General features: G+C 50.0%; 1 protein-coding gene across 3 annotated transcripts; it reads right to left on the reverse strand.

The window, feature by feature from the left end:
- Window positions 1-21,701: 21,701 nt before the first annotated feature.
- LOC134346890 (B-cell lymphoma 6 protein-like) lies at window positions 21,702-54,512 on the reverse strand. 3 transcript variants are annotated; one of them, XM_063048711.1, is made up of 10 exons: window positions 54,444-54,512; window positions 37,266-37,333; window positions 34,591-34,770; window positions 32,399-32,620; window positions 31,242-31,859; window positions 29,556-29,713; window positions 26,755-26,925; window positions 24,398-24,528; window positions 23,659-23,796; window positions 21,702-22,093 (listed from the first exon to the last, which is right to left on the reverse strand). In XM_063048711.1, exons 3-10 carry the CDS (start codon window positions 34,752-34,754, stop codon window positions 21,968-21,970), a joined length of 1,728 nt encoding a protein of 575 aa, XP_062904781.1. In that variant the 5' UTR covers window positions 34,755-34,770; window positions 37,266-37,333; window positions 54,444-54,512; the 3' UTR covers window positions 21,702-21,967. The 3 variants fall into 3 exon arrangements, with proteins under 3 accessions (XP_062904781.1, XP_062904782.1, XP_062904780.1); XM_063048712.1 differs by lacking the exon at window positions 54,444-54,512 and adding an exon at window positions 51,441-54,238; XM_063048710.1 differs by lacking the exon at window positions 54,444-54,512 and adding an exon at window positions 39,032-39,348.
- Between the last annotated feature and the right edge of the window lie 17,577 nt (window positions 54,513-72,089).

Consider the following 72,089-nt stretch of genomic DNA (forward strand, 5'->3'; position numbering starts at 1 on the left):
TCTCTCTCTAGATCTTCCCGAGAAGGCGCTAGAGTCGGGGTGAAGATTCCGCCAGCTCTCCACCAAGTCAAAGGAGCCGACTAGCCTTTAACATTTTTATCGATACTGGGTTGCGTTGGAGGCCCGGGCGGTCCTCCGCCTGGAGGGTACAGTTGAAATCTCCCCCGAGGATGACGCAATCCCCAGGATCGATGGAGCTCGGCAGGGTGGACAGCTGACAGAATAGGCGCGTCTGCATCACACCGCGCCTGGGAGCGTACACATTGATAAAATGCAATGGTACGCCATCCAGGCGCACAGCCAGGTGGAGCAGACGGCCGGGCACAACGTCTTGGACTCTTACGATTTCTGGCTGGAAGGTCGGGGCCAACAGGATTGCCACCCCGCTAGAAATGGAGCTGAGGTGGCTCATGTAGACCCCGCCCTGCCACTCCAGGAACCAAGCAGACTCCTCCCCCGGGATGGTATGGGTTTCCTGCAGGAAACTCACTGCATATCTCCCATCCCTGAGGACTGAGAAATTGTTATATCTGCAGAGAGAACCCCTGCTTCCGTTTACACTTAGACTCGCTATGGTAAGCTTCGTGTCGGGAGCACACTAGGCCTCGGCACCAGTACCCTTCCCGCTGAGAGCGGAGGCTCCCTCAACCACACTATCCCGAAGTAAACCAAGAATACTTTTTGCTTTCTGGGCCCGAGTGGTACCATCGTTACCCTGTGACCCACTATCTCCCGAAGGAGCGAGGCTGCTTCTCCCTCTGATGACCCTCGCCAGGTCATCCAGGAAGGATTTCAGTTGTCGCCTGTCATTCCCCGACACAGCATTCCTCTTCCGCTTCCCCTTCCGTCTGAGGATGATTCGCAGGGAGCTCACCAGCCTCGGCATGCTGGGCCACCGAAGCGAGGCTAGTTTCGGCCGATGCTCTGCACCCTCAGAGGTGAGAATGAACCCTCTAATTTCCTCCACCGGTATCAATGGGGATTTCTCAGGAGGGGTGAGGATGTCCAATGTCTCGCTATCAAAGGAATCTCCCTCCAACCCCTCACTGCAAATAGATCCCCCATCTTCCTCCTTGTGTGTTCTAATAGATGGCCGCACTTGTAACCCACACTGCGCTGCGGGTACCTCACTCATACCTGCCCGCTCCACTGTCGCATCCACAGTTTCGACAATGGAGGGATAATCCCCAGGGACTCCCTGCAGGCCATTAGTTGATGGGGTCGGCATGCAGAGTATATCACACTCCCTAGGTGACAGGTATGAAGGGGACCCCAGCACCTCTGGTCCAAGGGATTCATCGGCAGCCTGATGCTGACAGTGAGAGAGCTTGGTCTCCTCTCTGCTCATACTAATCGATGCACTTGCCTCCAGGGAGGCGCTTACTGCTGAGTCCTGGGTGGAGGGCTCCAGGTCTGTCTTAGTTGTGCAAACAGGGCTAGCACCAGCTTTCTGCACAACCACACCATCTACCACAGGACTGGTGGCTACATCTGGGAACACAGGTTTAGAAAGAACCTCCACCTGGATTCCCACCCCTTCCTGGGACTCCCCCGCGTCTACATTCCCTGCCCTCTTGGGGGCACATTCCCTTCTCCTCTTCACGCCGGAGGAGCACACAGGTGCAGGATTCACCAATGGGGTGGTACTCTCCGCTTCCATCGCCCCGTCCACCTGCGCACCTCCCCGAGCCTCCCGCTCCACTTCAGAGCAGATGGGCGTGAGCTCTGCGGTCTCGGGGGCCGACTTCTTAGGGTGTTTGGATTTCTTCTTCGCTTTCTTGCCCCGCACAGGCTCCACCCTGTCCCTCGCCTGAGCCTCCCTGCACGTAGCCTCAAGATCTCCCACCTGAACCACAGGGGCAGAAGCAACAGACTTAGGAATAACGACAGGGGTAGGGGCAGGGTGAGAGGCAGGAGCAGGAGCAGGCGTAGGAATAGGATCAGGGGCAGAGGTAGCTGGGGCAGTGGTGCCCAAAGTGGACTCCCTGGGGTTTCGGGTGTTAGGACAGTCCCTCCGAAAGTGCCCCACCTCCCTGCACGCATGGCACCGTGGGCGCTCGGAGCTCCAATACACCTGATAGTCCACCCCCACCCCACCCCCACCCCGTGCCGGACTGTAAACCGGCCCTCAACGGCGTCCTCCCATTCCAGCTGCATGAATACCTGACGCCGGAAAGAGATTACGGTACGGAGGGTGCGTCTCTTAAATTTGTGTCTGATGACAGTCATCTCCGACTTTACTTGTCCCAAGCGGTCTAGAGCGGGAAGCAGGTCCTCGCTGGGGATGAAAGGCTTAACGTGACCGAGGACGATACGTTACGTGGGAGCTGCCACCAGCTCCATCTGTAAAAAGATGTTTTCCACCGTGATCCCCCCGCTAACAGCCCGATGCACTAACTCATCATTCGCCAGATAAAACACTGCCTTCCCGAACTCCTTCTCGGTGGCCAAAATACCACCTTTCCCCACCAGGTCCTCCATGGCCTCCGCACACTTTTCCAGAGTAGTTCCAGGACGCAAAATACATTGCACCCTGCGTTCCACTTTTACCGACCGAAACAGGGCATTGTCCGAGGCTGGAGAGGCAGCCGCCTTTGCATAACTCCGCGAATGCCTGCGACTCCCTGGAGACCGGTCCGGCAGGCTGGCGCTATTTCCCAATCGAGAATTTTACGGCGGTGCCGGTTAGAAGTCCTGAAGCGAGTTAAGTAACTGGCTGGAAAAGTTTGTACTCGACGGTACCTTGCCAAAAATTCCAATTCCAGGAAAGGCTCCGTCTGTCCTGAAGAACTCCCGGGCCGTGAGAGGTCGATACGTCTCAACAGATGCTCCGGCTCCGATACCGAACGCAAATTAAGAAGATGAAAGAGGAGGGACGTTGTCCCGATGATAGTACAACGGCGTGTTTCTCCGGTGTTTGGAGCGGAACGGTTTCCTGGCGAGATGCCAGCGGCCGCAGCTGGGAGCTACGCCGTTAGCAGCCGCCAACAAACCCAGTCCAAACTGGCAGAAAAACTCCAAACGAAGCTTCCACACTAAATCAGCCAGTCACTCACATGTCCAAGAGACATTTCGAACCACCTCCAAAGTATCTCACGGACTTTATGCAGCAGATTTTCCTCGATTTCTCCCAGCTGAATCAGAACAGCTCCACGCTGTGTCTAACCCCGGGAGTGTGTGATGGGACGGTGTGGAGGGAGTTTCACTCTGTGCCTGATCCTGGTAGCGTCTGATGGGACGGTGTGGAGGGAGTTTCACTCTGTGTCTGACCCCAGGAGTGTGTGATGGGACAGTGTGGAGGGAGCTTCACTCTGTGTCTGACCCCGGGAGTGTGTGATGGTACAGTGTGGAGGGAGGGTCACTCTGTGTCTGACTCCGGGAGAGTGTGATGGGACGGTGTGGAGGGAACTTCACTCTGTGTCTGACTCTGGGAATGTGTGATGGGACAGTGTGGAGGGAGCTTCACTCTGTGTCTGACCCCGGGGTGTGTAACGGGACGGTGTGGAGGGAGCTTCACTCTGTGTCTGACCCCGGGAGTGTGTGATGGGACAGTGTGGAGGGAGCTTCACTCTGTCTGACCCCGGGAGTGTGTGATGGGACAGTGTAGAAGGAGCTTCACTCTGTGTCTGACCCCGGGAGTGTGTGATGGTACAGTGTGGAGGGAGCTTCACTCTGTGTCTGACTCCGGGAGAGCGTGATGGGACGGTGTGGAGGGATCTTCACTCTGTGTCTGACTCTGGGAATGTGTGATGGGACAGTGCGGAGGGAGTTTCACAGTGTGTCTGACCCCGGGAGTGTGTGATGGTACAGTGTGGAGGGAGCTTCACTCTGTGTCTGACTCCGGGAGAGTGTGATGGGACGGTGTGGAGGGATCTTCACTCTGTGTCTGACTCTGGGAATGTATGCTGGGACAGTGCGGAGGGAGCCTTGCTCTGTATCTGACAGTGGAGAGTATATTGACTGATTGCATCACAGCCTGGTATGGAAATACCAATGCCCTTGAACGGAAAATCCTTCAAACTGTATGGCCCAGTCCATCAGAGGTAAACACCCACCCCACCACTGAGCACATCTACATGGAGCACTGTCGCAGGAAACCAGCATCCGTCATTAGGGACCCCCACCACCCAGGCCAGGCTCTCTTCTCACTGTTGCCATCAGGTAGAAGGTACAGAAGCCTCAGGACTCACACCACCAGGTTCAGAAACAGTTATTACCCCCTCAGCCACCAGTATCCTGAACCAGAGGGGATAACTTCAGTCGGTTTCACTTGGCTCATTGTTTAAATTTCACACAACCAATGGATTGACTTTCAGAGATTTCTTCTCAAGTTCTCGATATTTATTATTATTAATTCTTTCTTGTTATATTTGTTTAGTTTGTTGTCTTTTGTACACTGGTTGAACGCCCAAGTTGGTACAGTCTGTCAATAATTCTATTATGGTTATTAATCTGTTATGGATTTATTGAGTATGCCCGCGGGAAAATTAATTTCAGGGTTGTATATGGTGACATATATATGTACTGATAATAAATGTACTTTGAACTTACCTTTCCAGTCCTGATGAAGTTCTCAACCCGAAATCTCAATTATTTATTCCCCTCCATAGATGTTGCCTGACCTGCCGAGTTCCTCCAGCACTTTGTGTGTGTTACACAAAACACTGAGGTAGTGAGGGAGTGGGTGGAACTGCCACCCCACAGTGCCAGAGACCCGCCCGAGTTCGATCGTTGAGGTGTTGTATATTCTCCTGAGGGTCAGGATAGATTGAGAGGGCAGGATATCCTCCTATGTGTCAGAAAGCCCGCCAGGCTGCTCTGCAAAAAAAATCAGAAAAAGACCAAAGTACGCAGCGGTATTAATAACCTAACATCGATAAATCTGGAATTGATGGACTTCAGGACTTCAAGACAGTCTTGAGAGGCTGAACTCTGCCTGGTCCTACCGTCAGCAGGAGCGGACGGCCTGCGGCAGGGGGAGCTGTCTGAAGCCCCAGTCGCTCTCTGCCCTCCCCTCATACGTGAGCGCACAGCAGCCCACCTGCATCCTGAGCGTTCCGGCTCATCGAGATGAACAGGAAGGTCAGGAGTCCAGCTCCTCACTGAGGAAATTACCCAGCCTTGTGCAGCAGAGAGGGGCGAGTGGGGGCGGGGGGCTGTAATTACCAGCACTGCAGAGAGAGACAGGGAAGTGGGAAGAGAGGGGGAGAGGAGACAGCGAGTGAGGGAGAGTAAGGGAGTGGGGGAGAGGGTGAGGGAAACAGGCCTCAGTGATCAGGGATACATAATGTAATTACCAGCACCATGGAGAGAGAGAGAGAGGCAGAAATGTACAATTGATAGACTAGAGCTGCACGCAGACATATAGAGACACATACACACACCAACATAAGAAGACAGACCCGGTAAGACACTGTTGTTCATGGACAGCCTCACTGAGCCCCACACATATCCAGAGACAGAAAGGAAAGCACATCGTACACTGGCACATGGAGACAGAATTGTACACACACACACACACAGACTGCAAGTGTTAAGAACCATGCACCCAGATTGTACTTATGTATAGGAAGCCACAGACAATGCCGGCATTTAGCACCCATCCCTAGCTGACCCTGAGAAAGTGGGGATGAGCTGCCCTTTTCAACTACCCCTGTCTTGGTGAAGGTGGTCATCAGAGGGACTTCCTGGATTTCAATCTATTTCTCAGTCAGGGAGGAGAACCTGCAGGTGGTGGTGTTGCCTCTGCAAGCAGGGAAGGTCAGAGATTGTCTCCTAAGTGTTGCTACTCTGTCTGTCTCCAGCACTCTCCAAGTAAAGAACAATCCCCCTCTCACCTTAAACCTCTGAGGCCCCCGTCGGTCAGAGTCAACCATGGACGTTGTGTCCTAGCTGTCTAGATATGCAAGCCTGGGCAGTACAATGTGGACAGCAAGCTGTTACCCATGTAGCAAGCTCCCCCTCTCCACGCTCTCCGACAAACACACAGAGACTGAAACAGTTTGGTACCAGCAGCATCACAGGAGTTGCCAGTCAGTGTTGAACTCGACGTAGATCTGCCTTGGGGATTCCAGCTCCAGATTTTTCCTTGGGGTTTACTCCAGATGTCTTCCCCATGAGTGGCTATAGCCACAAGGCAGCGGAGGTTTCAGATCAGAGTTTAACTTCTCAGTGAATCAGAACCAAGTTTAACATCACCAGTATACATTATTAATTCGGTTAACTTAGCAGCAGCAGTTCCATGCAATATATGATGATTCAGAAAAAAATTCAGAAATCATATGGCAGAGAGGAAGAAACTGTTCCTGAATCACTGAGTGTGTGCCTTCAGGCTGCTGTACCTCCTCCCTGATGGTAGCAATGAGAAGAGGGCATGTCCTGGGTGACAGGGGTCCTTAATGATGGATGCTGATTTTCTGAAGCACCACTTCTTGAAGATATTTTGGGTCCTACAGAGGCTGGTACTCAAGATGGAGCTACCTAATTTCACCATTTTCTGCAGCTCCTTTCGGTCCTGTGCAGTAGCACCCCCCCCCCCCCCCGCCATACCAGACAATGATGTAGCTTGTCAGAATGCTCTCCACAGTATGTCTAGAGGTTTTACAGTGTTTTAAGTTGCAAACCAAATCTCCTCAAACTCTAATGAAATACTGTATGGCTGTTGTCTTGCCTTCTTTATAGCTGCATCGATATGTTGGAACCAGGTTAGATCCTCAGAGATCTTGACACCCAAGAACTTGAAATTGCTCACTTTTGATCCCTCTATGAGGATTGGTATGTGTTCCTTCGTCTTACTCTTCCTGAAGTCCACAATCAGCTCTTTCATCTTACTGACGTTGAGTGCCAGGTTGTTGCTGCAGCACCACTCCACTAGTTGGTATATCTCACTAAAGCCATGTGGAGAGCCATTGAGATTGTGTCTGCCGTTGACCTATTGTGCTGATAGGCAAATTGCAGTGGGTCCAGGTCCTTGCTGAAGCAGGAGTTGTGTCTGGCCATAAACAACCTCTCGATGCATTTCATCACCGTAATGTGAGTACTACTGGGCGATCGTTGTTAAGTCTTCTTGAGCACTGGTATAACTGTTGCCATTTTAAAGCAGGTGAGGGCTTCTGACCATAGCAGTGAAAGGTTGAAGATGTCTTTAAATACACCCACCAGCTGGTTGCCGCAAGTGTTCAGAGCCTTACCAGGTACTGCATCGGGGCCTGTTGCCAAGTGAGGGCCTCCCCCCTGAAAGAGAACCTGGCACTGGCCTCTGAGACAGAGATCACAGGGTCACTGGGTGCTGCAGGGATCCTCGGGTCTCCCTCCTGAAAGAGATCCTGGCATTGGCCTCTGAGACAGAGATCACAGGGTCACTGGGTGCAGCTGGGATCCTCATAGCTGCAGATTTCAATGTGGGCGTAGAAGGTATTGAGCTCGTCTGGTAGTGAAGCATCGTTGACATTCATGATGAGCTGCCAACCATGGCTGACCCACCCCCTCTACCCAAAGCAATGGGTTTTAACATGCCAGTAACCCACCTTTGACCCTTCTTCTCTCAGAAATGGTTCCGCTGGGCTTAGTAGCTATGCCACACGTGAAGGCCAGGAGCTGAAGGTGGTTGTCAGAGGCAATTTGAAACACAGACCATTGGGAGCATTTAATAGGTAGTGAGAGCTTGTCCCCACTAGCACCCCTGAATATAAAACAAGCTTAAGGAATCACCCTCACCCGATGCCCTCTGTTATCTGACATTTCTACCTTAGGAGCAAGATCGACCATCTACTCTATCTAATTGACAAATCATGTAATAAACTCCTTGGTCATCAGTGCTCCAGAGAAAACAACCTAGCTTTGTCCACCCTCTCCTGGTAACATCCTCACCCACCATCTCCTGGTAACGTCCCCACCCCAGACCTTCTCCCCTGGTAACTCCTCACCCACCCCAGACCTTCTCTCCTGGTATCCCCTCACCCACCCCAGACCTTCTCTCCTGGTAACTCCTCACCCACCCCAGACCTTCTCTCCTGGTAACTCCTCACCTACCCCAGACCTTCTCCCGTGGTAACTCCTCACCCACCCCAGACCTTCTCCCCTGGTAACTCCTCACCCACCCCAGACCTTCTCTCCTGGTAACTCCTCACCCACCACAGACCTTCTCCCCTGGTAACTCCTCACCCACCCCAGACCTTCTCCCCTGGTAACTCCTCACCCACCCCAGACCTTCTCCCGTGGTAACTCCTCACCCACCCTAGACCTTCTCTCCTGGTAACTCCTCACCCACCCCAGACCTTCTCCCCTGGTAACTCCTCACCCACCACAGACCTTCTCTCCTGGTAACTCCTCACCCACCCTAGACCTTCTCCCATGGTAACTCCTCACCCACCCCAGACCTTCTCTCCTGGTAACTCCTCACCCACCACAGACCTTCTCTCCTGGTAACTCCTCACCCACCACAGACCTTCTCCCCTGGTAACTCCTCACCCACCACAGACCTTCTCCCCTGGTAACTCCTCACCCACCCTAGACCTTCTCCCCTGGTAACTCCTCACCCACCCTAGACCTTCTCCCCTGGTAACTCCTCACCCACCCTAGACCTTCTCTCCTGGTAACTCCTCACCCACCCCAGACCTTCTCCCGTGGTAACTCCTCACCCACCCCAGACCTTCTCTCCTGGTAACTCCTCACCCACCACAGACCTTCTCTCCTGGTAACTCCTCACCCACCACAGACCTTCTCCCCTGGTAACTCCTCACCCACCACAGACCTTCTCCCCTGGTAACTCCTCACCCACCCTAGACCTTCTCCCCTGGTAACTCCTCACCCACCCTAGACCTTCTCCCCTGGTAACTCCTCACCCACCCTAGACCTTCTCTCCTGGTAACTCCTCACCCACCCCAGACCTTCTCCCGTGGTAACTCCTCACCCACCCCAGACCTTCTCCCCTGGTAACTCCTCACCCACCCTAGACCTTCTCCCCTGGTAACTCCTCACCCACCACAGACCTTCTCTCCTGGTAACTCCTCACTCACCCCAGACCTTCTCTCCTGGTAACTCCTCACCCATCGCAGACCTTCTCTCCTGGTAACTCCTCACCCATCCTGGGCCTTCTCTGTTCTCTCTTCTCCCCTCTCCCATCAGGCAAAAAATACAAAAGCCAGAAAGCACACACCACCAGGCTGAATGGCAGCTTCTATCCCACTGTCATCAGACTCTCAAACAGACCTCTCGACCTCACAGTCTATGATCCTGTGCTTTATTGTGCACACCCACTGCAAAGTTTACACTTTATTCTGCATTGTGATTGCTTGACCTCAATCTAGCTCAGTGGACCACGTACTGACTCGAACAGTACACCCGTCGCCTTGTCCCGAGCCCTGGGGTCGAGCTCCTTGCTGCGACTTTGGAACAGGATGGCCCAACGTTTGGGAAGTTGAGGGTGGTGTGGAAGTTGGACTCAGGCCAGGAAGCTCAAAACACAGGAAGTACAGCTGGCCCGGGCCCCTGTTTCTGTTCCCTTTGTCCTGCAGGAACAGTCAGGCTGAGCACGCGAGCTGCTCGATTTTCACTGGCTTTTCCTGTCAGAGGACGTGGGACTGGCTGTTAATAGAGGGGCAATAACATGTCCATTAGTCAGTCGTCAGCTCCATCTTGAGCACTAACCTCCCCAGCATCCAGGACATCTTCAAGGAGCGGTGCCTCAAAAAGGCAGCGTCCATCATTAAGGACCCCATCACCCAGGACATGCAGTCACAGACAGACACGTCCAACCAGCACAAATAACGTATGTTGCTCGTCCATCATCGACGTCGATGAGGACCTCCACACCATTTGATGGTGTCGAGACTAGCGCTTGATTTGGATTTAAATGAGGGAGAGTTACGCAGCATCAGCCTCACTCTCTCTTCCCAATTCCCATCTGGATCCAGTGGCAAGACAGAGTCTAGACGGCTGGAGATGGGACTAGGCGCAGTGGATGACCAGGACGTCTTCTGTGTCTTGTCCTGCTCTACACGTTCCACGACGCTTGCAGAGCCTGCCTTCTTGGCTGTTGGACCTTCCATTGGTCTCATCCGCTCAATCCGCCGGAGTCTGTCTTCACATGCTGGGATAGACAACTCACTATCTCACTGAGGGTTTGAGACCCGTCGGCTACCCTCACCTGGTTTAGCCGGCTTGTCGAAGCAGTTGCCCGGGGTGTGGCCGCTGTCGCATGCAAACAGCTACAGGGAGCCACAGGTGAGAGCTGAGTGCCAGGTGGGAACCAAAGGTGGACTAACCATCCTGAAAAGGACGCGACCTGTTACCCCACCAGAGGTGCTACCCCTCCCTGACTCCTCATACACCCCACAAATAATGTATATACACAGGAGAGGGTACACAGGCAGAAAAATCTAGCATTTTCACAGCTACTGGTGATCAAAAACAGCCCCCAGGATGTCTGCTTTAAACTTTCCCTCAGTGCAGCCTCAAGGCAAGTTGGACCCTGCGGTTACTGAGTGTCTGTGCCTTGGCACAGTGTCAGTCTGGACCGCAGTGTTCTGAGCTCTGAGTGAGACCTGCCCCAGCGTCAAGGCAGGTAGAAACTCTGTGTCAGACCCGGGTTCAATCCCCAGCTCCGGCACTCTCTATGTGGAATCTGCACCTCCTCCCTGTGAGCTCGCAGGTTTCCCCCAGGCCCTCGGCTCTCCTCTCCTCCCACACCACTATCATGATCAGCTTGCTGATTAAAGAGTCACTACGAATTCTTCCTTAATGTGTGGGTGTGGGTGAGGGTGAGGGTTGGAACCTGGGGGGGGGGTGGAGGGATGAGAATGTGCAGAGAATGAAATGAAATAATGCTTGAGGGTCAGAATAGACTCCATGGGCTGTAGGGTTTGCTCCATGCTCGATGACCCCAGGGATGAAAGGTTTGTTGACTATGACGTTCCCACAGCATGCCCTCACCTGGCGTAACTCTTCCTCGGTACCACCCCTCCCACAGTGGGACCCTCTCTCAGTACCGGCCCTCCCACTGTGTGACCCTCCCTCGGTACCACCCCACCCACTGTGTGACCCTCCCTCGGTACCACCCCAACCTCAGTGTGACTCTTCCTCGGTACCACCACTCCCACTGTGTGACCCTCCCTCGGTACCACCCCACCCACAGTGTGACCCTCCCTCGGTACCACCCCACCCACAGTGTGACTCTCCCTCAACACCACCCCTCCCACAGTGTGACCCTTCCTCGGTACCACCCATCCCACAGTGTGACCCTCCCTCGGTATCACCCCACCCACAGTGTGACCCTCCCTCGGTACCACCCCACCCACAGTGTGACCCTCCCTCAGTACCACCCCTCCCATAGTGTGACCCTCCCTCGGTACCACCCCACCCACAGTGTGACTCTCCCTCGGTACCACCCTCCCTCAGTGTGACCCTTCCTCAGTACCACCCATCCCACAGTGTGACCCTCCCTCAGGGCAATCCCTCCCATTGGGTGACCCTTTTGCAGTGCAACCCTTCCCACTGTGTATGGGGTGAACTTTCCTCAGGCACGCACACACACACACACTCACACACTCACACAGAGACATACACACAATCACACGCGCACACACACAGAGACATACACACAATCACACAGACACTCACACAAAGACACACATGATCATGCATACACACAGACATGCAAAGATTGGAGGTGTAGTAGACAGTCAGGAAGGTTTTCAGAGCCTGCAGAGGGCCTTGGACCAGCTGGAAAAATGGGCTGAAAAATGGCAGATGGAGTTTAATACAGACAAGTGTGAGGTATTGCACGTTGGAAGGACAAACCAACGTAGAACATACAGGGTTAATGGTAAGGCACTGAAGAGTGCAGTGGAACAGAGGGATCTGGGAATACAGATACAAAATTCTCTAAAAGTGTCGTCACAGGTAGATAGGGTCATAAAGAGAGCTTTTGGTACATTGGCCTTTATTAATCGAAGTATTGAGTATAAGAGCTGGAATGTTATGATGAGGTTGTATAAGGCATTGGTGAGGCCGAATCTGGAGTATTGTGTTCAGTTTTGGTCACCAAATTACAGGAAGGATATAAATAAGGTTGAAAGAGTGCAGAGAAGGTTTACAAGGATGTTGCCGGGACTTGAGAAACTCAGTTACAGAGAAAGGTTGAATAGGTTAGGACTTTATTCCCTGGAGCGTAGAAGAATGAGGGGAGATTTGATAGAGGTATATAAAATTATGATGGGTATAGATAGAGTGAATGCAAGCAGGCTTTTTCCACTGAGGCAAGGGGAAAAAAAAAACCAGAGGACATGGGTTAAGGGTGAGGGGAGAAAAGTTTAAAGGGAACATTAGGGGGGGCTTCTTCACACAGAGAGTGGTGGGAGTATAGAATGAGCTGCCAGACGAGGTGGTCAATGTAGGTTCTTTTTTAACATTTAAGAATAACTTGGACAGATACATGGATGGGAGGTGTATGGAGGGATATGATCCGTGTGCAGGTCAGTGGGACTAGGCAGAAAATGGTTTGGCACAGCCAAGAAGGGCCAAAGGGCCTGTTTCTGTGCTGTAGTTTCTATGGTTCTATAAACACAATCACACACGCGCATACAGAAAATCACCCACATCACACACACACTCAGAGACATACACACGATCACACACACAATCACACAGAGACATACACACAATCATACACACACATACACTCAATCACACACAAACACATAGACATTAACACAGTCACACACACACTCACATTCTACACAACATCTGTCTCTCTCACACACACTTTCTGCCTGTTTCTCTTGGTCACATGCACAAACAGAAACACACACTACAAACACGAGGGGTTCTGCAGAGGCCAGAAATGCTGGTGGAACTCAGCAGATTAGGCAACACCTATGGAAATTAATAGCCAGTTGATGTTTCAGGCCTAGACTCTTCATCGCGACTGAAAAGGAAGGAGGAAAGTGCCAGACCAAGGTTCGGGAGAAGGAAAGGGGAATAAGCTAGAAGGTGATAGATGAATTCATGTGAGTAGGGGAGGGGTGGTATGTTTAGAAACTCCAAAACATTAAACCAATTAAAAGAAAACCACAGGACCAGGAATGTGAGTGTAACTGTTGTTTACTTTAAGCGAGGCACAGAACGTACGACGTGGCAACATAATGACGTATGCCATTTACATACTTTTACATAAAACCAGCAATGCATTATGTAAACAAAGAATACTTAAACAACATATCTACATTATTACCGAAATAATACTGAAATATTACATTTGCAACACTCCTCCCTGCTATATCATCATCCTGGTAAATTTTAAATTGTCTCATTCGGGCCTAAAGATTAATCTTGTGGAATAATGTCTTTCCTGATATGGGGGTCAGTCTGCTTGACAGGTGAGACTCATAGCTGTGAAACAATCTCAGGTTCTGGAGTCTCCTACATGCTGGTTGTAGGAGTTGACTCTGGGACTGCGAGAAGTATTTCTGACAGATCTGGACATCTTTGTTGACATGTTGGCATCTGAAACAGTGCTTCCACCACTGCCTGAATTTTCTCAGCACACTTGTGTAATACTTGTGTGTCAATGGTGTGACCATAGTAAGTGATGCTTGGTTTAAAGAAATCACATTTGTCACATCTTCTAATCTTCTTAACACTATTTGGAGATTTTGGAGATGTTTCTCATCATACCTACCGGTAACAATGATGTCATCCAGGTAACACTGAGTGCCTGGCCAGTCTTGCAACACCTGGTCCATATTCTGCTCCAAGAATAAACCCATTACAGTTATAAAACACTTTGTGAGTGTTCATGGTGAGAAACACTTCGGCACTTCTTCCATCACCTCGCCATCTGAGGTAAGTCTCAGCTAAGTCTACTTTACTGAAGTGCTTTCCTCCAGAAAGGTTTGCAAAGATATCCTCTATCCTGAGCAGAGGGTATTGATCTACTTTCATTACTGGGAGGATGGTGACCTTAAAATCACCAGAGAACTTGACAGACACATTCTTCTTAGCTACTGGAATTACTGGCAATGCCCATGGGCTCTACTCAACCTTGGAAAGAATTCCTTCAGCCTCCTTGCGATCCAGCTCACTGGTAGCTTTGTCACAGATGGTACAGGGAACTGGATGGGCTTTGCAAATCTTGGGTGTGGCATTTTCATTTAACAAAATTTTACCCTTGATATGTCTGAGTTTTCCAATGTCATCCTTGAACGCTGTTGTGGCATCATCCAGTACCTTTCTTAATTCGCTTTTAGGTGATCCTGTTGCAGGGGATGTGGTATGCAAAGGTGGATGGCTCTCTAATCAAGTTGTAGTTGTCTCAGCCAATCATGGCCACACAATGCTGGCCCTCCTGTTCTTACCACATACAAGCCTAATATGGTTTGTTGATTGTTGCATTTCACTCTTATGAATGTCATTCCCACAGGAGTACACCAGTATAAGTATTTAAGTGGATGTCTGTAGGCTTCAGTTTAGTATGCTTGAAATGTAGTTCAAACTCATTTTGTGGAATGACTGAAACAGCCGAGCTAGTCCTTCTATTCTATTTCCGGTAGGCGCTACAGGAGCCTCCGCTCCTGCACCAGCAGGCACAGGAAGAGCTTCTTCCCTGAGGCTGTGATCCTGCTGAACCTCACATCACAGCGCTAAGCAGTATTGCATCTGTATTGTGCTGTCTCAGTACTTTTATATTTATGTGCTGTAGCACTTACTTTTTATTCGCAGTTATTTTGTAAATAACACTATTCTTTGCATTTCTGGTCAGATGCTAAACGCATTTCATTGGCTTTGTATCTGTACTCGGCCCAATGACAATAAAGTTGAATCTAATCTAATCTAATTAATATCCTGGTCATTTCTGGTGTAAGCCATATTGTTTGTCTATTGTTAGTTTTCGCATTGTAAATCTCAAGGTGACACAGTCTTTCACACTCTGATCATTGTCAGATTTTTCATCAACAGCATGCAGGTTAGTGCTCTTTTTGAATCTGCAACTTGACTTTTTTTTTCTCTTCCCTGTGCAGTCCATTTATTTTTGTCTGCCCGACATGGCCTGGAGTATGCGAGCCCCTGCCACCACGGTAACACAATTTGTTCAGTCAGGCGGGTTTCCGCTTAGGCATTGTAATTTTGTTCACGCTCACTTCCACTCCTGACTGCAACTCAATTGCATCTCTGGTGGTTGTTTCCAATTATACAACTTTTCAACTGCTCTTTTGAATGTAAGTTGTGTTTCAGTTAGGAGCCATTTTTGAAAGATTCTTGTAAGATTCCGCAAAGTAAAGAATCTCTCAGTGCATCATAAAGCCCGTAAAGGTACTGACAATGTTTAGGTAATCTCTTCAATTCAGACACACAAGCTGAAATGGACTGTCTTCCTTTTGAATCTACAAACATTTGTACTTATGAAACCTAAAGCATTCTGCAATCAACAATGGTTTTGGTTCCTGCATTACTTTCACAATATCAGCAAAACTCATTTCAGCTGGTTTGGTTAGAGCAGTTACACTTCCAAATGAACTTTATGCCTTTAATATATCCAATGTACTCAGCAAAATTGGCTATTCCATTTACTTTAAAATACTACTCAATCTGTTCAGTATACAATATCCAGTTATCTGTTGTGTAATCAAATGTGTCAATCTTTCTGATGTAGCCAGCCGTTTCTGCTCTTTTTCTTTTATGATTATTATCACCCAGTACTCACTGTTTATGAACCCATGAATTCTTCCATCTTCTGCCTTTTTTTTGTAATTTGATAGTCTTTCCTTTTTCAAAGAAAACATGCTGCACCAAAGAAAAATAATTGTGTATAGTTTTTTTCACTCAAGTTCCTTGCTGCACTTTTTTGTAACTCGAACATCTCGCTGTGCTTCAACAGGTAGGTAGTTGTCTTGGGTTCATTTAAAACTTCATCACCACTTATGTTTTCTAACTCCAAAACATTGAACTAATTAAAAGAAATACATGGGACTAGGAATAGGAATCTAACTTGGCTTTTAAATTTAAGCAAAATGTGCACGTATGATGTGATGGCATAATAACTTATGCCATTTACATACTTTTACATAAACCCCCAATGCATTATATAAACAACAAAGGATGCTTAATCAAACAATATATTTACAATACTCCTGAATTATTAAATATACAACGGGGGGGGGGCGGTGAAGTAAGAAGCTGGGATGTGATAAGCGGAAAAGGCAAAGGGCTGGAGAAGGAGGAATCAGAGAGGAGAGGAGAGTGAACCCTGGGAGAAAGGGAAGAAGGAAGGGCACCATGAGGAGGTGATGGGCAGGAGAGGAGAAGAGGTAAATGGCTAGAGTTGAGAAAAGAAGAGGAGGTTGGAGGTTAACTACACAGAATATGAAGTTTTGCTCCTTCCACACTGAGAATGACTTCATCATGGCAGGAAAGGAGGCCATGAATGGGAATGGGGATAGGAATTAAAATGGTTTGTCACTGGGAAATTCTGCTATTTGTAGATTGAGTGGAGGTGCTTGAGAAAGCAGACCCCAATTTATGTCCAGACTCAGCAATGTTGCAATTTATTTGCAAAGTTGCATTTGCACAGTTCCTTATTTTCACAGTTATTGTTCTAAGTATCCCACAGAAACAGAATCTCAGCATCGTTTGTACTCTGATAATAAATCTTACTTTGAACTTTGAAGGCACATCGGGAGCACCGGACACAATAGACGACGCCAGCAGACTCTCAGGTGAAGCTTTGCCTCACTTGGAAGGTCTGTTTGGGGCCCTGAATGGAGGTGAGGGAGGAGGTGAAGGGCAGCTATAACATTTCTGTCACTTTCAGGGATTTGTGCCAGAAGGGAGATTAGAGGGGATGGAGGAACGGATAGGGGTATCATGGAAGGAGCAATACAGAGAGTGGTAAGATCCTGTGAAAGATGGTGGAAGTTCCAAACTATTATGTTTGAATGTGGAAGGTCAGAGTGGTAGGTGAGTACAGGAGGAATTCTATTACTGCCAAGATGGCAGGAAGATGGGGTGAGAACAGATTTCTGGAAAATGGAGCAGCTGGTGGTATTAGCAGCATCAATGGTGGAGGAAGGGAAAAACCCCTTCTATTAAGAAGCAAGGCATCTCTGATATGCTGCAAAGGAAAGCCTCATCCTGGGGTCAGATGTGGCAGAGACAAAGGAACGGAGGGAAGGGAACAGCATTCTTAGCGATGACGGAGTGGAAAGCCACCTCCTCCGCGTGGACAACTGCACCGCTGCTGCTTCATGCACCCATGCTGAGCTCGTCAGTTGCATCAAATTTTGTCTCCAGCCCACCCTGTCCTGAAGTTCAGTTGGTCCATCCTTCACTCCCCTCCCCTCATTCCCATCTCTGGAATCAAACTTTCTATCAATATCTTTTATAGATCACTTTGGGGAGCATTACCAGGGAGACTAGGAACATGGAACTTCCCACACAGTCAACAATGAAGTCCGGATAATGGGAGCCAATGCAAGTGCTCATTTCTACTCCATTGAGTACGCGCCTCACACAAACAAGCACACTCTCTCTCTCACTCAACTATTTCTATCTCTGACACACAATTTCCCTCTGTGATACAAACACCATTTCTCTCTCTCTGACACACAAACACTACTTTTCTGTGTGTGAAAGAGAAATAGTGTGTGTGTGAGGAAGAAATAATGTGTGTGAGAGAGAGTGGAAGATTAAATTTAAAGTTAAATTGGATAGCTATATGGACAGGAAAGGAACGGAGGGTTATGGGCTGAGTGCAGGTCGGTGGGACGAGGTGAGAGTAAGAGTTCAGCACGGACTAGAATGGCCGAGATGGCCTGTTTCCGTGCTGTAATTGTGATATGGTTAAGAGATAGAGTGTGTGAGAGAGGAAGAAATAGAGTGAGAGGGGGAGAAAGAAACAGGGTGATTGAGTGAAAGAGAAAAAGAAATGGGAGAGAATGAGAGAGCAGAAGAAATAGGGTGTGAGAGAGGCAGAGAGAGGGTGTGTGAGAAGGAGAGGAGGAAACGGTGTGTGATAGAGGAAAAATGGGGTGAAAGAGAGAAAGAAAGTGTGTGAGAGTGAGTCTCTCACACACTATTTCTATCTCTCACACTCTCTCTCAGTCACACACATCTCTCACTCTATATCACACCATATTTCTTCCCCTCTCACACACACCATCTCGTCTGCTGTCTCACTCACACCATTTCTCTCTCCCTCAAACACCCTATTTCTTCCTCACTCTCACACCCAGTCTCTCACACACATATTTCTTCCTCACACACACATTTCTATCTCTCTCACACACAGACTGTTTCCATCTCTGCCTCATTCAGACCATTTCTCTCTCTCTCTCTCTCTCTCTCTCTCTCTCTCACACACACACACACTCATCACCATGTGGCTGAGCACAGCTCTACTGCCAAATTCCAGTTTGCTGATGTTGCCGCTGTCATCGCCCCAATCAAAGGTGGTGCCGGATCTTGTTCCAGGAGCGAGATTGAAAATCTGGCAGAGTGGTTCCACAGCAACAAACTCTGACTCAATGTCAACAAGATCAATGAGCTGTGCATCGACTCCGAGAGAAGGAAACTGGAGGTCCACGAGCCGGGCTCGCCCGGGGGTCAGAGGTGGAGAGTGTTCGCAACTTTAAATTCCTCGGTGTTATCACAATATCGGGCCCCATCCGGTGACCAGCACACAAGTGCAATTACAAAGAAAGCATGGCAGTGCCTCTAATTTCTTTGAGGTTGTCTTAGATTCAACATGACATCTGAAGCTTTGACAAACTTTTATAGATGTCTAGTGGAGTGTTTTTTTGACTGGTACGTAAACCCCTACAGAAAGTACTGGATATGGGCCAGGTTGTCACAGGGAGCGACCTCCCACCAGCTGAGTACATGCACAGGAAGAGTTGTTGCAGGAAAGCTGCACTAATCAACAGCAGCCCCAACACCCAGGTCACGCCTCTTCTTGCTGCTGGAAATGCTGGGGCTTCATGATTCACACCAGCAGGTTCGGGAACAGTTATCACCCCTCAACCATCAGGCTCTTGAAACAGAGGAGATCCCTCCCCCCCCCCCCCCCCGCCAAACCAATCAAACTCTGGTCTTCAGCAGAGTGGAGCAGCTGCTCCGAGCATTTTGCCATCACCCCCCACCCCTCCCCCATCTTCTCCCTACCAGATGTGTGCAGACAACTGGGTGGGAGTAGTAACTGGGGGGGGGGGCATGCCAGTGAGACAGAGACAGGGGTGGAACACTCCTGAACCCCACGTCTTGAAGATCAAACTTCAAAGCATACCGACTGGAAGTCGGGCCATCGCGAACGCTGGAGAAACAATCAGTCATTTCTTGTTTTTGTAAAAAAAATTATATGTTTATTTTCAAAGATCCTTTGATTTTTTTTGCTCAGCAAAACAGTGTAGCAAATTGCTTAAAGCCAAAAGATAAATTCAGAGATTCCCTTCACAATGGAAAGAAGCACCTCAAGTTATTCAGAGAAAGCTCAAATCTCAAAGCACTTGGAGGAGGGGGAAGTTGCACACGTGGGTGGAGGCCGAGAGGGCAGGCATCACCCAGAGAGGGAGGGAAATGGGTGAGCCTCGTGGGAAGGGGGATCAGGGCCCTGTCAACTCTCACACGGAGAGTGGACTAGGATGGCAATGAGGGGGAGACAGGCCGGAGGAGCTCGGATTCAGATTCATTTTATCACCTGTTTACAGTGAAATGCCTCCTTTGTATCAACGACCAACACATTCCCAGGGTGTGCGGGGGCGGGTCAGGTCACTGACCCCAACCCGTGGGAAGAAACCAGAGCAGTCATGGGGAGAAAGTACAGACAGCAGCAGGAATCGAACCAGGGTCGCCTGCGCTGTAACGGGTTACATGAGGAACTAGGATTCCATGTTACCCGGTACATGTAAGTGGAGCTGTCTGCGCCTAGCCCATCCCCGACCCCTCCCCAGAATGGTGCTGGTATTAGATTCAGATTTATTAATCACATGTACGTCCAAACATACAGCGAAATGTGTCATCTGCGTTAACCACCAACGTGGCCGCACAGTCCAGCACCAGCATAGCCGAGCCCGTGTGAAGCCGCGTCCAGAGGAGAGATCCAGCTCTCCCCGCACAGCCCCGAGGGACTCCGCAGCAACTACCCACTCCTGTATCCGGGGGGGGGGGTCACTCCCTCACAGCTCCCAGAGGAGTGGGGAGGGGGTCCACAGAAGCAAAATGGGATCACGTTTGGTTTTCTGTAACAGTTCGGTAAACTTGTCTCATGGTGTTGGCTTTGCCAATGTGGGAGTCCTACAGCACTGAAGCAGTTCGAAATGAGCTCTCCGGTGACGGAACAGAGAGACAGGAGCCGATGGACACTCAGAAGTCACAGCTCAGATCCCCGAACGGAAACCCGTGCTCACAGCAGCCCCCTCAGCCCCTCCTTGCCCTCCCTCTCAGCCTACAGTTCCCGCTGTAGCTTCTCCGTTCGGTACAGCGGACAGTGTCCTCCTGGGACTTCGATTTGGCCAGCAAATCTCAGCTGGCAGCAAGGAACACCCGCTTTAATGGCCCCCTCCCAGATTTCTTTGGTTTCTCCCGATATTGCGGGGGGGGGGTGATATCACAGAAAGTGTAGATGTGGGAAATCTGAAACAGAGGACTGGGCAGCACATGGGGGCAAGAGAAGCAGCAAAGTTGGCAGTTCATGTCTCAAATCTCAAAGCACTTGGAGGAGGGGGAAGTTGCACACGTGGGTGGAGGCCGAGAGGGCAGGCATCACCCAGAGAGGGAGGGAAATGGGTGAGCCTCGTGGGAAGGGGGATCAGGGCCCTGTCAACTCTCACACGGAGAGTGGACTAGGATGGCAAGGGGAGACAGGCCGGAGGAGCTCGGATTCAGATTCATTCATTTTATCACCTGTTTACAGTGAAATGCCTCCTTTGTATCAACCACCAACACATTCCCAGGGTGTGCTGGGGGGGGGGGGGCAGGTCACTGACCCCAACCCGTGGGAAGAAACCAGAGCAGTCATGGGGAGAAAAACAAATCTCTTTCTCAGTCCCAAGATAAAATCTCCCCCTCTGCATCTCACCGGCCCCGCTGAGATTTGGCCACCTCTCTCAAACGAGCTGGGATTGATACTGATCATTCTCCACCTGAAGTCCCTGTACGGGTGTTGCACTGCAGCAGACAAGTTGAGCCTTCGGGCTACACATCGGCCGTGTCAGTGGGCGAGGAGAGGAATTGGCGGGGCGGTGGGGGAGGAACAACTTCTTCGCCCGAACGTCTCCTGTGTGAGTGTTTACGCCCAAAGGGCAGACAAATAACTGGTTTAACAGCTCAGCTGGGGACGAATGCCAAGGAGGGGATGCCTCCATGCACAGCAAACGGTGGCGGACAGGGAGTCGAGGGGAAAACCAGCCCCCCCGATGGGCTGGGCGGGGGGAATGAGTCATCACGCATGACCGTTTCCTAATCAGCAGGGTGAACATCAGAGCAATAAAGCCTCAGATGCACCACTGCATATCACCAGTCCCCATCACAACAGGAGCCATTTAACATAATCTTTCACACCCCCTCAGTAACCTTTCCGTGGTCACGGCATCTGCAGGGTTAAACCCAGTGCACAAAATAGGCAAGGAACTGGCCCCACCTCCCTCCCTCTCCAGACCTTGCCCTTGGGACACCCCCCACCCCTTTGCAAACCCAAACCCTCCCCCTCCCTGCAGCATTTCTTGAGCACCCACCTATTAACATAGCAGGTAAGCGTTCTCCCCAACCTAACCCGAAAGCCCCAGCACCACTCTGTACAACGTCCTTCAGCAAACTCCACCCAAAACACTCCCCCGCAACACGTCCCGGAACCCCTGGCCCTCGCCAGAGGTCAATTCTGCTGGCAGTCAGTGGTGGTCGTGCTGGAGGGAAGGTAAGGCTGCCTCCGCAGGTCGTAGCAGCGAAGGGGACGGCCAGCGTGCCTCAGCGAGCTCCTCCTCTAGCAGGTCTGGAGCTCAGGGATCACCTTGTAACGGACTTTGGTGTTAGTGACAGCACCGTGTTTCTGCCGCAGGTGCAGGCGCAGTTGGCTCTTGTGTCGGAAGTGCAGGTCACATTTTTCACACTGGAAATGGAAGCGAGGCAGCAGTCAGAAACAGAGGGGAGTTCCCTCACCATCCCATCACACACTCCCGGGGTCAGACACAGAGTGAATCTCCCTCCACACCGTCCCATCACACACTCCCGGGGTCAGACACTGAGTGAAGCTCCCTCCACACCGTCCCATCACACACTCCCGGGGTCAGACACTGAGTGAAGCTCCCTCCACACCGTCCCATCACACACTCCCAGGGTCAGACAGAGTGAATCTCCCTCCATCCGTCCCATCACACACTCCCGGGGTCAGACACAGAGTGAGGCTCCCTCCACACTGTCCCATCACACACTCCCAGGTTCAGACACTGAGTGAAGCTCCCTCCACACCATCCCATCACACACTCCCGGGGTCAGACACAGAGTGAAGCTCCCTCCACACTGCCCCATTACACACTCCCAGGGTCAGACACAGAGCAAATCTCCCTCCACACCACCCCATCACACACTCCTGGGGTCAGACACAGAGCGAATCTCCCTCCACACCGTCCCATCACACACTCCTGGGGTCAGACACAGAGCGAATCTCCCTCCACACCGTCCCATCACACTCTCCCAGGGTCAGACACAGAGCGAAGCTCCCTCCACACCGTCCCTTCACACATTCCCGGGGTCAGACACAGAGCGAATCTCTCTCCACACCGTCCCATCACACACTCCCGGGGTCAGACACAGAGCGAATCTCTCTCCACACAGTTCCATCACACACTCCCGGGGTCAGACACAGAGCGAATCTCTCTCCACACAGTTCCATCACACTCTCCCGGGGTCAGACACAGAGCGAATCTCCCTCCACACCATCCCATCACACTCTCCCGGGATCAGACACAGAGTGGGGCTCCCTCCACACTGTCCCATCACACACTCCCGGGGTCAGACACAGAGTGAAGCTCCCTCCACACTGCCCCATTACACACTCCCAGGGTCAGACACACCGTCCCATCACACACTCCCAGGGTCAGACACAGAGCAAATCTCCCTCCACACTGTCCCATCACACACTCCCGGGGTCAGACACAGAGTGAAGCTCCCTCCACACTGTCCGATCACACACTCCCAGGATCAGACACAGAGTGAGGCTCCCTCCACACTGTCCCATCACACACTCCCGGGGTCAGACACAGAGTGAAGCTCCCTCCATACTGTCCCATCACACTCTCCCGGGGTCAGACAGAGTGAAGCTCCCTCCACACCGTCCCATCACACACTCCCGGGGTCAGACACAGAGTGACCCTCCCTCCACACTGTCCCATCACACACTCCTGGGGTCAGACACAGAGTGACCCTCCCTCCACACCGTCCCATCACACATTCCTGGGGTCCCATCACACACTCCCGGGGTCAGACACAGAGTGATCCTCCCTCCACACTGTCCCATCACACACTCCCGGGGTCAGACACAGAGTGAAGCTCCCTCCTCACCGTCCCGTCACATACTCCCGGGGTCAGACACAGAGTGAAGCTCCCTCCACACTGTCCCGTCACATACTCCCGGGGTCAGACACAGAGTGACCCTCCCTCCACACCATTCCTTACATGATATGGCTTTTCTCCAGTGTGGATCCTGATGTGGCTCTTCAGTGTCTGAAGATGTCGGAAACGTGTCCCGCACGTTTCACAGGGATACGGCTTCTCACCGGTGTGGATCAGGACGTGAGCTCGAAGGTGAGCAACCTGAGGCAGGCAGAAAGACTGTCAATGTGCACATCCTGCTGGAGGAAAGTCCCACAGCACGTCACAGGAGCGGTACGGGGGGGCGAAGGGGCTGAGCCAGGCACCAAGAGATGCAAGGGGCATGTCAGCGGAGGCAGATGTCCAGAGGGTTACAGAGGTACCCAGGCACCTTACAACATTGGAGATACGGGATCTCGGCTGCAAAGGGAACCGGACTCAGGCAGATGTTGCGGGGGGGGGGGTGCAGAAGGGATCGGGTGGATTGAGTGGACCAAGTGATGGTTTGCCAGAGAGCACATGGCTGTGTTGCCTCGTAGGATGGGAGTGGAGACAGAGGTAGATGGGAAGCGGGAGGGAGGGATGTCTCTAACACAGAGTGTCAGTCTCTCCCCCATTTCTGAGCACAAGGATGGGTTCAGGCCCCCCCCAGTCAAGGACCAGAACAGAAAACTCAATAGCCCACCTCACCCCGTGAGGTACTGAACTTCCTCAGACAGAGGGGATGATGCAGAGGAGAGGGGAGACGGAGCGTGCTGGGGTGCGGGCAGAGGGACAGGAGGTGGGAGGGAGAAGACGAGATGGGGGAGAGGGTGGTACTCACCTGCACAAACCTGGCCCCGCACGTCTCACACTTGTATGGCTTCTCCCCAGAGTGGATGCGGGTGTGGGTCTTCAGGTTGGCTGGCCGGTTGAACTGGGCTCCACAGACATTACAGCGATAGGGCTTTTCTCCTGGCAGAGAAAGACCGGGCAACGTGACCCACAGGAGAAGGCATCTGGTGCCCAGCAAGTGAGGAAACCCACCCACAGAACTGGGATTGGTTTCTAATTGTCACAGTGAAAAGTTGTTCATAGAGATTGGATCACCACACAGTGCACTGAGCTAGAACATTAACAGAATGCAGAATAGAGTGCAACAGCTAGAGAGAAAGTGCCGTGCAGGTAGACAATATCATAGCTACAACCGCTTACACAACATCAGCAGGACCAAGGAACTGATTGTTGACTGCAGGAGAAGGAAACCCGAGGTCCATGAGCCAGTCCTCACCAGAGGATCAGCAACTTTAAATTCCTCAGTGTTATTATTTTACAGGGCCTGTCCCGGGCCCAGCACGCAAGTGAAACTATGAAGAAAGCATGGCAGCACCTCAACTTCGTTAGAAGTTAGCAAAGACTCGGCATGATATCTAAAATTTTAACTAACTTCTATAGATGTGTAGTGGGGAGTATATTGTTTGGCTGCATCACAGCCTGGTGTGGAAACACCAATGCCCTGGAACAAAAAAATCCTACAAAAAGTAGAGAACACGGCCCAGTCCATCGTGGGTAAAGCCGTCCTGACCATTGAGGATGTTTGTCGCAGGAAAACAGCATTCATTATCAGGGACCCCCACCACCCAGGTCATGCTCTCTCCTCACTGCTGCCATCAGGGAGAAGGAACAGGAGCCTCAGGACTCACACCACCAGGTTCAGGAACTGTTATTACCCCTCAAACATCAAGATCTTGAACCAAAAGGGAATAGTTTCACTCAACTTCACTTGCCCCATCATTGAAATGTTCCCACAATGAATGGACTCACTTTCCAGGGCTCTGCATCCCATGTTCTCAATATTTATTTATTATTATTATTTCTTTCTTTTTGTATTTGCACAGTTTGTCGTCTTTAGTACATCGGATGAATGCCTAAGTCGGTGCGGTCTTTCACTGATTCTATGTTATTATTCTATAGATTCACTGAGTACACCCACAAGAAAATGAATTTCAGGGTTCTATATGATATACTTGCACCCTGATAATAAATTTACTTTGAACGCGTGAGGTCAAGAATATATCTCATCATACTAGGGGAGTGTTCGCTAGTCTTATAAACAATGGGATGGACGCTGTCCTTGATCCTGGTGTTACATACTTTCTGGCGGAGGGAGAGGGGAGGAGGGGGTGTCCAGGGAGGGTGGGGGCTCTGTTTATGCTCACTGATTCACTAAGCTAGTGAGAAGTGCAGACAGAGCCTATAGAAGGGAGGCTGCTTTACGCTGAGTTAGGCCCATGCCATAGCAAGCCATGAAGCTTCCAAGCAGAAAGATTTCTACATTGATAAAAATTCATAAGGGTTGATGGCGACATGCTACATTTCTTTTGCCTAATGAATAAGCAGAGGCGTTGGTGAGCTCTCGTGGCTACGATGCCCAAGTAGATGGACCACGACAGGAGACTGATGATGCTTCCCGGGGTGGGTGGCCAATAACAAAGACATCCGTTGACACGAATGGAGGAAGGCTTAGTGGAGGTGTCCGAGGTAGATTTCAAATATTGAAAGGCCTAGACAGTGTGGACATGGAGAAGATATTTCCAACAGCAAGAGAGTCCAGGAGGGCACAGCTTCAGAATAGAAGGACAGAAGACAGATGAGATGGAAGCTCTTTCGTCAGAAGGTGGTGAGTCTGTGGAATTCATTGGCACCGAGAACTCATTGGGTATACTTAAAGCAGAGGTTGATCGGTTCTTGATTAGTCAGGGTGGCAAAGGCTATGTGGAGAAGGCAGGAGACTGAAGTTGAGAAGGAAATAATGGGCCATGAAATAGCAGAGCAGGCTTGACGGGTCGAATGGCCTAATTCTGCTATGCCTCGCGTTCTCAGTTTTTTTCCTTAGACAGGGTCAGTGCATCGACTGCACTGTTATTGGTGGTGTGGAGGCTGATGCAACAAAGACTTTTAAAAGACACGAACAGGTACATCAACTAAGAAAAACAGAGGTTTATGTATGAAGGGAAGGGTTAGATTGATGATGGAGGTGGTTTACGCAAGCCCTAGGAACTCGAAGCTTTCAGTATTAACTCTGTTGATGTAGACCATCAGGACACTCGCCTTCCTGAAGTCAACGACCAGTTCTTTTGCTTAGCTGAGGAAAAGGTTGTCCTGACATGACACCACGCCACGCCACGCAGACAGGCTCACCTGTGTGGATAGTCTTGTGACTGGCCAGGTTGCCCTTGTACCGAAAGGAATGGTGGCACATGTCGCATTTGTAGGGCTTGTCGTCGCTGTGGACATGCAGGAAGTGCTGCTGCAGTGACTCCTCGTCCGGCAGCTTCAGATGGCAGGCCCGGCAGGAGAAGAGGCCATTCTCTGCAACCAGAAACCCAGCGGGACACTTAGCGGACATTCCAAACCCACCTCATGTGGTTCGGCCCCACACCCTCCTGGAAAACTTCCCTGCCAACGTGCCCCACCTCCCCGTCAGAGGCAGTGGGGAGGCCACCTCTGACCCCTCAACCCTTTCCCTGAGATCAGCATGCTTTATATCCTGACACCCATGTCTTGCCTGTCCCAGTAACCTTTCAGCCCTCGTTACCACAAATCTACGTAGAATGCAGTACAGGCCCTTCAGCCCACAATGTTGTGTTGACCTTTTAGCCTACGTTAAGATTAATTTAACCCTTCCTTCCCACACAGCCCTCCAATCTCTATCATCCACGTGCCTATCTAAGAGTTTCTTAAATATCCCTAAAGTACCTGCCTCTACCACCTCCCCTGGCAGGGATTCCAAGCACCTACCACTATATTTTTTTTACTCACATCCCTCCTGAAACACAGGGAGAAGGACAGCGCACAGTACCTTGCACACGGATGCACAGCCTCCCTTACCCTACAACGCAATTGCTTACTCTCCACGTGCACCAGTCTTCTGCAGGAAGCATTGAGCCCTCAGCTGCGACCAGCAAACCCAGCATGGGGCCTTTCTGCAGATTTGGGGGATATTCCTGCCCTCCTCCACACAGAACATAGGAGTACAGCACAGGGTCAGGCTAGTCAGCACACGTCGTTCCAAACCAGCTAAAACACCCAACACTAATTCCTCCTGTCTACACCATGTCCACATCCCTCCATCTTCCTTACATCCGTGTGCCTATCCAAACCTCTCTTAAAAGCCTCTAACGTAGTTTCCTCTACCATCATACCAGGCAGCGCATTCCAGGCATCCACTGCACTATAAAAACTTACCCCTCACATCCCCTTCCACATGCCCTCCAAAAGCAGGAAGCACCCTGGTGAACCTCTTCTGCACCCTCTCCAAAGCCTCAACATCCTTCCTATCGTGGAGTGACCAGAAGTGTGTAGAATATTCCAGAGGTGACGTAACTAGAGTTTGATAAAGTTGCAACATAGCCTCCTGACCTTTGAACTCAATGCCTCGACTGGTAAAGGCAAGCAATTCCATAAGCCTTCTCAAACACCTTATCAACCTCACAACCACTTTCGAGGAGCTACCAACTCGGGTTCCAAGATCTCTGACTCAGCAACACTTCAGGACCTTGCCCTTAACGAGGTCTCCTTGCATTTACCCTACCGAGGCGCAACACGTCACGTTTATCTGGGTTAAACTGCATCTGCCATTTCTCACCCCATATGTGCAACTGATCTATACTGCACAGCGTGCTTTGCCAGTCTTCCACACTATCCACAGCTAAGAGGGCAGCAAAGAGAACAATCCAACACAGGAAGGGCTTGGCCCAGTGCTGGATTCAACTAAATCTCCTCTGCCTGTATATAACCCACATCTCTCCACTCCCTGTGTATTTGTGTGGCTAACGGCCTGTTAAATGCCACTATATCTGCTCCCACCAGCCGCCTTTCTAGGCACCTACCGCTCTCTATATTAAAAACTTCTCTTTTGAACGTTCACTGTCCCACCTTAAACATTTGCACTCTAGTATTGACATTTCTACCCTGGGGAGACACTCCCCACACTATCAGCGCTTCTCATTTTTTTTTAAATAAATATAAACTTCGATCAGGTCTCCCTTCAGCATTTGAGAAAATAACCTAAGTTTGTCCAAACTCTCCCTATACAAGCTCATACCGTCTAACCCAGTTAGCATCCTAGTGAGTCTCTTCAAAGGACCCCAACCTACTCACGAACAGGAGAAAATCTACAGAAGCTGGAAATCCACAGCAACACCCACACACAAAGTGCTGGACACCCCTCCTCTGGTCTCCCTTTTTAATTCAGGCACATCTCCCTTCCCTCTCAGTCCTAACGAAGGGCCTCGGCCTGAAACGTTGTCTGTTTACTCTCTTCCATAGCAGCTGCCTGGTCTGCTGAGTGGCTCCAGTATTTTGTGCACGTTCCTCCAACTTAGTTACTGCCCGTTACACCACCGGCATTTAGGGCAGAAGTGAAGCTCCTCCATCGCTATCGGTGTTCAGGGCTTCCTTCACCTTGTCAGCTGCTTCCTCTCAGTTTCCACCACGGTCAGTCATGCAAGTCCTGGGTGGACCGTCATACACAGATGTAGAAGGATTCTTTATTGCTGCTTCCACAACAATTTTGTTTCGCCAGTCAGGGTTGTTAACCCTGAGCTGAACCCCCGAACCTAGAGGACCAGTGGACCACTCTTAGTCTAGCCTCTACCCTTTGACCTGTTTGACATGGGTGACCCTACCAAGAGCCAGAGCACAAAGCCCTGACTCCAGCCAACATCGCTCTCCCGGTGACTGAGGCACACAAGCCTTCCGACCACAAGGTTGTGGTTCTCTTGGAGGAGATAACTCCAAATCCTTCCCTAAATGGGGTGACCAGCATTGCATGCAATACCCTAAGTGCAGCTGAAAGAGTATTAGGGGCTTGGTTTAGCACCTCACCCTCAGGACAGCCGATACAGGACAGATTTCTGTCCTTCACCACCCCGGCCTCTACACCCTCAGAAGCACACTGCTGCACACAGCTGGAGCAGCCAACCGCACGACATCCTCACCTGATCCGCTGTCAGAGAATTCCGAGTGGCACTCCGGGACCTCCTCTCCGGGCTGCTCGTCCAGGATCCGGTGACAGAACTCTGAGGCATGCTCACACTGCAGCTCACACACCGAGCAGACGGACAGGCTCTGGGATTCCCGGGAGTCCGATGAAGACCTGAGCAGGTTCGAAGACAAAAACCAGGATGACCCAACACCCAAGGAGAAGGGCTGTGTAAACCACCCACCACAGAGTGATTAGACTCTTCCCCCAGGTCTGTGGTGTGGGGGAGGGCACCGACACCAGTACTGGTCTGAGGGGAAAGGAATTGACAAGCTGCAGGATACAGGTTACTCCTGCTAACATGGTCTAGATGGGCCAAACAGCCTCAATCAGGCAGCAGAGATCCTGGACCTGAGGTGACCAGAATTGTTTGGTACAGGAACTATCCCAGTACCTAAACACCCAACCTTACCAACAAGAGTTCGGTATATTTCATTAAATAAGTTTTATTTGTTACACCTATATCAAAACATACAGTGAAATCCGTTGCTTGTGTCAACGACTAGCAGAGTCCTCGGAGGATGGGCTGGGGGCAGCACACAAGTGTCACATGCTTCTAGCGCTGACGTAGCACGGCTACAACTTATCAACACTAACCCGTACGTCAACAATGATACAACTTATACTAACCCGTAGGTCAACACTAACCCGTACGTCAACAATGATACAACTTATACTAACCCGTAGGTCAACACTAACCGGTACGTCTTGGGACAAGGGAGAAAACCTTCGCTGTCGAAGGAGGACATACGAACTCCTCACTGGTGATGTAATAGCGTTACGCTGACCGCTACACGGAACATGACAGCACAGAACCCTGCCGGCCCAGCCCAGCCCACCACGTGTTGTGCTTTTAATCTGCTCTACGATCAGTCTAACCCCTCCCTCACACTTCATTCATCACGTGCTGTGTCGTATGATGTGGGCGATCACAGTGACCGCGATTGTTCTTGGCAAATTTTTTCTGAGAAGTGGTCTGCCATTGCCTTCCTCTGGGCAGTGTCTTTACAAGACGGTGACCCCAGCCATTATCAATACTCTTCAGAGATTGTCTGCCTGGTGTCAGTGGTCACATAACCAGGACTTGTGATGTGCACCGGCTGCTCCCATGGATTCAGGTAACCCTGACCCAGGGGGAGGGGCTGTGCTACACCTTGCTTAAGGGTGACCTGCAGGCTAGTGGAGGGAAGGAATGCCTTACACCTCCTTTGGTAGAGACCTATCTCCACCTGATCGAGCACATAGTCCTCCATTTTTTTTTTCATCCATGCACCCATCAGAGTCTCTAGTGTTTCTACCTGTTGCTCAGGCTACGGACGGTTCTCAACAACGGGACCCTGTCGTAAGCCGAGGACCTCCTGCAGAGGGGATTCCACTCCCCCAAAGGGCAGGGCCATGAGTGACAGGCCAGAGTTCCCAGGAGCCGAGGGAGGACATCCCCCCCATGTCCAGGGATAAGGACCGAGACCCTGAGGGTCACGCTCTGAGTGTGGGAAGGGAAGTTCTTGCCACATTATGGAAGTATTGAATGGTCTCCTGGCCCTTGTACCCAGTTCACTCGGCTGGTGTTAGAAACTTCCCCCCACCCAGCTCAGGGTGCCCAGCAGCACCTCCCTACACCCAATGCCCACGCCTCACTCACCGGCTGACTTCTTCACCATGGGCCGCCTCTTCCTCGCCCTCCACCTCGGGGCTGCTGGGGCTCCGGTCGCCATGGGGCTCGGGCCGAGCCTGGGGCTGGGACCTGCCAACCTGGTTTAGTGAGTTGAGCACGATGAATTTGTACTTCTTCCAGTTGCAGGCCTTGGGGTCAGGCGGAGGCCCCGGGGTGGGCGCCTGGTCGCCCGGGGGCGGGCTGCGTTCCAGCCCGGCGCTCTTGGACTCCGTGGGAGAGTTGGGCCTGCAGTCCGAGCGCTGCGGGCTGTCGGGGACCGGAGGAGACGGCTTGCCGCTCTCCCCGCCCGAGGCTACTGCCTTTCCGACGTCCGCCCTGTGGGCAGCGCCCCGCGCACCCAGCCCGGCCCCCGGCCCCTGGAAGGCGCTGAGCCAGGCACTTCGCCCGCCACTGTCCACCACCGCCTTGTGCGGGGCCTGGCAGCCGGCAGGGAAGTGGAAGGCAGACTCCGGCAGCAGGCCGCAGCCTCCCAGCGGTGGGGCCAGGGGCCGGCCCGGGAACAAGGAGCCTGGCGGCAGGAAGGGGAGCGGCTGACTTGCATGCGGAGTCTCCAGCGACTTGAGAAACGTGTGAGTGAACGGGGCCCTGCAAAAGAGTAGAGGGAGGGAGGGGAAAACGGTTACTGGTCAGAACACAGTCAATCTGCACTACATCACCCCAAGTCCTGCACTCGATTCAATGAAGCACTGCCTCCCACCGGCAGCTCAACACTGCACTCCAGATCACGTCCCCGTCTAGCGTCACACTGTAGACCACGCCACAGTGCTACCCTTGCCCCCTCACTGATCACGGCCCTCTTTGGATACTGCCCCGACTCCACCCCACGACCGAGCCCCCCCTCCGGCAATGCGGCATACCCCCACCCTCACTCTCTTCACGCCCCACCGCCATCCCAGACAGCATCTCCCCCTCTGCACTGCATCCCTCCCTCGTCCCCACCCCAGCAGTGGGACTGGTATCCAGGGGCAGCAAGGGAGCCGTGGTGGGAGTGTGGGGGTGGGTCAGGTCTCACCAACCCCTCGCCTCTGCCTGGGGATGGGGGTGGGGGTGCGAAGGAACAAAGCCCGCTGCTCCCAGTCCGGGGGGGTGGGGCGAAGTGACGCTGGGAAGCATCGGGGTCCTACCTGAAGTGGGCAAAACTCCGGCAGGTCTCGACCACGTGCTCCATCTGCAGGTAGCTGGCAGCGGTGAGGACCTCGGCCACCGACCCCACATCCAGCGGTAGGCAGGACGTGTACATGAAGTCGAGCAGTAGGCGGAAGCCCCCCGCAGTTACCCCGCGGGGCAGGGTCAGCAGAGTGACGTGCCTCTTCGTCTGCTCCGAAAAGATGGAATAGAAGAAGCCACTGAGAAGAGAAGGGAGAGACTGTCAGTGTGCCTGATTCAACACTACTTCCTGGCGCGGGTGGGGAGGGGAAATAAGAGGAAAACTGTCCATTCGGCCCATCCTTAAGAGATTATCAATGCTCCTGATTCAACATTATTTCCTGGGGGGGAATAAGCGGAAAACTGTCTATTCAGCCCAACCCACGCTATTCCCACGCTCATTCGCTCATTATGTGCCTTGTCATATGCCAAGGGCAATCATGGTCTTCCCATGACCACGATTATTCCTGGCAAAGTTTTTGACAGAAACAGCTTGCCATTATCTTCTCCTGGGCAGTGACTTTACAAGATGGGTGACCCCAGCCATCAGCAATATTCTTCGGAGGCTGTCTGCCTGCCATATAACCAGGACTTGTGATGTGCACCAGCTGCTCCCATGGCTAGTGGGCTAGCGGAGGGAAGGAGCGCCTTACACCTCCTTTGACAGAGAGGCATCTCCACCCTGCCAGCCTAATTCCCACTACTGAAAACAAAAGATTCTGCAAACGCTGGAAATCCTGAGCAACACCCTCAAAATGCTGGAGGGCAGAACAGTACGGTAGTTTAGCAGTTAGCATAACGCTTTACAGCGCCAGCTGTAAGATTGCGGTTCAAACCTGACGCTACCTGCAAGGAGTTTATACGAGTTCCTGTGTGTGTTCCAGAATCCTCCCACATTCCAGTCACGTACAGGTTCGTCTTAGTGAACCGTGCAAGTGCATGCTACCCGCATTAAAGACATACTCAGTTGGTGGGTTAATTGGTCGTGGTAAATTGTCCTGTGATGAGGCAGGGTTAAATCAGGGGTTGCCGGGTGTCGTGGCTCGAATAGGTGGAAGGGCATTGTCCTGTGGGGAGGCCTGGTTCATTCTGCCTGTCGAAAGTCGCTTTGTTGTGCTTGGTTTAGGTTAGAAACTGCAACCACTTTTCCCATTGGTTATCCATCTGGCATCCAGTTGCACACATCCCGGACATAAAATGGCACATGGAAGGGACTTGCTGTCTTCCTTTAAGGCAAGCGCTGGACATAACCGCTGGGAAGGTATGCTCTGCTCGCACCTTTAGCCAGTTGGTTGACTATTTAGCTTTGCAGGGCAAATTTTTATTGCTTTAAGTAATTGATTAGTATTCTGTCTCACTCGCCAGACCCGTGAAACTGATTCAATGTTACAGGCCTGTTCCGCGCTGCATCACAATAAACAAACTTGCGGTTACTTTCACCATGACTGAGGGTACACCCGGTTATTTAGCACTGGCAGTCTGATACATCTTTATAGGAATGGTGTGACTGTAGCCAGGTTTACATTCGAGGTCAGATATAGCTGCATGGGAGGTATTGCAGAGAAGCTTCATGTTATGGCTAAAACGAGGTGGCATAAATTTGAAGGAGAGTACAGGGATCAGAGGTTTACTTTAAAACCACAGCAGTGGCTCTGTGAAATTCATTTCCAGGAATGGTGGTAAAAACATTAGGGACATTTCAGAGATGCTTTGATTGACACACTGATGATAGAAAAATGGAGGGTTATGCAGGAGGGAAGGGTTAGATTGATCTTGGAGTAGATTAAAAGGTTGGCACAACATTGTGGGCCGAAGGGCCTGTACTGTGTTCACTTGAACAATTCCTAGCGTGAAAGGGTTGGTCCACGAGGAAAGGTTGGGTTGCTGGGCAGAGAGTTATTGGAGTTTTGTGAATCGAGCTGTGTTCTGAAGGGGATTGGAATGGGCAGATGGTATGAGAGGATGTCTCCCTTGGGGCATCTAGAACTCAGGGGGTGTAGTTACAGACAGAGACGTGGAGGAATTCTCTCAGGGGACAATCTTTGGCGTTCTCAACAGCAATCACTGAATGTATTCAAGGCAGGGTGACAGAGAGAAATCCAAAAGGGGCCACGGTCTCAGGCAGGGTGGGGGTCATTAAAGATTTCATGTCAGCGCGCTCTCCACGTACCTGCAGGCCACGAGCACAGCCTTGTGCGCCCTGAACTCCTGGCCCTCCACCAGAACCTTGACATCGGTCAGGATTTCCCGCTTCCGCATCTCATTCAGGTTGAGCATCATGTCGGTGGAATGTCGCGTAAACTCCTTGACGTAGCTGTCTGCCGCCGATCCCATCGTTACCTGTGCAAGGCTGGGGGTGGGGGTGCAGAACACGTCAGAAAAACTGCCCACGCACAGTTTAACCCTACCCCACTACCGCTTCCCAAACAGGCAGAAGAATGGAATGATCTGGATGCAGGAGGAAAGAATGAGTAGATTTGTTTGGCATGTGTGCAGTGAAATGGGTCAACTGTATCCATGACTTAATACATTCCAAGGACGGTATAATACACCAGCGAGGCCTAATTCAGAGTATTATGCTCAGTTTTGGTCACCCTCCAAAGATGTATATAAGTTTGAAAGAGTACAGAGAAAATCTACAAGCATGCTGCCAGGTCTGGAAGACCTGAGTAATGAGGAAAGATTTAATAGGTTAGGACTTTCTTCCTTGGAACGTAGAAGATTGAGGGGAGATTTGATAGAGGTATTCAAGATTATGAAGGGTATCGATAGGATAAATGCAAGCAGGCTTTTTCCCCACTGACGTTGGTTGTGACTACAACCACAGCTCATGGAGTTAAGGGTGAAAGGTGAGAAGTTTAAAGGGAACATGATGGGAAACTTCTCCTCATGGTGAGAGTGTGGAACGAGCTGTCAGCACAAGAGCTGCACGCAAGCACAATTTCAATGTTTAAGAGAGATTTGGATGGGTACATGGATGGCAGAGGTATGGAGGGTTATGGTCCCAGTGCAGGTTAATGGGAGTAGCCAATTTAAATGGTTCAGCAGGGACTAGATGGGCTGAAGGGCCTGTTTCTGTGCTGTACTTTTCTACGACTATGTGCCGGGGGCACCCCACAAGTGTTGCCATGCTTCTGACACCAACATAGCATGCCCACAACCTACTAACCCATACAGGCCATTCAGCCCCAAAAATCTGTTCTATCACCCCATCTGCACCCAACCGATATCTTTACTTTCTTAGAAGGTTGAGGGGGGTAGCTCATCACCAAACTCTAACAAACTTCTACAGATGTCCTGTTGAAAGTGTCCTGACTGGTTGCTTGTTGGTCTGGTACAACAATTGGAAATGCACAGGAACTTTATCTATCACGTGTACATCGCAACATACAAAGAAACTGGAGAGAGCAGTGGACTCTGCCCAATGCATCTCCGGTACAGCCGTTCCCAGCATCGGTCGTATCAACAGGAGGCACAGACACATGAAGGTCATTTCCAAAGGTCCCCCACTCCAGCCAGGCCACGCCATCTTTCCCCGCTCCCATCGTGCAGGAGGTACAGAAACCTGAAGTCCCACACGTCCAGGTTCAGTTACAGTACTTCCCTTCAACCACTCACTATTGAACCAACCACCTACTGAAAGTTACCCACCTCCCCAGCAGCCACGTTGGGGAGGGGACCAGACACATCCCGTTCCTTCCCCATTCCCAATCACACCACTAGAGAGCCAGGCTCTGATTTTGGGCAACTTCCTGCCCCTCCCTTGTCTGGACTCCCCACTCTCTCCACCCTATTCCCACCAGAGGAAACTGGTTCTCTCCAGCTGCACAGCAGATGGAGATTCTCCGATCTCTGGAAAGGAAGGAAGGAAGGAGGAAGCCACGTCTGGGATCGGGGAGAGCGCCAACGTCGTGTCACAGGACCTGTGGAGGAAGGAGTGGAGAGCAGCAGCAGCCAGGCAGTCTGCAGCACGGGTCGGGTTGCGGTGGGTGGGGGAGCTTGCAGAAGGCAGGCTGAAGCGCGTTCCACAAGGCTCCGGTGCCAGCGACCCCACAGCGCGAGAAGCCAACAGGCAGGAAACCGAGAGGAGTGGAGGGAAGAGGCTGAGTACAGAGACCAGGACGGGTCACTGGATGGTTAAAAAAGACAGGCGGGATTGGCAAGCCAAGGCAAATGCTGCTTGGAATAAAGCTGCCTTGGCTTGGCTTGGCACGGCACACAGAGGGGTGGGGATGAGGGATATGAGCTAAGCTCAGGAAATGGGGACGAGCTGCGTGTAGTAACTCTGGCTCTGGGCCAAAGGGCCACTATCCACTCGGTATTGATCTATGACTCGTTCAGCAGGAAGGTTCTTGGACAGATTGTTGGATTGAAACATCGTGGAACCAGAACACATTTTGCTGGAACAGTGCACACACCAACCGAGAGCGGCACACAGTTCTGGTCACTGTGCCACGGAGCGGTGTGAATGGGCACAGACAGGAATCAGGAAAAGGATTTGGTTTCCAAAACTGAGATAAAGTGAGGACCTTCTGTTTTCCCTGCCTGCCATACAGAGAGAAATAGATTGAGTAAAAAGGAAAGGAGAACACAGAATAGAGTGCAACAGTCACAGAGAAAGTGCAGTGCAGGCAGGCAAATACTCCAGTGCAAACACAACACCCGGCCTGGGCTTCATAACTGAGGAACAAATCGACAAGACGTTACTCCCTGAAGTGCTATATTGTGGGATCTTTCTGCGTACACCCACCCCACACACACTTCACACTTTGCAACACTGACTGCAAGGCCTGCGGTTAGGGGAGAGACCCCAGGCCACGAGAGGCGGTACACAAATGCTCTCACCTGTTCACACTGTCGGTTCCAGTTGCCCCTCAGGGGTTCACGGTGACATCAGCGGGTCCCAGCGGCACCTGGGGTGGGGGGGGGAGAGTAGAGGGTTAGAGGAGTTTGTCCTCACCCCAGAAACAAGGTGGTAGGTGCTGGTGGTCTCCCAGGTGGGGCCACCAAACCAAAAAACCACCCTGGAAACTACTCAATGTTCACCCCTCAGTGAACACCAGACCAAACCAAATCCTCTCCATCTTCACAAACCCTGCCAGCGCCTACACCGACTCTGTAACCACACACTTCCCATCTCCGCGACCCCCCCCCCACCTTTGTGACCCCCTCCGGTCCCAACACCCCTCCCTGTCTCTGTAAACCCCTCCATCCCCTACACCCCTCCCTGTCTCTGTAAACCCCTCCATCCCCTACACCCCTCCCTGTCTCTGTATCCTCTCCAACCCCTACACTCCTCCCTGTCTCTGTCAAGGAAGGTGAAATCAGCCAGGATTCGTGATGCTGATGCCTGGATAAAACTGGAAAACCAGTCAGGAAACCTGCCCCCAATTCCTGGTCAGGAAATTTACAAAGCAGCCAGGAATCCTGATATTGTGTTGGCTAGTTGGAGGGATTTAGGTGAATTACATCCTCGGACTGGTTCTAGCTCAGCACCTACAGTCAAACATCATAATAATGTGAGATTTTGTCCACAAACTCTAAATGTTACGGAACCTTCACTCCAGCCAGTGTTTCCAGCCCACTGTACGAAACACACCAACATGAAGTTATGGAGGTCTGAGATCAGAGGGAGCTCTAACCTCGGGGATGCACGGGACAGCTTTATTATCACTGACATACGTCATGAAATTTGCTGTTTTCAAACGGCAGTACAGTGAAATATATTTAAAATTACTATAAGTTACAGTAAGAAATACATATTAAAATTAAGTAGTACAGAGAGAGAGCAAAAATATTCAGGTAGTATTAATCAGCAACCAAATCTTCCTATCATACAATGCTTCTCCTGCCCCAGGAGTGTCTGATGGGACGGTGTGGAGGGAGCTTCTCTCTGTCTGATCCCAGGAGTGCCTGATGGGACGGTGTGGAGGGAGCTTCTCTCTGTCTGATCCCAAGGTGTGTGATGGGACGGTGTGGAGGGAGCTTCTCTCTGTCTGATCCCAGGAGTGCCTGATGGGACGGTGTGGAGGGAGCTTCTCTCTGTCTGATCCCAAGGTGTGTGATGGGACGGTGTGGAGGGAGCTTCTCTCTGTCTGATCCCAAGGTGTGTGATGGGACGGTGTGGAGGGAGCTTCTCTCTGTCAGATCCCGGGGTGTGTGACGGGACAATATAGAGGGAGCTTCACTCTCTGTCTGATCCCAGGGTGTGTGACGGGATGGTGTGGAGGGAGCTTCTCTCTGTCTGACCCCAAGGTGTGTGACGGGACAATATAGAGGGAGCTTCACTGTGTGATGGGATGATGTGGAAGGAACTTAATTCTGACCCCAGGAGTGAGTGATGGTACGGTGTGGTAGGAACATGAACTTTACGCCTGCTGCCTCTGCTCTGTGAGATCTCCCCTGGACCTGTAATCCATAGCTCTAAAGAACTGACTAAACCCGAGATGGGAGAAGGGAATTTTGTGCCCTGGGCATTACCAAGGCAGATGTGGCTCCCTGAAAGGACAGCTTACCAGCAAAGACTCTGCCCTGTGGTTCACTCAGTCCCACCGCTTGCCTCTCCACAACCAGCCTCACCCCCTCCGTCCGCCTCCCACCCTCTGACTCACCCCCTCGGGCCAGAGACCCACTCTCGGCTGCTGAGAGGCAAAGGCGAGCTCCCTGGCCAGACTGAAGATCCGAGGGTTTCCATACAGCGACAGCGAACAAGCCCGGGGCAGAGCATTGACCGAGGGCTCCGAACTTCCAGCAAATCCACACTGGCGAATCCCAGGATCCAGCCAGGAAGTGATCCTTAAAGGAGCTCGGAAAACCAATGCAGTCATATCCTGCTTCCTCCCCTGACACAGGTGCCGATAAGGAACACTGGCGGGGAGGGGGTGGTTCAGTGGGAAATATTTTTAGCTTTCAGGAAAAGAAATTTGCTCACCAAGTGTGCCTGCAATCAAAACAGAATCAAACTTGGGAGATTTTTTTTTTTAAGAACTAAATCTGGAAAATCCATAAAAGTTTCCGGCAAAGAAAGAAGTTCTTCAGCCACAGCCGAGTCTTCTCAGTCACTCTCTGCATTCCCCCCCCCCCCCAAACTCCCTGGTACCCCCGAAAAAGATTTCAGTGTGACGGACGTGCATGATCTCAGCAATGGGGTCAGGTTGAGGCTGGGGTGTGCAGTCGCACACATTTAAATAGCAGGCTAAGGAAGTTCAGCATGTCCCCACCGACTTGTACCTATCTTTTATCCATACACCTGGTCTGGTATGGCAACCGCGCTGACAGGAACCACAAGAAATTGCAGAGTCGTGGACACAGCTCAGCATATCAGAAACAGAGCCCGAAGCAGGCCGCAGCCTGAGCCACAGTTCAGTGCAGAGCCCAGGGCAGCACAGCAGCATAGTAGCTAGTGACCCAGGTACAATTCCCACCACTGTCTGTCAGGAGTTCATGCATTCTCCCCGTGGGTTTCCTCCGGGTGCTCTGGTTTCCTCCCACAGTTCAAAGACGAAGGTTAGTAAGTCAATTGGTCACACGGGTGTAACCGAGTGGTGGGGGCTCGTTGGGCCTGTTACCATGCTCTAAATAAAACAAGCAATACTCAGGACAAGCTTTTCACTGCACCTCAGCACATGACACTAATAAACCAATTCCAATAAACGTTACAACTGAACCAGCTTGTTAGCACTCTCACCATCCTCTGAGTGAAAAGGTTCCACTTAAATATTTCACCTTTAACCCATGACCTCCAGTTCTATTCTGAAGAGGTGGGGTGGGGTGGGAAGCCTCATTCTCCTACGCTCCAGGGAATAACGTCCTAACCCAGTCAAGCCCTCAAGTCCCGGGCAACATCCTTGTAAATTTCCTCTGCATTCTTTCAAGCTTAATATCTTTCCTGTAGGTAACCAAATTCAGGCTCACCAATGTCTGTTCCACCTTCAACATAGCATCTCAACTCCTGTACAAATGTTATCAATATATGTATCATTTACCTCTTTACACTTTACTCTGCATGCTGGTTTTGTTCTACCTCAGTGCACAGTGCAGTGGTTAATCTGTACAAACAACATGCAGGACAAGCTTTTCACTCCGTCTCCAAACCCCAGCCCCAGGCTGCTCAGTTGAGGGGGGGGGGGTTTGGCAGCTGCTGTCTATTCCCCGGAAGGCAGCCTGCTTTGTTTTTTCCCCCCTGCACCGACCGGTGTCTCAGACCCTTCCTGCTATTGTGGGCCAGCACAGGATGCAGTGACGTCACCTCCCCTCCATTCAACGCAGCTGCTCGGGACCCCCGCCGCAGAAGCAAGGCACGCTGCACACGGCCTCCACCTCCCACGGGCAGCTCCCATCCTGTGCAGACCTTCCGGCCCAGCTGGGAAGAGCAGCTACTCTCCCCTGAAAGCTGCTGGTTAAACTGAAGCCAGTTTCCTCCAGGAAGAAGGGGCAAACATCAAACCCCCTTCCAATCATTACATCATGGCCAGATCACAAACACAGTGTCACCTGCAGAAACACTCTGCCCCTGACAACACTGGAAATTCAAGGACAACCTCCCACAACAAAAAAAAGCTTTTGTGAGAGTTCTGAGCACTTTCCAGGATTTTAGCACCACTGAGTTTACTGCCCAACCCTCCCTGCCCCTGATCCGCAACTTGCCAGGAATATCCCAGGTAATAATTACTACTGTCTCAGAACAGGACACTATGGAACATCTCCTGCATGACCATGAACTTGTCTCCCATTGTGAAAAACATTAGAATCAGGTTTAATAAGGGTAAGAGGAGGGAACACACCTGTCCTCATAAGATCTGAAATGGAGAGAGTCAGCAATTTCATGCTCTTGGGTGTCAATTCTCTGAAGGGCTAACCTGGACCCAACACTTCAATGCAGCTATAAAGAAGGCAAGACAGCAGCCATATATCATGAGGAGTTGGAGGAGATTTGGTTTGTCACCTAAAACACTCGCAAATTTCTACAGATGTACAGTGGAGAGTATTGTAGCCAGCTGTCATTGTCTGGTATGGGGGGAGGAGAGAGGGCGGTGCTGCACAGGATCAAAATAAGCTGCAGAGAATAGTAAACTTAGTCAGCCCCATCATGGGTGCTAGCCTCCACAGTAACCAGGACATGTCAGGGAGCGATGCCTCAGAAAGGTGCATCCATCATTAAGGACCCCACTGCCCAGGACGTGCCCTCTTCTCATTGCTATCATCAGGAGGGACTGCAGCCTGAAGGCACACACTGTGATTCAGGAACAGCTTCTTCCCTTCTACCATCAGATTTCTAAATGGACATTGAACCCATGAACACTACCTCACTGACTTTATTTCCTTTCTTTTTGCACTACTTACTTATTTTAAATATATTTACTGTAATTCAGGTTTTAAAACGTGGAAAGGTGATTTGCAGACATGCTATGTTGGAGCCAGCCACATGGCAATACTTGGAAGGGGCCGTCACCACGTTGGTCACTGACACAACGCATGTTCCGATGGTCGTTGGACGCCCAAAGCTCATCTATCAAAATGGGGTTAAAAGGGAAGCACAGAGGGTAGGGACCGGGGTTCAATCCCCATCTCCGGGCACTGTCCATGTGGAGCCTGTATGCTCTTCACCGTTTACCTGGCTGCACCGGTTTCCGCCCGCATCTCAAAGATCTCCGAGTTCACTGGCCCTCCTGTGTGGATGTCCCCAGTAGGGAAGGTGGGAGAGTGGAGTGGGTTAGTGTAGTTGATTAGCATCATAAAGGTAATATGTGTCATGGCACATTAGTTTGTACTGGTCTAACCAGTATTCCACATTTCCGAAATACAGTAATACAACAGATCCTCGGGCAAAGACACTCCCACATCGTTCCCAAGTATTGGGAAAGGGACAACTACAGATCCTCCGCTGGGGCACAGTGTCACGTGATGGGTCGCAGGCCTGAAACGTTCACCCCATTTCTTTCCTGACTGATGCCCTCTGACCTCTTGGGTGTTTGGAGTGCTTGATGGCTCTGGGCCTGTACTCGCTGGAATTTGGAAGAATGGGCGGGGGAAATCTCAATGAAACCTATCTGATATCGAAAGGCCTGGATAGAGTGGACCAGAGGGAAGATCCTCAGAACAGAGGGCCATCTCTTTAGAACGGAGATGAGGAGGAACCTCTTTAGACAGAGGTGGGTGAATCTGTGGAATTCATTGCCACAGCTATACTTAAAGCAGAAGTTGATAGCAAAGGTGTCAAAGGTTATTCGAGTCCGTGGACATGCTGAGGGGAACCCTCAGGTGCCACCATGCTTCCAGCGCCAACATAACATTCCCACGGCGTACTAACTATAACGTGCATGTATTCAGAATATGGGAGGAACCGAAACACAGGGAGAAGGTACAGACAGCGGTGGGAATCGAACCCGAGTCACTGGCACGGTCAGAGTATTACACCAAGCATGACACTATTGACCCTCACGACCCCCCCCCGCCCCGATTGACAAATGCAGAGGTGGCTTTATTTCATTAGGAGCTCGAGGAGAATTGGTATGTCAGTCGCAAATTTCTCCAGGTGTACGGTGGAGAGCATTCTAACTGGTTACATCACCAGCTGGTACGGAGGGGCCCCACGCACAGGGTCGGAAAAGGCTGCCAGTCCATCGTGGGCACTACCCTCTGCTTCAGAAGACGGTGCCTCAAGAAGGTGGCATCCATCATGGAGTCCTCTCAGCAGCCAGGACAAACCACCCTCTCATTGCTACCATCAGGGGGGAGGAGGTACTGGAGCCCGAAGATGCATGCTCACTGGTTCTTCCTCTCCACCACCAGACTTCAGAACGGTCCGTGAACACCACCTCACTATTATTCTGTTTGGCATTCCTTACTGTAATTTATAATAATGTTTTTATATACTGCACTGTAGTGCTCCTGCAAAACAACAAATATCTCTGTTTCAGTGATAATAAACCTGATTCTGCTAAAATGGATTTAGGAGAGGATTGGTATAAAAGTGGGTGGCAGAGTGGAGATACAACTCTACCAAAGGAGGTGTAAGACACTCCTTCCCTCCGCGAGCCTGCAGGTTACCCTTGGGCAAGGTGTAGCACCTGCTTAGCCCCCCGATCAGGGTCACATGAAGCCATGGGTGCAGGTGGTGGATGGTCGTACGAGCAGCTGGTGCACATCACAAGTCCTGGTTATACACCAGGCAGACAATCTGAAGAGTATCAATAATGGCTGGGGTCACCCGTCTTGCAAAGACACTGCCCAGAAGATAGCAATGGCAAACCACTTCTGTAGAAAAACTTGCCAAGAACAATCATATCCATGGCAAGACCACGATCCCTTACATTATATAAGGCCTGTTAAGATGGGTTTAGGAGAGCACTGGAATAAAAGTGAGTGGTTAATGGTCACTGCAATGGCCTGTTTACAAGTTTCACAACAAATGCCAGTGATATTAAACCTGACTCTGATTCTTTTTAAATTGAGATACAGTTCGGAATAGGCCCTCCCAGACCTTTGAGCCTCACCACCCAGCAAACCCCCAATTTAATCCGAGCCTAATCACGGGCAATTTACAATGACCAATTACCTACCAACCAGTACATCTTTGGACTGTGGGAGGAAACCAGGGCACACGGAGGAAACCCACGCGGTCACGGGGAGAACTGGACCGGGGTCGCTGGTACTGTAAAGCGTTGTGTTAACCACTACAGTACCATGCCACCCCCGTTTATGTGGTGTGTCAATCTCTGGGTCGGTTAACACTTCAACAAAGGTGATACCTTGACAGCAGATCAGCAGAATCCCCAAAATAAAACAGAGATGAGAGGCTGATGACTCAACAGTCCTCAGCCCTTCGAGTTTCCACCCAACCCTTTGTTAAGGGACTGAGTCACCGGGGCTGGATTAACAGGCCAGAACAAATAAACAGGATACGGAGAAACACAAGGTTTGTGCCTGCACTGAGCCTAGGATAACAGAACTCCAGAGGGAACAAGTGAAGTTTCAGCAGTTCTCTGGGAGATTAACTCAGATCCAGGGAACAACTCTGCAGAATTCAGCACTCCCCCCCCCCCCCGCCAACCCTCATAATCAGCCATCTATAAATTCACCCATCAAGACAATTGCTGTTGGCAGAATCTCAGGTGGTGACGTGGAGACCTACAGGAGTGAAATAGTGTTGTCATAACAACGGCCTTGCCCTCGACATCAGCAAGACCAAGGAATTGATTGTGGACTTCAGGAAGGGGAGATCGAGGGAACACACACCAGTCCTCGAGGGATCAGCGGTAGAAGGCTGAGTAGTTTCAAGTCCTTATGTGTCAACATCTCTGAAGATCCATCCTGGGCCCAACACAATGGCGGCACAACAGGGGCTATACTTCATTACCAGCTTCAGGAGACAGGCTATGTCACTCTAGAGAATTTCTACAGATGTACCCTGGAGAGCATACCAACTGGTTTCATCACCGCACAGGATCGGAAAAAGCTGGAGAGGGTTGTAAACTTAGCCAGCTCCATCATGGGCACTAGCCTCCCAACTATTAAGTGCAGTTTCAGAAGGCAGCATCCGTCACTAAGGATCTGTACCATCCAGGACATGCCATCAGGAGAGGTATTAGAGCTTGAAAACACACACTTAAGGTTTTAAGAACAGCTTCTTCCACTCTGCCTTCAGATTTCTGAATGGAAAATGAACCTATGAACTCACTAATTGTTCTCTCTTTTTGCACTTAGTTATATGTCATTAGGGAAGTGGGTGTAAATACATCTCCACTGAAGGAGATGTAAGATGCTCCTTCCCTCCGCTAGCCTGCAAGTCACCCTTGGGCAAGGTGTAGCACCTGCTTAGTCCCCCAGTCAGGGTCGGGTGAAGCCATGGGAACAGGGGGTGGATGGTTCTATTGGCAGCTGGTGCATATCACTAGTCTTGGTTATGCGACCACTGACACCAGGCAGACAATCTCTGAAGAGTATTGATAATGGCTGGGGTCACCTGTCTTGGAAAGACTCTGCCCAGAAGGTGGCAATGACAAACCAGTTCTGTGGAAAAATTTGCCAAGATCAATCATGAAAGAGGATGATCACCTACGCCATACGTCACGGCACGCAACAATCCGGTTATTTGGCACAAGTATCCATGATCCAAGTGGTTGAATCAGCACTGAACGGTTGAATTTCTACACCTGAGACTGGGAGGAAGAACTACACTAGTGTAACAGAGTCACAGGTCCAGCAATCCGGGTTTATCTCCTGCTGCTGTCAGTAACGAGTTTGCACGTTCTCGCCGTGACCAAGTGCTCTGGTTTCTTGCCACAGTCCGAAAGGACGGGGCTAGGGCTAACAAGTTGTGGGCAGGGTTATGTTTGTGCATAGGCGTCTTTGGGGAGGGAGCTTGCAATTGCTAGGGGCAGAGTGGGGGATTTCTAAGGACGGTGGACCCCACCCCACGATAATTGAGCGTGTTGGAGATGATAGTAACAGTATTCTAATTTAAAATTGTTAAATTTTATAATCCCTTCTATCTCATGATTGAATACAGTTTTGTGCGTGTGTAAAAGAAAATAACTTTTTCAAGAACAACAAAGGATGCAAACTACCCAGGGACAGAGTGAAGGATGTCACGTAATCAATGCTCTTTTCTTCTCTTGGTCTGTCTTTAAATAACAAAGGAAAAGAGCTCTGAAACAAGGCCAGTGTGTCACTGTGGACGAGCTTCCTGCTGAGGGGAGAGAGCTGCAGTGTGCAGACACCACCAGCAGAGGGCACAAGCCTCAGTAATAGCACCCTCCAGACAAGAATGAACTCCTGCTCACTCCTTAGAGTCTGTGACCGCCACCCCCCCGCCCCCATAGAGCCACCCCACTCAGTACAATAGCAGCCTCCATCCCACTCAGAACATCCTGGCCGGTCCAAGCAGCCCTCGATTCCTCAGCCTCCCCTTTAAATCCCCGAAGTGATCCCACCCCCTCCACACTGTGGGGCGGAGAATTCCAGAGATACACCAGCCTCTGTGAGGTGGTCAGATTAGTACAGAAAGGGAACAGGCCCTTCAGCCCAACTCCTCCATGCCGATCAAGCTCGTCCCCTTCTCCCTGCATTCGGCCCCCATCCAAGTCTTTCCTACGCATGAACTTGTCCAGATACCTTTTAGATGTTATTACTGTACCTGCCTAGCCAACTTCCTCTGGCAGCTCGTTCTACACACACTCACAACCTTCGTGAAAATTTACCCCTCAGGTCTCTTAAATCTTTCCCATCTCACCTTGAATATTGCACACTTGAGTTTTTAGTTCCCCTGGAAATAAAGTACATTCGCTATCTATAGCACAAGACATAGGAGCAGAATAAGGCCATTCGGCCCATTGAGTCTGCTTCACCATTGGATCATGGCTGGTTTACTTCCCCTCTCAATCCCATTCCCTACATTCCTAATGTAGGTCTCTACCAAAGGAGGTGGTGGGCACTCCTTCCTTGCACTAGCCTGCAGGTCACCCTTGTGCAAGATTTACCACCTGCCTAACCTCCCCCTCACCCCCGGATCAGGGTCTATAAATACACAGCTGAAAATACCCCAACAGGCTGCACCACAGCTTGGGATGGAAACGTCTACAGAAAGTGGTGGATATGGCCCAGTCCATCACAGGCAAAGCCCTTCCCAGCACCGAGCACATTTACAAGGAACACTGGCACAAGAAAGCAGCGTCCACCATCACGGACCCCACTATCCAGGCCATGCTCCCTTCTCACTACTACCATTGGGCAAGAGGTACAGAAGCTTTAGGAGCCACACCACCAGGATCACCTTGCAGCCATCAGGCTCCTGAACCGTTGTGAACAACTTCACTCACCTCAACACTCAACTGATTCTGAAGACTTTTTTTAATATAAAAGATTAGCCTTATTTGTCACATGTACATCAGAACTGTGAAATGCATTGCTGGTGTCAAATCAAATCAGCGAGGATGGCACGGGAGAGTTCACAAGCATCACCATGCTTCCAGTGCCAACAACATACCAACCCTATCTGTATGTCTTCTTGGAATATGGGAGGAAGCCATAGTACCCTACAACTTACAGACTCTTACGTTCTCAACGCCTCCTGTTGGCAGAAAAAGCTGCAAACTCAGCAAGCTCCATCATGGGCACTAAGCTCCCAAAAGGTGGCATCGAGCACCCCCACCACCCAACACATGCCCTCTTCTCATTACTACCATCAGATTGGAGGTACAGGAGCCTGAAGACAGACACACACACACACACACAATATTTTGGGAACAGCTTTTACCCCTCTGACATCCGATTTCTGAACGGACAATGAACTAACCCAAGAACACTAATGTTGCTCACTTTTTGCACACTTATTTAATTTATATTTTAATACATTTCTTTTTGTAATTTATTATTTTTGTATTCCACTGTAATGCTAACACAAAACAACAAATTTCATGACACATCAGTGATACCAAACTTGATTTTGATTCTAATTCTGATTATCTTTTGCACGTCAGTTGTCTTTGCTCACACATAAATTTTTGTAAATTCTATTATGTTTCTATGTTGAATCTCAAGGTAGCAATGGTAACATGCATGTACTTTGAGTGTAAATTTGACTTTGATCTTTGCACTTCCATAGCACCTGCCAGAATCTCAAGTTGCCTGACAACCCCTGACACAAAACCAACAACGGAGATGGGTGGGAACTGCTGACAGTCGACAGCGATAAAATGATCTCACACACACACAATGCTGGAGGAACTCAGCAGCATCTACAGAGAAGATGAATTGATAACACTGGGCGAGGAAAGGAACATCAGCCCCAGGGCACCAGACTAATTTTCCTGCCTGTTGAAATACCGGTTTAACGTAACAGCCCCGTTTTGGCAGCACCAAGTTAGCATTCTGGGACTTTTTTTTAAAAAAAAGTTAAATCCTTTCAGAATTGGAAGGGGCGGGGAAAAATCTAGCAGGAAATTAAAAAAAATTCTCTGAGCCTTTACAGCTGTGGTAAAAAGAGGTAGTGAAATCAAATTCATCATATTGGAGAAAAGGGAAATAGAAGAGATTGTGAACAGATATAGTGAATCTGTTTCAGCAGAAGTTATGACTGATCTACAAACAGTAAGAATTACAGTCCCCAATAGTGGGAGAGTCCAGGAGCAGCGGGCACTGTCTCAGAATACAAGGATGTCCCTGTAGAATGGAGGTGAGGAATTTCTTTAGCCAGAGGATGGTGAAGCTGTAGAATTCATTGCCACGAACGGCTGTGGAGGACTAACATACAACATCAACAGCAGATGTTGATAAGGTTCTTGATTGGTAAGGGCGTCAAATAGGTTATGGGGATAATAGGGTAGACAGTGACAATAAATCAGTCATGATGGAATGGTGCAGCAGATTCAAGGGGCTGAATGGCCTCACTTTGCACCGATGTCTTATGGTCTTACAGTGGCCCATAGAGGGCGTGTGCCCCTGCACGAGAGAAATCCCACATTCCCTGCTACAGATTAGGACAGGGACGTTCTTGCAGATTTTCCAGAAGGAGCATGGCAGGGTTTACAGAGTCGCTGCCCCGCAGATTCAGAGGTCCCAGTTCAATCCCCACTTGTGGCACTGTCAGGGGACAATCCGCACCCTGTGAGGCTTCAGTTCCAAAGACATTGGAATCAGAAGGGTAACTGACTGTTAGTTGCCTCTGGTGTAGGCAGAGAGGGGCAGACCCTGGGGAACAGTTGCTGGGAATGCAGAGAGAGGAGCTGAGAGTCTTTTTCAGTATGCCCAATCTTGGTGTCAATTCCTTTTTCTTTTCTCACTGAGACTAGAGTTGACAAGTCAAACCAGAGCCATGATGAAGGTTCTTGGCCTGAAATGTCAACTGTTCATTCCCCTCCACAGATGCCGAGTTCCTCCAGCGTTTTCAAGGTGCTGCTCCAGGCCTAATTTAGAGTATTGTGTGTGGTTCGGGTTACCTGCCTACAGGAAAGATAAGCTCAAGAGAGTGCAGAGAAATTTCACAAGGATGTTGCGGGACTTCAGGACCAAAGTTATAGGGAAAGGTTAAATAAGTTAAGACTTTATTCCTTGGAGTGTAGGAGACAGAGGAGATTTGATAGAGGTTAGGATACAAATTTATGAAGGGTATAGATAGGGTAAATGCAAGCAGGCTTGTCCACTGAGGTTTGTTAAGACTAGAATCAGAGGTCATGGGTTAAGGGTGGAAGGTGAAATGTTCAAGGGAAACATGACGGGGAACTTCTTCACTGAGGGACCAGTGCGAATTGGAACGAGATGCCAGCTGGGTTCCATTGTAACATTTAAGAGGATTTTGGATAAGTACATGTGTGGGTCTGTGAATCAACATTTCAGAAATAGAATCACCTCTGAGCAAGGCACACAAAATTCCAGAGGAACTCAGCAGGTCAGGCAACCTCTACGGAGGGTAATAAACAGATGGGGCTTTGGGCCGAGACCCTTCAACAGGTCTCATTATAACATCACTGGTGGCATTGGAGAGGGGACTGATAGGGGCATACAGTACTGAGGACATAGATGGCCTGAAAGTACAGTCTTGTTTACCCAAGGGAGATGCTACAAACCAAGGCACAGGTTAAGATCAGAGATGGGAGAGTTAAAAAAGGGGACGTCAGGGACAACTTCGTCACACAAGGGGTTGTTGATACTTGGTACGAGTTGCCAGAGGTAGTGGTTGAGGTGAGCACAGTCAAGAGCCATGCAGATTAGTATGTAAACTGGAGCAGCTTTAGAGAGCCACGGGCTGATATAAGATGAACGGGAGGGCAGAGAGGGGCTTGTTCTGACCGTGGTGGGATTGCTAAACTGGTGGGGACACTCGTAGGCTGCCCTCGGCACATCCTTGGGGTGTAGTTGTTCATGCAAACGATGCATTTCACTGTATGTGAGAGAAATAATTCAGAATGTAAAATAGGACTGGCTCTGTAGGTTAGCATGGGCTCGATTAGCTGAAGGGCCTGTCTGCACACTGTGTGACTATGGCTGGAGCTCTCAGGCTGGTGTCGGAAGTGTTTCCCAACTGGCTGCAGGAGCCTTGGACGTATGCTGGAGATGGTTCAAGCCACCGGCTGGAAAACAGGCACAGACCTCACACCGACGCTCCTGGAGGCAGCTAGCCGGTTTCGAACCGTCATACTGACGACAACTCCGCCATGGCAGTCCCAAGCCAGGCTGCAAAAGGAGGGGGGAGGGTTGGACATGGGGGGGCTAGCACCCCCCGCCCGGGAGAGGAACGAACTTCAAAGATGGTCAAAGACTCTTCCAGGACACAGAACTCTAGCAGGCTGCCGTCTGCGGCCTGTGCCCCAGTAGAGGCATAGACAGGCCCGAGTAATCCTGACCCCACTTGTGGTTTCGATTTCCTAAGAGCGCGAGGAGAGAGAGAGAAAATGCCTGTTCAGCAGCTTTCTCTCTCTCTCTAGCTATCATAGAGGGTTCCTCAGTACAGTAGCCTGACCTCCTCAGGTTCTTCAGTACCCCGAGACTGTACAGTACAGAACATGCCCCTCCCCCAGCTGCGTGTGGCAATGAACGCTACACAGAGAATGTTTCATTAAAGAATTTGCGACCACAAAGTAGGTCACATTTCAAAGCTACACAGAGTATCTGCTTCAGAGAGATATTCTGAGAGGAGCCAATTATAACATTATTCCCCAGCGCCTGCAATCATCACTGTTCCAATGCCAGACTCAGCCCTCGTGCTTTCCAGTAATACTGCCCCGGCTGGGTTAGAATGAGTCAGACAGATGCTTAACTCTCTCTCCCTGTCAGCTACGTCACACACTTCAAGAGAGGACGATTCTGGTAAACACAGGATCGTTTCCTAAAACTTGGTCGGAGTCACAGAGTGCACGAGTCAGAGCAGGAGAGAAAGCAGCTCCGATTCCAGCCAGCGGCCCGAGGTTGTGGCAGAAACAGTCAGGTCGTCAGCACTCCACACACACACACACACACACACTTTGTGACAGAATGAGGTAACCCATGCCAACACGCCCAATGCAATACAGTGCAGACATTTACATCTCCACTATCGTCGGAGGACATCTCCAAACAGGCGGTGCCTCGAGAAGGTGGCTCCATCATAAGCAGCAGAATGCGACCATTCAGCCCATCGAGTCTGCTCCGCCATTCCATCAAGGCTGATTTATGATCCCTTCAACCCCACTCTCCTGCCTTCTCCCCATAACCTTTGACGACCAGACTAATCAAGAACAGATCAGCCTGCACTTTAAATATACTAAATGACTGTTTCCTCCACAATGAATTCCACAGATTTTCCTCCCCTCATTACTGTCTTCAGGGAGGAGGTACAGTTTCTTCACCTCCCCATCAGATTTCTAAACACTGCTTCTTATTATTCCTTTTTGCTTCACCTTTATTTTTGTGACCTAGTGATTTCTTTTTAATCTCCTGCTGCCACAAGACAACAAATTTCACAGTACAATTAGACCCTTGTTTATTTAGCAATACAATGTGGAGTAAACCTTCCCAGCTCCTCCAGCCAGACTGCCCCAGCAACCCCAGTTAACCCTAACCCAATAACGTCACAATTTACAATGACCAATAAACGTGTTTGGACTGTGGGAAGGAAAATCAGAGCACCCACACATTCCACAGGGAGGACATGGAGAGATTCCTTACAGAACAGCGTCAGAATGTAACTCGGCGCTCGGGAGCTGCAAGCGAGTCACGCTAACGGTGGAGCCCTGTGCCAATGATAATGGGCTTGAATCTGACTTTGCAAGGCACTGGCCCCTCCTGGAATTCTAGGCCCTGGAGCTTTGAACAACAAGATGGAAAGTTTGACAGGACAGTGGCAAATGGATTTTAATCCCAACAACTGTGCGGTGAAGCATTTTGGGAACGCAGACAAGGAGACACAACACATACTCCTTTTCCTCCAGGGAGGGGGCACCAAATGCAAAAAGGGCACAGATTTAAGATCCAAGGCAGGAGATTTTAAAAGAGATGTCAGGGACAGCTTCTTCCCATATTTGGAGCGAGCTGCCAGAGATGGTGTTTGGGGGTGGGTATATTTAGTATTTAAAAACCACCTACATCAGCACATGGAGAGGGGGCTGGGGGCCAAATGCAGGCAGACGGGACGGCACTAAATTGGGCTGAAGGGCCTGTGACTTTATGACTATCTACCCATGCTGCACACCACACGGATGGGCATTCTGAAGCATCCCTCCCACCCACCAGCTAGACCACAGAGAGGAGGCTTGATCGAGCCATACAAGATTATGAGGGCTATAGGCAGGGTGAATAAGCAGGCTTTTTCCACTGAGGTTGGGTGGGAGTACAACTTGAGGTCTTGGGTGAAAGGCGAAAAGTTGAAGGGGAACATGACGGGGAGCTTCTTCACTCAGAGGGTGAAACGAGCTGCCAGCACAAGTGGTGCATGCTAATTCGATTTCAATGTTTAAGAGAAGTGTGGATAGGCACATGGATGGTAGGGATATGGGGGCTACGGTCCCGGTCTGGGTTAATGGCAGTTTAAATGGTTCAGCATGGAATAGATGGGCCGAAGGACCTGTTTCTGTGCTGTACTTCTCTACGACTTGAACACACAGGGTGCAAGACCTTCAGCGAATTACTCCCTTGGCAACAGCTGCCAGTTCCTGGCAGGCTGAGGAAGGGGTGACTCAGGGACAGACCCTCTCTGGGGTGGGGTCGGGGGAGGTGATACGCAGGGGCCCTCACACCCCACAGAAAAAAACGGTGTACAGAGAATTCCTAATTCCCCCTGCTGCCCTGCCAAGAACAGGAACAATGACTGGTGATCATACTCGAAGCGCCGGAAAGAACACAGGGTTGAAATTAGCAGCGAGGAACCAAAACTGTGAAACTTTCCCCTGTGTTGGAGAAACTAGTTTTGGTTTAAATCGAGAGAGAAAAAAAAACAACAAAAAAAAGTTTTGAACATTCTGAGTCATTCCAGAAGCTCTGGTTTTCATTTGTATCTGGGCAGCAATCGCAACAGGTTTCTCCCGTGGCAGGCCAGGCTGGGGAAGGAATTTGTAAACCCTGTTTGTACGAGGGCAGGGTGGGGATTTAAAACACTAGGGCACAACTCTACCACAACACACTGACAGTACAGACTTGTAGCAATGCCCCAGTACGGCCCCATGTGAGCCAGCATATCTCTGCACAAAGACACAGTCCTCCCCCACCCCAGAGAATACAAACACTTAATTAATCTATTAATCTGCAGGATTCATACAGAACGGCGTCAGAATAAAACAAAGTACCTCAAGACCCCATACACACTCCCAACGGGTCCGAGCCTCCTCACCCACCCCCAGCAGACCCATCAAAACACAGCATTATCTCTCCACCCTCAATCCCAACATTTGTCCCCTTGAATCCAGGTTTACAGAACTAATGATGTCCCAGGGACTCCCCAAACACCCGGACCCTGGGACGCTGACTAACCCCCGTCCGGAGCCACAGCCGCCCAACCGGGGGCAGCTGGAGCCCCGGACACCACGTTGCGGGACGGCGGGACAAGGATAACTCCGGCTCGGCGTAAGGTCGCGGAGGGTCAGTCTACACCCCCATACTCTCCCTGGCTCCGATCCCCGGGCCGGTCCTCCATGGGAACATCTCCCCGGCCCCCACCCTGGGACTGTCCTGCCGTCTCCTGTACAGGGGACGTCTCCACATCCGCCGCGGGCTGCTATCCCCCCGGCTCTCCCGAGGATCCAGCCTATCCTCCTGGGCCTGCCCTCGCCGTATCCCGAGGCCCCGGCCTGTCCCTATCGCGGCCGCGATCCCCTCTCCCCGGGTTGTCCACCCGGCCCCTCGGGGCCGCTGAACCGCCCGCCTTGTCCTGGTGCCCCAATCCCCACTTCCCCTTCTCCCGGATCCGTTCCCCAACAGCGTCTCCCTGGCTCGGCTCCGCTCCCCTTCTCCCAGCTGCGAGCCGCGGCCCCGGCTCCCCGCTCCCCCGGCCCGGCCGCCGGCCGCCCGCCGCGCTCTCTCCCTCCCGCCCCCGGCCGCCGCCCCCCGAGCCGTCACCTGCGCCTTTCCAAGAAGCTGCGCGCGGCGACACTTCGTAGAAAATCTTTTCTCGGAAGCCGCTCGCGGCGTTTCTGAGAATGGAAGGCCGACTTTGCCACCCGCTGGATCCTAGTAGGGGAGGAAGCCCACGCTTCCCCATCGCCGATCCTCACTTGCTCCAACCACAGCCCTATACTATAAATTATACCCCTTGGAACTATAGTAATAAACCCCTTCATAGTTTTTCTGCCTGCTGTTTTCTCCTTTATATTCCCTTTTGTTTAATTTTTCTTTCCATTGACCCCCCTGCTCTCACTGGCAATTTGGTAGACTCCGGCCTCGCGGGGTCACGTGTACAGTCCCGGCGACGTCAACAATCCGCCGATTCTCAGAATTTCTTCGAGGTCGATTTTGTGGTTCAGGCTCGAGAGGGGGGGCGTGGCAAGGGGGCGGCTCCCAATCCGGATTGGTACGCGCAACTTTTGGGATCCTGAGTCGGTTTTACCAGGAAAGAGCTGGCATGGGGCTGCAGTTATTACATAAGCAAGAGAGCCTAGTGTAAACCGTGCACATAATTTGCAGGGCAAATGGTATTCAAAAACTGCGTGCATTCGCAACCATTGCAAATTGTCCCAAACCACTTTGCAATCAGGGAAATAACGTGCAAAGCAGCCAGTTTATCCACAGCAAGTTGTCACAAGCGACGATACAGGAAATGACTGAATTATCTGTGAGCTGTGGCCGATTCAGGAACAGCTTCTTCCCCTCTACCATCAGATATCTGAACAGTCCCGAAACAGGTTTATCATCACTGACCTCTGACGTGAACGTTGTTGTTTCGGGCAGCAACACAGTGCCATACACAAAAGAAACTTAATATAAATTGCAAAAGGAAATATATATAAAATCAATGCAAAAAGAGAACAAGATTGTGAGCAACATACATAAAAAATGCTGGTGAAAGCAGCAGGCCAGGCAGCATCTATTCTATAGGAAGAGGCAGTGTTTAGAAATCGGAGGGGAATTAACAAATGCTGAGTGTGGGTGTTCAGGCCCTGTACTCCACCCCCCCCATGGTAATAATGTGAAGGGGGCACGTCCTGTATGGTGAGAGCCTGCTTGAGGCTCCTCGATGCTGGGGGAGCTAGTGCCCACGGTGGGGCTGTCTAGTCTGCGGCTGATCCCCGATCCCGTGCAGCGACCCACCCCGCCCATACGAGCCGGCGAGACCGCTCTCCGCCGTACACCTGTAGGAATCTGCGAGCGGTTCTGGCGACGTGCCAAATCTCTGCGAGCTCCAGCACACCGAGCATTTGAGAAACTCATCCCGTCAGGCCGCGACCCTTCACCTGCGCTGAACGATACTGATGAGCACAATGGCAATCACGCTCTGGGGCCCGACTCCAGCGGCTGTCCTCAGGCAGATTGTTTGTTTATTTATTGAGACACAGTTCAGACCAGGTCCTCCCGGCCCTTCGAGCTGCACCGCCCAGCCATCCCCAGTTTAATCCGAGCCTAATTTACAACCACCCATTACCTACCAACCGGTAGGTCTTTGGAGTGTGGGAGGAAACCCATGCAGTCACGGGGAGATCGTACAAACTCCTCACAGGCAGCGGCTGGCATTGAATTTGTACTGTAAAGTGCCACTGCACTACTGTGCCCGTGTGGCTTTCCTCTGATTGCCTCCCGCATTCCAAAGATGCCTGGGTCAGGGTTAGAGCGCGCCGCGCTGGCGTCGGAAACATGGTGACGCACACACACATACCCCCTCAGACCGTTATGGTCGTTGACACAAAGTGCATATTTCACTGTATGTTTCCATGCACATGTGACATTTAAAGCTGATCTATTGTCTCCCTGCACTCCACCTTCTCTGTAGCCATCACATTTTATTCTGCACACTGCTGCTGTTGTGTGTTCTACCTCAATTCAAAATAAAGCCGATCTGATCATAAATGCCGGGAGGAGGTGGCCAGTGTAAAGAACTGAGGAGAAGGGGGTTGGGTAAGGGCTGGCAGGCGATGGGTGTTTCCAGGAGAGGAGGGGTGATATGTGTGAAGGAAGAGTGGGAATAGCAAAAAGGCTGGGAAGCTGACACTTCCCTGCAACACTGTTGGAATCTCTCACAATCTCCTTACAAGCTTCATGTCTGCAAGTTTCGTGATGATTTCTGATGAACTGATGCTGAGGCTGTGTCCTGCTCCAGGCTTCCTGTCCTGAGCTTTGTGACAATTTGCCTTGCTGTGTGATGAACTGAGGCTGTGGCCCTGCTCCAGGCTTCGTGTCTGAGGGCTCTGTGATGTTTTACTCCACTGTGTGGTGAACTGAGGCTGTGGCCCTGCTCCGGGCTTTGTGTCTGAGGGCTCTGTGATGTTTTACTCCACTGTGTGATGAACTGAGGCTGTGGCCCTGCTCCGGGCTTCATGTCTGAGGGCTCTGTGATGTTTTACTCCACTGTGTGATGAACTGAGGCTGTGTCCTTCTCCGAGCTTCGTGTCTGAGGGCTCTGTGATGTTTTACTCCACTGTGTAATGAGGCTGTGTCCTGCTCCGGGCTTCATGTCTGAGGGCTGTGTGATGTTTTACTCCACTGTGTGATGAACTGAGGCTGTGTCCTGCTCCGGGCTTCGTGTCTGAGGGCTCTGTGATGTTTTACTCCACTGTGTGGTGAACTGAAGCTGTGGGCTGCTCCAGGCTTCCTGTCGTGAGCTTTGTGACAATTTGCCTTGCTGTGTGATGAACTGAAGCTGTGTCCTACTCCGGGCTTCGTGTCTGAGGGCTCTGTGATGTTTTACTCCACTGTGTGATGAACTGAGGCTGTGGGCTGCTCCAGGCTTCATGTCCGTGAGCTTTGTGACAATTTGCCTTGCTGTGTGATGAACTGAGACTGTGGGCCTGTTCCGGCTGCTCCACGCTTCGTGTCTATGGACTCACTTTCGTTCTGATTGCTGTTACTTGCTTTTATTGTTTGCTCAGTTTGTGTGTGTGTTGGGGGGGGGGTTCCTCTCCCTGTGCTTTTTATCTGGGTTCTTTCGGGTTTCTTGTTCTGTGGCTGCCTATAAGGAGACGAACCTCAAAGCTGTATAATTTATACACACCTTGATAATAAATGAACTTTGAACTTTGAACTTTTAGAGGGGCAGAAATTGAAAGGTACCTAAGGAACATCTTTTTCACGCCAAGGATGGCGAGTGCATTGAACAGGCTGCCAGAGGAGGTAGTTGAGTCACTGGTCAGAATGCATTTGGAGCATTATGAGCAGTTTTAGGCCCCTAATCTCAGGGAGGATGTGCTGGCATTGGAGAGGATCCAGAGGAGGTTTACCACAATGATCCTGGGAATGAATAATAGGAGGATTTGATGGATCTGGGCCTGTGCTCAGCAGAATACAGAAGAATGAGGGAGGAGAATCTCATTGAAACTACGAAATATGGAGTGCCTGTGCAGAGGACGTGTCTGTGTCAGATCAGAGAGCACAGTCCTTTCAAACAGAGATGAGGAGCAATTTCTTTAGCCAGAGGGTGGTGAATCGGTGGAATTCGTTGCTACAAGTGGCTGTGGAGGACAAGTCTTTGGGTGTGTTTTATATTTAGAACCATAGAACACTACAGCACAGAATACAGGCCATTTGGCCCTTCTAGTCTGTGCTGAAACTTTATCCCGCGAGTCCCATTGACCTGCACCCAGTCCATAACCCTCCAGACCTCTCCCATCCATGTACCTATCCAATTTATTCTTAAAACTTAAGGGTGATCCCGCATTTACCACGTCAGATGGCAGCTCGTTCCACACTCCCACCACTCTCTGAGTGAAGAAGTTCCCCCTAAACCTTTCCCCTTTCACCCTAAAGCCATGTCCTCTCATATTTATCTCTCCTATTCTAAGAGGAAAGAACCTATTCACATTTACTCTGCCTATACCCCCCATAATTTTGTAAACCTCTATCAAATCTCCCCTCATTCTCCTACACTCCAAGAGATACAGCAGGGAACAGGCCCCAGTGAGCCTCACCACCCAGCAACACACGTATTTAACCCCAGCCTAATCACAGGACAATTGACATTGAGTAATTCACTTACTAACCAGTACATCTTTGGACTGTGGGAGGAAACTGGAGGAAGGACTTACAAACTTCTTTCAGACGGTGTTGGAATTTAGCTCCAACTTCCTGAGCTGTCATAGGGTCACACTGTTGGGCCCCAGTTGAAGCAGAGGTCGATAGGTTCTTGATTAGTCAGGGCATCAATGGATATGGGGAGAAGCCAGGAGAATGGGGTTGAGAGAGAAAATAATTTACCCATAATCGAATGGTAGAGCATACTTGATGGGCTGAATGGCCTGATTCTGCTCCTATGTCTTACGGTCAAACCTACCCCCCACCCCCAAGATTGTACCCTTCGCTTGCACACTAGGGGGCAATTAAACCACCGATTCCGCACCTTTCTGGGGTCACAGGGCAACGCCTGCACGGACGGCGCCAGAGGTCGGGGTTGAAACTGGGTGTCTGGAATCGTGGCACAGCGGCTTAATCCACCGTGCCACAGTGCTGCCCAGCTCATCTGCATCACCTCTCATCTTCCTTCAACGAGCTATGCAGCTCTGCAGATGCCATACAGTTGCAGCAAGACTTTTAAACTTCACACTTCTTGCAATAAACTCCCAGAACAGTGAGGTATTATTGTGTGGGGTGTGTAAATATAAACTACTTTGCCCACGGGCACCCAATCCACTTTTGCCATTTCCAGGGCTGATGACCCCCACCCCCGCCAGGTCATCAGGTCGCAAGCTCAGGGCCTAGTGTTCAGGGTGCCAGTCACTGGCAAGTCCAGAGACTGAGGACTCTGAAAGCTTGGAGCTTCTTCCGGCCATGGCAAGCCCGAGGGTCAAGACTGAAGATCTAAGCCAGAAGGTCATTCGGAAGTCTGGAGGTCAAGGCCTGAGTTTGCGAGTCCGCTGAGGAGGTCAAAGGCCAAAGTGCGTGAATCTGTGAGTCCAGTGGAGGCTGGAGCGGCCTGTCCCGGGTGGGAGGCTGTGCGCGTGGAGGGAGGGCCGGGGTTGTCCTGCAGTTGTTGTCTTGTTGCTTGCTGCGTTCTGTTCAACATTCTGGATGTACTGTCTTGGTGCCAGAATGTGTGATGACTCTCACAGGCTGCCCCCAGCACAGCCTTGGGTTATTTGTTTGTTTATTTATTGAGATACAGCGCGGTGCTTAGTAGCCAAGGTCAGGATCGAAACTCCATCATTACAGCTGTGAGACTACAGGTCTGTAAACACTGCCTCTGCATTGCTTTCGTTTATGATTTTGAACTTTATTTAGAGAAGCAATGAGGAGCTGGCCCCTCGAGCCGTGCTGACCAGCGACACACCGATTCCACCCTCACCATACCATGGGGCAACTTTCAATGGCCAGTTGACTTACTCACCCTCACGTCTTCGGATCATGGGAACACATGAAAGAAAACCCCCTCACACACACACACACACACACACACACACACACACACACTCTCTCACACAGGCACACACACGCTCATACAGACACATACACACACAGATACACACACATGCACACTCATACACCCATACTCACACTCACACATAAACACACACACACATACACTCACACACAAACAGTCACACACTCGTACACACACACATACACTCTCACACAAACTCAGATACACACACATACACTCACACACAGTCACACACTCGTACACACACTCAGACATACACTCTCACACAAACTCACACACACTCACACATACACTCACAGTCATGCATACACACACACTCATACACACAGACACATACACACTCACAAACAGACACACACTCATGCACACACTCACACACATACACACTCTCACACTCACACACATACACTCTCACACTCACACTTACACACACACTCACTCACACAGACACACACACACAGGCACATACACTCATAAAGACACACATTCACACACACACAGACACGCATACACTCACACACACACTCATACACACACAGATACTCACACATACTCACACACACAAAGGGACACACACACTCACACTCATACATACACACATACACACTCATACACACACAGCCACATACACACTCACACAAGTGCACACACTCACACATATACTCTCACACTCACACCCACACTCACTCACTCACAGGGAGCACGTGCAAACTTTCTTACAGAGGATGCTGAGATTGAACGCCAAACCCCGTTGCTCTGAGCTGGAATAGCATTGGGCTAGCCGCTACAGTCCACTGTACTGCATAATTATCTCCCTGTACTTCCCTGAAGCTTAAGGAGACTCGGCTTGCCATCGAAGACTCTGACAAGCTTCTACAAATGTACGGTGGAGAGCATTCCGACTGGATGAGTCACGGCCTGGTGTGGGAACTCCTAACGCACAGAACAGCAAGAGGTGACAGGGAAGAGTCAGCTGGTTGCACTCTGGGTTCAGCCCTCCGCACCATCGAGGGCATCTACAAGCAGCGGTGTCTGAGGATGGCAACGTCCACCATCACAGACCCGACCACCCAGGACGTGCCGTCTTCTCGACGCTGCCATCAAGCAGGAGCTACAGCAGCTTTAAGGCCTCCACCTCAAGGTTCAACAACAGCTTCTTCCTCACTGCCATCAGGTTCCTGAAGCTACCTGGAAAGCCCAATCTACCTCCAACTATATTTCCCTCAACTTTCATTAATGTCATAGAACATAAAACATCACAGAACAGTACAGGCCCCTCGGCCCACAGTGTTCTGCCAACCTTTCAACCTATTGCAAGTACAATCTAACCCTTCCCTCCTACATAACCCTCCATGTCAATCCAAGACTTTCCTAAACGTTCCTAAATATCTATCTCCACCATTAACACTGTTCCACGCACTTGCCCTTCTCTGTGTAAAAAAAAATTACCTCTGACATCAACCCCCTTTGTACTTCCCTCCAATCAAAAGTTTGAAATTCAAAGCATATTTATTATCAAATTACATATGTATATGTCACCATATACAAGCCTGAGATTCATTTTCTTGTGGGCATACTCAATAAGTCCATAATAGAATAATAACCATAACAGAATCAATGAAAGACCACACTGGTTTGGGCGTTCATTCAGAGTGCAAAAGACAACAAACTGTGAAAATACAAAATGAAATAATACTAATAAATAAATGAATAAACAATAAATATCGAGGACATGAGATGAAGGGTCCTTGAAAGTGAGTCCATAGGTTGTGGGAACAGTTCAGTGATGAGGCAAACGAATTTGAGTGAAGTTATCCCCGTTAGTTCAAGAGCCTGATGGTTGAAGGATAGTAATCGTTCCTGAACTTGGTGGTGTGAATCCTGAGGATCCTGTACCTTCTTCCTGATGGCGGTGGTGAGAGGAGAGCATGTCCTGGGTGGTGGGGGTTGCTGCCTTCCTGCAACGATGCTTCATACAGATGTGCTCAATGGTGGGGAGGGCTTTATCTGTGATGGACTGGGCTGTATCCATGACTTTTGGTAGGATTTTCCATTAAAGCATGTTGGTGTTTCCATACCAGGCTGTGATGCAGCCAGTCAATATACTTACCACCAAACATCTACAGAAGTTTGTCAAAGTTTAGGTGTCATGAGGAATCTTTGCAGAACCCTCGGGCAGTAGAGGTGCTGCTGTGCTTTCTCTCTAACTGCACTTGCCAAGTCAGGTCCCTCGGAGTTATAACACAGAGGAATTTGAAGTTGTTGACCCCCTCCACCTCCAAGCCTCCACTGAAGACTGGCTGATGGACCTCTGGTTTCCTTCTCCTGAAGTCTATAATCAGCTCCTTGGTTTTGCTGACATTGAGTAAGAAGTTGTTGTTATGGCACCAATCGGCCAGATTTTCAACCTCCCTCCTATTTGCTGATGCATAACCACCTTTGGTTCAGTCAGTGACAGTGGTGTCGTCAGCGAACTTGGACATGGTTTTGGAGCTGTGCTTAGCCACACAGTCATAAGTGTTAAGCAAGTAGAGCAGGGGGCTAAGCACACAGACTTGTGGGGCTCCTGTGCTGGTGGAAATCATGGGGGAGACGTTGTTGCCAATCCAGACGGACTGGGATTTGTAAGTGAGGAAATCGAGGATTCAGTTGCCCAAGGAAGCTTTGAGGGAAAGGTCTTGGAGCTTATTGATTAGTTTTTGGGGGGATGATATTGAATGGTGAGCTGTAATCAATGAAGCGCATCCTAATGTCTGCATCTTTGCTGTCTGGATGTTCCAGGGTTGTGTGAAGAGCCAGTGAGGTGGCATCTGCTGTGGACCTGTTACTCTGGTTGGCAAACTGGAGTGGATCCAAGTTCCTTCTCAGGCAGGAGTTGATATGGTTCATCACCTTAAAATTATGCTCCCTTGTATTAGCCATTTCCACCCTGGGAAAAAGTCTCTGGCTGTCTGCTCAATCTGTACCTCTGATCATAAGACTATAAGACAATCAGATATAGGAGCAGAAGTAGGCTATTCAGCACATCGAGTCTGCTCCGCCATTTAATCATGGCTGATCCAATTCTTCCAGTCATTCCCATTCCCCTGCCCTCTCCCCATACCCTTTGATGCCCTGGCTAATCAATAACCTATCCATCTCTGCCTAAGTCGTGCCATATCTAATCTGTTCAGGCCTTTTAACATTCGGAATGTTTTTAAGAGATTCCCCCTTATTCTCCTGAACTCCAGGGGACAGCCCAAGAGCTGCCAGACGTTCCTCATACGGTAATCATTTCATTGCTGGAATCATTCTCATGAATCTTCTCTGAACCCTCTCCAATGTCAGTATATCCTTTCCAAAATAAGGAGCCCAAAACTGCACGCACGAGTGGTCTCACGAGTGCCTTATAGAGCCTTAACATCACATCCCTGCTTTATATTCTATACCTCTAGAAATGTCTGGTATACTGCAAATGTCTTCCACTGTGAAGACTGATGCAAAATACGCATTCATTGTTCCCTCGCCATCTCTGCGTCTCTCATTACGATATCTCCGGCATCATTTTCTAATGGTCCTATATCTACCCTCAACTCTGTTTTACCCTTTATATACTTAAAAAAGCTTTTAGTCTTTTCTTTGATATTAGTCGCCAGCTTCCTTTCATAATTCATCTTTTCCTTCTTAATGACCTTCTTAGTTTCCTTCTGTAAGTTTTTAAAAGCTTCCCAATCCTCTATCTTCCCACTAGCTTTGGCTTCCTTGTATGCCCTCTCTTTTGCTTTTACTTTGGCTCTGACTTCACTTGTCAGCCATGCTAGTGTCCTTCTTCTGTTTGAAAATTTCTTCTTATTTGGAATATATCTGTTTTGCACTTCCTTCATTTTTTGCAGAAACTCCAGCCATTGCTGCTCTGCTGCCCTGCTGCCCTTCCTGCTAGGGTCTCTTTTCAGTCATCTTGTATACCTCTATCAACTCAGCTCTCAGTATGTTATTCTGGTTTATTTTGATGTGTAAATTGTGTACAATTTACAAGGGGTGATTAATAAGTTTGTGGCCTAAGGTAGGAGTCAACTTTAGAAAACCTAGCACATTTATTTTTCAACATAGTCCCCTCCTACATGTACACACTTAGTCCAGCAGTCGTGGATCCCTTCTTTGTAGAAGTGGTCCACAGCAGGGGTGATTGATAAGTTCGTGTCCTAAGGTAGAAGGAGATGAGTTATGCAGCTGTCATTACATGCACATGCAGTTCAACTCTTTGAGTGAAAACGCAGAAAGTTTGAAGTTTCTCCTCACCTCCTTCTACCTTAGGCCACGGACTTACCAATCACTCCTGCTGTGGACCACTTTCTGGAGGTCCAAGACACCAACTTCTACAACGAAGGGATCCGTATGCTCCACGACCGCTGGACTAAGTGTGTAAATGTAGGAAAAATAAATGTGCTAGGGTTTCTAAAATTGACTCCTTCTACCTTAAGCCACAAACTTATCAATCACCCCTCGTGTGTTAGATTATGTCATTTGTGCCTGTCAAGAACATTAAGTTTAAGATCAGAGGCAAGAGATTTAAAAGGGACATTCAGGACAGCTCTTTCAGACAATGGGAAGTGTGGATTTGGAATGGCCTGCCATTCACAATGGTTGAGGCAGCCACGATAGCAATGTGGAAAAGCGATCTACAGAGGGTACATGAGACGCGAGAGATTCTGCAAATGGTGAGAATCTTCAGCAACACAAACAAAATGCTGGAGGATCTCAGCAAGTCAGGCAGCATCTGCAGAGGACTTCCTTCCCCCTTCCCTTCCGGTCTTGTCCAAAACATCAACTGTCTATTCTTCTTTATAGATGCTGCCTGACCTGCTGAGTGCCTCCAGTATTTTGTGTGTGTTGCCTTGGATTTCCAGCATTTGCGGAATCTCTTTTATCTACGGAGGGAAGAAAGAATTTCATGTTTTAGGCCAAGACTCTTCATCAGGACAGGAAGGGACCTGGGTAGGAGAAATCTATGGGCCAAACATGACACTGAGAAACAGAGATTAGATTAGATTATGAGGACACGCAGTACTCGTTTATTGTCATTTAGTAATGCATGCATTAAGAAATGATACAATGTTCCTTCAGTATGATAATCACAGAAACACAGGACAGACCAAGACTAAAAAACTGACAAAAACCACATAATTATAACATACAGTTACAACAGTGCAAGCAATACTGTAATTTGATAAAGAACAGACCATGGGCATGAAAAAAAAAGTCTCAAAGTCTCGGAAGTCCCATCATCTCACGCAGACGGTAGAAGGAAGAGAAGGTCTCTTCCTGCCATGAACCTCCAGCGCCGCAAACTTGCCGATGTAGCATCCTGGAAGCACCCGACCACAGTCTGACTCTGAGTCCATCCGAAAACTTCGAGCCTCCAACCAGCCCTCTGACACCGAGCGCCATCTCTGCCAAGTGCTTTGACCCCGGCCCCGGCAACAGGCAATAGGCAAAGCCAAGGATTCGGGGCCTTCCCCTCCGGAAATTCTCGATCGCACAGTAGCAGCAGCAGCGAAGCAGGCATTTCAGAAGTTTCTCTGAGCTTCTCACGGCTGTCTCCATCAAATCAGGATTGTGCATGGCATCCTACTTGACAAATACAGATATCATTCACCGGAGAGGCCGCGGGCACTGCGTCGCACCGCCATCTTCTCTTCCTCTAGATAGCAGGGCAGGGTTGGGCTGAAGGGCCTGTTTCCCTGCTGAGTGACTCTATGCCTCTGCCTCAGTATAATGTACTTTACTGACCAATAAAAAGATCATCTGGAGTACTGCCTGCAGTTCTGGTCTCCTTACTTGAGGACAGATATACTGGCTTTGGAAGTGGTGCAGAGGAGGTTCACCAGGGTGGTTCCAGAGATGATGGGTTTAGACTATGAGCAGAGATTGAGTCGCCTGGGACTGTATTCACTGGAATTCAGAAGGATGAGAGGAGATCTTTTAGAAACATAAAATTATGAAAGGGATAGATAAGAAAGTGGCAGGAATGTTGTTTCCACTGGTAGGTGAGACAAGAACTAGGAGCCTCAAGATTCAGAGGGAGTAGATTTAGGACGGAGATGAGGAGGAAATGCTTTTCCCAGAGGGTGCTGAACCTGTGGAATTCTCTGCCCAATGAAGCAGTGGAGGCTGCCTCAGTAAATATATTTAGGACAAAGTTGGATAGATTTTTATGTAGTAGGGGAATTAAGGGTTATGGGGAAAAGGTCGGCAGGCACCTGGGTATTGGTGTTTCCACACCACGCTGTGATGCAAACAGTCGGGATACTCTCCACTGTGCATCTATAGAAGTTCGTCAAAGTTTCAGATGACATGGTGAATCTGTGTAAAATTCTAAGTAGAGGTGCTGCCGTGTTTTCTTTGAAATGGCACTTATGTGCTGGACCGAGGACAGAGCCACTGATATGGTAATGCCCGGGAATTTAAAGTTATTCACCCTCTAGCCTCTCATGGAGCCCCGATTCCTTCCTCCTGTGGTCAATAATCAGCTCCTTGATCTTGCTGACATTGAATGGGAGGTTGTTGTTGGGGCAGCAGTCAGACAGACATCCCATCTCCCTCCTATATTCTGATCCGTCATCACCTTTGATACGGCCAACAATGGTAGTGTCGTCAGCAAACGTAAATGCTGCGTTGGAGCTGTACTTAGCCTGACGGTCGTAAGTGAGTAGAGCAGGGGCTACGCACACAGCCTGGCGGTGCCACTGTGCTGAGGGAGATTGTGGAGGAGGTGTTGACAATCTGAACAGACTGGGGTCTGCAAGTGAGGCAGTCCAGGATCCAATGGCACAATGAAGCATTGAGGCTTGGAGCTCACTGACTAGTTCTGAAGGGATGATAGTGTTGAAGTAGAGTTGCGGTCAATGGAAAGCATCCCGATGTATTAGATTAGATTAGATTCAACTTTATTGTCATTGTGCAGAGTACAGATACAAAGCCAATGAAATGCAGTTAGTATCTGACCAGAAATGCAAATGGTGTTATTTTTCAAAATAACTGTGAATAAAAAGTAAGTGCTACAGCACACAAATATAAAAGCACTGAGACAGTACAATATGGGTGCAATACTGCTTAGCGCTGTGATGTGAGATTCAGCAGGGTCACAGCCTCAGGGAAGAAGCTCTTCCTGTGCCTGCTGGTGTGGGAGCAGAAGCTCCTGTAGCACCTACCGGATGGGAGGAGAATAAAAAGTCCATGGTAGGGTGAGATGCATCCTTGATAATGCTTTTCGCCCTGCCCAGGCAGCATTTATGGTAGATGTTCTCAATGGTGGGCAATTGGGTGCCGATAATCTGCTGGGCAGTTTTCACCACACGCTGGAGTGCTTTGTGGTCCGATACGGGACAATTGCCATACCACACTGAGATGCAGTTGGTGAGTATGCTCTCAATGGTACAGTGGTAAAAGTCCGTCAGTATCCTGGGACAGAGGTGAGCTTTCTTGATGCTCCGCAGGAAATAAAGGTGCTGTTGCACCTTTTTGATCAGGAAGGAGGAGTTCAGGGACCAGGTGAGATCCTCGGAAATGTGGACACCAAGGAATTTGAAGCTTGATACATGCTCCACTACAGCTCCATTGATGTAGATGGGGACGTGAGTGTGGCTCCTAGCATACCTGAAGTCCACAATGATCTCCTTGGTCTTCTGGGTGTATGCGTCCTCTCTGTCCGGATGTTCCAGAGCTGAGTGGAAAACCTATGAAATGGAAAATCATAAACACAAGCGCTCCTGCAGACGGCAGAAATCCAGAGTAACACATACAGAATGCTGGAGAAACTCAGCAGGTCAGGCAGCATCAATGGAGAGGAATAGAGGGTCAGGCTGAGACCCTTCTTCAAGACTGAGAAGGAAGGGGGAAGATGCCAGAATAAAAAAGGTGGGGGGAGGAGAAGGAGGATAGCTGGAGGGTGATAGATGAGGCCAAGTAGGTTGGAAAGATAAAGGGCTGGAAAAGAAGGAATCTGACAGGAGAGGAGAGTGGACCATTGGAGAAAGGGAAAGAGGAGGGGACCCAGAGGGAGGTGATAGGCAGGAGAGAAGAGGTAAAGGGTCAGAGTGGGGAACAGAAGAAGAGGGAAGGGGGAAGGGGGATTTTTTTTACCAGAAAGAGAAATCAATATTGATGCGATCTGGTTGGAATGTAAGGTGTTGCTCCTCCACCTTGAGGGTGGCCTCATCTTAGAAGAAGAGGAGGACATGGACTGGCATGTCGGAATGGGAATGGGAATGGGAATTAAAATGGGAACTATTTTTGATGGATGGAGCGGAGGTACTTGTGAATCAGTCTCCCATTTTACTCAATGAGATGGATAAGTGGTTGACTTGTGTTGACAAATTAAGATCCAAGTCCCTCTTCAGGCAGGAGTTGATAAGCTTCATGACCAACCTGTCAACGCACTTGACCAGAGTGGATGTAAGTGCTACTGGATGGTAGTCACCGAGGCAAGTTAGCAACAGCTCCCTGGGCACCGGTATGATAAATAGATAAATAATACTGAGAACATGAGTTGTAGAGTTCTTGAAAGTGAGTCTGTAGGTTGTGGAATCAGTTCAGAGTTGAGGTGACTGAAGTTATCCATGCCAGTTCCGGAGCCTGATTCCTCATCATAGATGTCGTCTGAGCAGCTGACATCCTGCTGCTCTATGTGTGTGTGCTGCTCCCGGCACATGCAGAATCTCTTGTGCCCTGAATCTCACTCAATAGGCTTCAAATGGATAGTGGTTAAAGTCAGGTGTCACCTCAATGTTAGTGAGAGTCTGTTTGTGTGAAACAATCAGGTGGACATGTTGAGCCCTAGAAAAGGCATCAACTTCACAGGGGCATAGCCACATAAACACAAGAGATGCTGGAAATCCAGAGCAACACATACAAAGTGCCAGAGAAACTCAGCAAGTCAGGCAGCATCTCTGGACGGGAATGAACATTCAACATTTCAGGCTGAGGTTCTTTGTCAGGACTGGAAAAGAAGTGGGCAGAAGCCAGGTGAAAAGGTGGAAAGAGATGATGGAGTACAAGCTGACAGGTGATGAGTGACCAGGTGAGAGGGATGAAGTAAGAAGCTGGGAGGTGATAGGTGGAAAGGGCTGAAGAAGAAGGAATCTGATAGGAGAGGACAGTAGACCATGGGAGAAAGTGAAGGAGAAGAGGCACCAGAGGGAGAGGCAGATGAGGAGAAGAGAAGAGGTGAGTGTAGAGCCAGAATGGGGAATGGGAAAAGAGAGAAGGGGCAGGGGTATAAATTACCAGAAGCTAGAAAAATCAATGTTCAGGCTGGAGACTAACCAGACAGAATATGAGCTGTTCCTCCTTCAATCTGTGAGCGGCCTGGTGGGGGCACAGGCGATGGCTGATAGGAGAGAGGCTGGGGGAGAAGAGCATAGAAGTTTTTTTTAATTGTTATTAATGATAACTGGAACCTGACACAGTTTTTGCCTGGTATTACTGTGGCCACATCCAGTAAGTCTTTAGTAATCAGCGGGGTTTGGCACTTACTGGAAGTTGCTGTGACAGATAAGAGTGTCTGAGGAAGTTGGTGGGTGTTTGAACTTGTCTGATTCCCACACGCACTCTGACTCACTGCATTTCACTTCTGTATTTCACAGGCCAGCTGCTGCAACATTCAGCAGCTCGTCTCACCAGAGGGTTGACTGTGGCAGGAGGTGGAGACAATATCGTTGCTGACCCCCCCCCCCCGAGCCCAAAAATTCTCAACCTCTCACCCACACAGGATGGCCTGTAGTGATTGGGGCTGCTTGTTAGTGTATAGTTTTTCAAAATAAATTCTGTTGTATTTCTTTATTTCCCTATAAATGCCTTCAAGGAAATGGTAACACACTGCACTGTCTATATGTATGCTAGGGTGCCTGAGGCTTTTTCCCCCGTACGGTATTTGTCAATGTGGAGCAGAGAGCCAACTTGTAAACCTGGCGGGAGCAAGGGGTGTTGGGAATGGCGAGGGTGAAGCACCCCCACTGGGGTGTGGGACAGGTGGCAGGGAAGGAGAGCTGGTGTGGGTGCAGACACACCCAGCCCTGAGACACCAAGTAAGGTCATTTGATTCCAAACAATCGGTTTATTGATCATTACAGAAAGTCTCTCTGGTACTTCCCACTCCCTCCCCTCTCCCTTCCCCTTTTCCCAACCATGATTCCCCTCTCCCTGCCCCCCATTCCCACTCTCAGTCCACAACAGAGACTCATATCAGAATCAGGTTTATCATCACTCACATGTGTCATGAATTTTTTTTGCAGCAGCGGCAGTACAGTGCAATATGTAAAATTACTACAGTACTGTGCAAAAGTCTTAGGCACCTTGGCTATATATAGGTGTCTAAGACTTTTCCACAGTACTGTATGCAGTCTGTACTTTGATAATAAATTTAATTCAGTTTGACTTTTGACTTTGACTTTGAAATTCGAAGCACTTATTAGATACCTCCTGTACTTAATAACGTGGTCACTGATAATATGTTTGTGGTCTTCTGCTGCTGTAGCCCATCCACTTCAATGTTCAACATGTTGTGTGCTCAGAGATGCTTCTGCACACCACTGTTGTAACGTGTGGTTATTTGAGTTACTGTCGCCTTCCTGTCAGCTTGAACCAGTCTGACCATTCTCCTCTGATCACTCTCATTAACAAGGCTTTTTCACCCTTAGAACTCCACTTCTCTCGAGGTTTTTTGTTTATCTTTTTTGCAGCAATCTCTGTAAACTCTAGAGACTGTTGTGCGTGAAAATTCCAGGAGATCAGCAGTTTCTGAGATACTCAAACCACTCCATCTGGCACCAACAATGATTTCACGGTCAAAGACATTTGGGGCATATTTCTTCCCCATTCTGATGTTTGGTCTGAACAACAAGTGAACCTCTTGACCATGTCTGCGTGCTTTTATGCATTGAGTTGCTGCCACATGATTGGCTGATTAGATATTTGCATTAACGAGCAGGTGTACAGGTTTACCTAACAAGGAGCCCACTGAGTGGATGTACTTTGATAAAAAAAAGTTAATTTAATTTGATTTTCACTTTGACTTCAAAAGTAAATTTATTATCAAAGACTGCCCGTGGCTGTTGCACTCCACACCTGCTAATATGACGATCTGGTACCAGGGCTTGGGCCTACCCCAGGCTGCTCCGGTGTTCCGATCTGAGGAGTCATTTTGGTTCAGAAACATTGTTCTTCCCTCTATTGTTTGCATGATTTGTATTTTTTTTCCTGTTTTCTCTACGCATCAGGTGTTGGTCTTTATTTTCCTTAATTGGGTTCTTTCCGGTTTCTCACTTTGTGGCTGCCTGTAGGCAAACAAATCTCAGGGTCGCCTAACTTATACATTCTTTGATAATAAATGTACTTGAAAATCCTTTGAATATACTGTGTACCATCATACACCACCTTGGGATTCTTTTCCTTGAAGGCGTTCACAGGAAAATACAATAGGATCGATCAAGAACTATGTATAAGGACTGACAAATAACCATGTGCAAAAGAAGACTAACTGTGCAAATAAAAAATAAATAATACTGAGAACGACTTGAGAGTGAGTCTGTAGGTGATAGAATCAGGTCAGAGTTTAGGTGAGAGAAGTTATCCACGCCAGTTCAGGAGCCTGATGGTTGTAGGGTAATAACTGTTCCTGAACCTGTCAGTGTGGGACCTAAGGCTCCCGTACCTCCTACCTGATGAGAAGAGGGTATGGACTGAGGGTGAGGCTCATTGATGATGGATGTTGCTTTCTTGTGGCAGCTTGTTCGTTTGTTATGTGCCATGTTATATGATGTGAGCGATCGTGGTCTTTCCATGACCATGATATTTCTTGGCAAAGTTTTGACAGATGTGAATCATTTCTACCAAGGGAGCTCCTTCCCTCCATTAGCCTGCAGAACATCCTTGGGCAAGGTGTAGCACCTGCTTAGCCCCCTCTCTCCCTCCCCCTACACCTCAATCAGGGTCACGTGAAGCTACAGGATCAGGTGATGGATGGTCGTACGAGCAGCTGGTGCATATCTCAAGTCCTGGTTATCACTGACACCAGGCAGACAATCCCTGAAGAGTATTGATAATGGCTGGGATCACCCGTCTTGTAAAGACACTGCCCAGGAGAAGGTAATGGCAAACCACTTCTGTAGAAAAATTTGCCAAGAGCAATCACAGTCATGGATAGACTA

Source organism: Mobula hypostoma, chromosome 5, assembly GCF_963921235.1.
Source record: "Mobula hypostoma chromosome 5, sMobHyp1.1, whole genome shotgun sequence".
Taxonomy (NCBI): Eukaryota; Metazoa; Chordata; class Chondrichthyes; order Myliobatiformes; family Myliobatidae; genus Mobula; species Mobula hypostoma.

Coding starts and splice junctions, on each gene's coding strand:
- LOC134346890 (XM_063048711.1), bottom strand. CDS start 34,754: ATGGGATCGGCGGCAGACAGCTACGTCAAGGAGTTTACGCGACATTCC. Junction 32,621..34,590: donor GCTGTGCTCGTGGCCTGCAG/GTACGTGGAGAG, acceptor TTCTCTTCTCAG/TGGCTTCTTCTATTCCATCT. Junction 22,094..23,658: donor CTGGAGAAAAGCCATATCAT/GTAAGGAATGGT, acceptor TTCCATTTCCAG/TGTGAAAAATGTGACCTGCA.